Below are 62,745 nucleotides of genomic sequence, written 5' to 3' on the forward strand. Positions count from 1 at the left end.
CAAAACTAATAAGATACTAACCTAGTTTGCAGATTATCTCTTTAAATTATCGAAGGGATTTTTTTCTTCTAGTTATCAATGGTTCGGAGCCTCTTTTCCCATATTTTCCAAATTCAGAAGCATCAAATGTTTTCAGCATGTAACAAGTCTGACCTACAGGCCAACCATATATTAGCCTCTGGACTTGTTTTCTGCAGATCCGTGCTGTTGTAATGCAGACAGAATGGGATTTATATTCGTCCTGCTGAAACAAGCAGAGTCTTGTCTGGATGGCAGCATATGCTGCTCTGCATCACAGATGTGCAAAGTCCCTGTTTCACATGCACTAATACAAACATCGTATCATCACTGATGCAGGTGTTTGAGCTCTGTTCTCTCCTCAGTCTATTTTAAATGAGCTCTGGCACAGAAAAGGCATCTTTTGTTGTTTATATATAGGTTGGTTTTCTTTTTAAAAGTAACTTATGTTTGTAGATGCAGTGCGTTAACTAACGGTGCTTCTCGGAGATCTCCCTAAGCTAATCCGGTGATTTAAACTACAGGATAAAATGTGTTTTTGATCTAGTGTTGTCTGAAGAACACAATCATTCATGTCCTTGGAGAAATATCTCCTAATGTTTTAATGATGTCTATTTAAATGAGCAATAAGAAGTAAGAACATAGCAGTTATTCTTTAACCGTTTTTCACAGAGAAGACCTCACCGAAAGATTTATTTACTCCATCTATCCATTTTTCCCCCCGTTTATTTGTGGTTAGGTCACAGGAAAAACATCCCTTTCCCCAGGGACTCTCTCCAGCACCTCCTGGTGGGTCCCAAGTTATTCCCAGGCCAGTGAAAATAGGAAATCCCTTCACTGAAATCTGGGTCTCCTCCTGCTTGGGCATGGCTAGAAAACCACCAGAAGGAGGTGCCCAGGAGGCATCAGATCACCTCAGCTGACTCCTTTTGCTATGGAGGAGCAGCGGCTCGACTCCAAGCTCCCGCCGGATGATGGAGCTCCTTACCTTATCTCTCAGTCGTAGTCTGGCAACCTCATACAGAGGAAGCTCATTTCAATCACTTGTATTCAGGATCCTGTTGTCTTGTTCATTATCCTTACCTCATGACCGCAGCTGAGGGTAGGAACATGGATCAGGAAATTGAGAGCTTCCTATTTTGGCTCAGCTCACAACAGACCAGAGGAACGCCCTCATTGCTGCGGATGAGGCCCTGATTCGTCGGTCCATTTACCGCCCAGTACTACCATCCGTCATGAACAAGACTTCCCGATAGATTCCCAGAGAAGATCGTTAATTCATATTTTAGGATTACAGGACTGTTCCAGTCTTATGTTGCTTCTGTTCTGAATTTTTAAAACATTTAGGTGAAAATAAATTTGAAAAAGTGTGTGTACCTTTTTTGATTTAAATGGTTTGAATGATGTTCATCGAATTGTGTTCTCGTTGTTGTTTTCACTTTTTTTAATAGCTGTTCAAATAAGGATTATATATTATTTCTGACAACTGAATTTGCAGTCGTAAAATTAAAACAAGGCAAACAAGAGCACTTGGTGACATATTCTTTAACAGTTCAGTAAATCAACAAAAATAGCTATTAAATCTGGTCCAACAAAAGAACTCAACACAAATGCTTTTATATTGGGTTTTGCCCATGCAATACAGAGATAAAATATGTTGCTACACTTAATGAAAAAGTGACTTTTCTTTTAGTTAATAAATTACATAAACAACTACATCTTTTAGTGCAACAAATTGTTCCAGCAATGTAGAAAATAAAACAAGATCAAATGTGTTGTAGTACCGAGCAAAAAAAAAAAAAAAAAAAAAACAGGATCTGGTTTGGCTTTTACAGAAGTCCAGTAAACAAGAGTAGTCGCCTATAGTTCATCCGGTACAAGCATTCCCACCTGCCCTGCAGCCTAAAGCTGCTTGTCGACTACATAATGATCTGCCCTCTGTAAGATAGATGGCCTCTGATTCCTCGGAGGCTGCTGAGACTAAAGTCTGCATGCTTCCCGGTGTGTGAGGGAAAGTAACAACAGCAGGCAACAAGCACGTTTTAAAGCCTCGACAAAGTGCAGCCACCATGAGATGCTCCATGATGGATAATATTTCTCACTGGTTGGTTCAACATGACAGCAGGGTGGGAAAATATTTCATCCAGCAGCTCCGAGATTGATTTCTGTTTTGAATTTCGCTTTTCGTTCGCGGCTTTATGTGGAATCTTCAGGGCTGTTTTGCAAAGTCGTTCCCTGTCAGGTCGTCACTTATTTTCACCGTTGCATCAGCTGGAGTTCACCATCAGATGGCAGTCCACTAATGCCTCTGTCAGATGAGGGTTACTGGCGGAGGAGGAGGGTTGCATCAGGGGACTTTTGGTGTCAGAAGTCGGCATCGTGTGAGGCTCCTGCTTCAGATTACAATGATTTTCAGTGGAACCAATTTGATCTGTAGTGCGAAGCTACCAGACCTATCACCACACATCTTCTATATCAAATACACAGCAAGTTTATAGCTCAGCTTACTAAAATAAAAGAAAACTTTTGTTTTTGTATAAAGAAATGGAAGTGCAATTTGATGTTCGGCGTCTTTTTTACTTTGAGAGTCAATTAACTTCATTTGTTCCAGAAAACCAAAGTGTTGGCCCTGTTTAGCCATTGATAATTACTTAAACAGTTATTCATTCGTCTGTCTGTTTGCAGAATATCTCATTAACCACTAGACCAATTTTAATGAAACTCTCAGGAAGTAATCATTGGATGTACATTTACAACTGATTGACTTTTGGAGGAAAGTTAATTCAAGATGATCGCTACAGCAAGTCAACTTTGGAAAACACAAAAAGGAATATAACTCAGCCCGTTTTACAGATATTGAGCTCAAATTTGATGTGGTAGTAGTTCGGACTCATCCAAAACACTTTCACCAAACGCTAACAGATTATGATTTGTTTAAAAATTTAACATAAACATCGTGGTGAACCCTGTTTGTTAGCAAAATGTCTCATGAACCACTGGATGGACTTTCAGAAAGTAATTATTGGATGTATGTGTACAACTGATAAACCTTTTGAATCAACTTGATTCAGGATGGCTGCCACAGCTAATCTACTTTGGCAAACACTAAAATGGCTATGACTCATTCATTTTTAGAGATATTTAGCTATAATCCGGTGTAATAGTAGCTGAGAGAGATTTTTATCCCATACTCTGAGCGTGAACTGATCTTGCAAGATCCTTTTTTTAAGACTCTGCCATGCAAGACAGTGGACAATATGCATTTTGTCAAAAAATGCTAAAGTCAGTCTCCATTTTTAGACTCAGGGAAATATTTTAGGTTGTACAGTTTTACCACATTTAGTTTAGACTCATGTGTTGGAATTTACAGTATGGGGAACTGTCAATCTTCTCTTTTTTTTGCTTTTATTTATTTTTTTCATACTTTGCTTTGAATAAATCTAAGGATTCTGTTTCATGGGCAGATCACAGCTGACTGATTAAACTGCAGCGATACACAGAAGGCAGCCTGCCTTCCTGCCTTCCTGCCTTCCTGCCTGCAGTCCAGGCAGAGCAGCAGCCCTCTTCATCTTCAGATCGTGCAGAGCTGTTTCCAGCTGCTCTTCTGAAACTCCTAACAGGCCGGGAACAATTTCACAGCTGTTAAGATGCCCTGAGACCTCCTCATGTGACTGACAGCTTCCTAGCTTGCTACTTTACAACACTCTCTGGTTCTGGCCCGCTGGGCAGCCCATGGCATTTGCTAAAACTATGTTCACTGTCACTTCCATTCACACATCCACATCTTCCACTCACAGCTTCAAATCCCCCCCTATTCTTTTCATTTATTTAAAGCATAAACTTTGTTAAAATGGGGCTTTTTTATATAGTACAGACTTTTTTACATTATCCAACAATGGGAACATAACACTATTGGAGCTCTTTGATGCATTTAATGTTCTTTGCTTGAGTTTCTCTAATGATTTCAAGTAAACTGAGTTGAAAGAGGAAGGGCAAAGTGGAGCCAAGAAATCCCCAGTCAGCAATGATGTAATGGCTCATTTAAAGTCTAGAAGGCTGGATGACTCACATTCCTCGGGAATGAACTCCTTTGAAAGAAATTGAACTGGTTTCCTCTCCCATACAATAAGTCAGTGAACAGAGAACAAAACAGGAAATGACAGGACCCCAGGTTGGGATTTGGATTTACGTAAGAGCAGCCATAAAAATCCAAACAAACTATTTTAAATGTCCCATCATGGCGGAGAGTTTTAAAGAAGGAAGGAAGCAGTAAATCTTCTCCCAAGTCCTGAGTTTTGTCTTGCAAGTGTACTTCAGCGTCAGAGCCGAATGAACATTGAAATATTTATCTTTTTCAGGTACATTGAAAGGCTTGTTTATGTGAGTGGGAAATAGTTCAGGAAAAAACAGTGTTTGTGTGCTCAAATACAATAGATTCATAAAAATGGAGAACTGGTGTGGAAAAAGTGCTGAGGAAAAACGCAGACGATGAGCCCGCGTAATCAAAGGTTTTGCAAACCCATTTTGCGGAGACCTGTACGTGTCATGCTGAGGAGGGCAAAAACCTTAAACTAATATGAAAGCTAACTCAGCATATGTTGCTTTTAGGTGCTTGAGCAAAATTGATTGGAACTTCCATGCATAATAACAAAGCTGAGTTAGGTTTAATCCCTTGTTTTTAAAAAAACAACACCATAAAAATACCTTTTTAACTAACAACAAATTCTGCTGGAGCATAAATATTTAAAAATCAGAGAAGCAAACAGCAAAATTACGTATGCGCTGTTTAATATTTTAGCCTGTGACGCTCCAGTTAAGTTTTTAAATTGGCAGATTAATGAAAGACAAGTTTTCATTGAACAGTTTACTTCATGTACGCAGATTTTATTAGCAATTAATAATTTATTTTGACAAAAGTGCCACTTTAAAGGTTTTATTGAAGGAGAGTTTTGTGGAAAAGCTTTAGGCAACAAATATCTTACCTGTGGTAGACAGCTCTCTGAACAAGCTCAGTTCAGAGATTCTGACTGACGAGCTAATGGCTAGTTTAAGTAAGAATAAGACAAGAATGGACTGCTGCCATTTTAAAATAGCTCCAATCAAATAATGGACATGCTGGTTCATGCAAAACCTGTTTTAAAAACATTTATAATGTTGGTAATTTCGCACAACACAGTTATTCTGGCAGAAATATTATGATGTTCCTGCTTGAATCGCTCAGCTTGACAGTCGAGTCAAAACTAAATTTATTTCTTCAAATTGAGGTCATTCAAAGAGCTATCTACAACAGGTAAGATATTAAATGATCATAGTCTTTCCACAGAACCCCACTTCAAGAGATTTATTGTTTTAGGACACTGACACACTCATAAAATGTAGCTGGCGTATAGTTTATAACATTTGCATATTTCACAAGACACAGAAGTTATACGTAAAGTTAACAGCTGTGGGGGGAAAAAAAGAAACCTCAAGCAAAAATCTTGTTTTTCCGTCAGCCTGTACCAGCTTTTTGTCTGATTTACCGCAAGATGTCTATAAATGTTTCAAATCGATGACTAAACCATTTCATTCCCATGTCAGTCTCACTCCCAATTTAGACGCGACTGTTCCTCAACAAGTTAAAAATAATTTTGTGTACATCAGCGAGATTGCACCACTGGAGTCGTGAGTGAAAAATCGCACTGTAGGAGGAGAGCGCTGGCTGCACCCTTGTGTGTTTCCTTGACGACTGCAGGAAACACCTGCACATGAATGTCACATGGGCAAAATAAAAATAGGAACACAGTTTAGGAGGCAGCAGACACTATAAACGAGAGCAGCTTCGTTTTACTTTACTGACAATATAAAGATAAAGGTTTAAAAATGTGCAGGTCACTGCCGCGGTCGGGGTGCAGGCGAACCCAGAAGTGCAGACTCGACACGAGGAGCTCAAAGACACAAACTAAACTTTATTTACAAGAAATCTAAAGCTGACGTGGCAGCAAACTAACTTACAAAACTAGGAGTAGACACAGGGATTAAACCAACGTAGCACAGAGAGGACCGGACATGGCATGAACCAACAAAAGCAGGGTGAAACAGAGAGGAATATATGGAACTGAAAGGATAACAAACTGAAAACACCTGAAATGATAGTAATGGGGAACAAGGGCAGAAGCAGAGAACTGAGAACTGAGGAGAGGCACACAGGGAACTACACGTAATCACTGGAGAAACTGGCAGACACGAAACTAACATGAACACAAGGAAACGATCTAGAGAACACTAAGATACAAAAACAAGCAACAAAAGACTGAGATGTTGTTAGTCATATTGTATGTCTGATTCATTTTATCTGAAAAAAAAAAAAATTGGGAACTTTCAAGTCACTTAACATGAAGCCAAATCTGTACTAATTTAAAAAGGGTTGGCAACAGGCTGCGCTTCCTTCTTCTTTTAAAGTTGTTTGTTTTGTTGCCATAACTTTGACACGCTGTCTTTTTATAGATGCTAGAAAAGGTTTCACTTTTCTCTTTTTGATCAAAATGTTTGGGGGATTAATTTAACTGAACACAAATTATATGTATGTAAGGCAAAAGTTTTTTTTTAAATAGTGAAAATACATAATATATATTAAATAGCATTATAAAAGCTGAGTACAATGTGAAGGCGTGTACATCGTCTGCCTTCTTGTCTTGCAAAGATGTAAACAAAGATCTTGATCTTATTTAAACATGATATCTTAGCTCTCAGAGTATATGTTGGGGATGACTCTCAGCTACTGCTGCATCAGATTTTTCTAAAAATTAGTAAAATTGACTAAGCTATAGCTATTTTTCTGTTTGCTAAAGTCGATTGGCAGCCACTTTGTATCTAATTAACTCCCAATCCTTATCAACAGTAGACGGGCATCCAGTGATTACTTCCTGAAAGTTTCAATTAAATTCATCCAGTGGTTTATGAAATAAGACAGACAAACAAACACCCACGTGCAAAGACCCAGGCACTTGCATAATCACCCTTTGCAATAAAAGGAAGACAATAGTAATAAAATCATTTTGAAACTGATAGCAGTAAATCAAGATTGCCAGTAAAAACAGGATTACTGACCTGACGTCAGTGTTCCTGTTTTCCAGCACAGCTTGCAAAGCTAAAGATCCAGGGGAGCTGAAGCGCTGCAGCAGGGTCTTTTTCTGCTTCTTTCATGCCAGTGTCCAAGTTGGGCCTGATCACACGCTGTGGTCAGGATCAGGACGAGTGTGTTGGATTGTATTTGGCTTTGTTTATAATTTCATATCCGCGGGCTGAATAAAATGAGATCACAGGCCATATCCGGCTCACGGGCCAGCAGTTGGCGAGTACAAAGAGATATGCAATCTTTCGTATACAGCTATTAAACAATAGCACTACGCCATTTCCACTCTTCCCTCTTCTTCTCGTGAGCTCTGCATGAATAACAAAGCAGCGGTCCGAGTCCTTCATCCAGTCTCAGTTATTTAACAACCAGTCGGAATCTGGGCATTCGTTTCATGTGAGGTGTCCTGATGGTGTGTGTGTGTGTGTGTGTGTGTGTGGAGAGAGAAATTGAGCAAACTAATTCCTTGGGAGAGCGTTGTTAGCCTGGACCAGTTGTGAGAAGTCACAGGGGAGAGGCGTTGCTCGCCTCCCTCATCAGGCAGATGACAGAGGAACTACGTGCTCTGCATCCAGCTCTCATCTCCACCATGATAGCCTCAGTGCACAGGCCATATCGCTGCTTCATTTACTCATTGTCTGATAATAGCAAGTGTCTCCTTTTTGCTATACTCAATTACATCTTCATTATCTTTCTAACTAGCTTTAAACAAACCCGCATTGTGTGCAGAGCTTTTGAGCCTATGGTGACATTTATTACCAGGCTATTTGAGCCTATAGGTGAGGGCCATAAAGGGTACAATATTTATTATGTCTTCATCTCTCAGGACCATTCACTGTCTCATCTTGGCATCAATTTCTTTTAATTTGCCAGCTAATGGACTCTGAACATTCATCATTTAGTCTGTCTGCTGTCTAAACAACGAGCGGCTGACGCGCTGACCTCTCACTTTGGCGCGCTGTCAATCAAAGCGCTCGTTTCATAGTAATGAGCAGCTAAACAACGAAGAGGTGTTCCCAAATGACAAACTGATTTATTACATCTGATCTCATGAAAGAGGCGTCTAATGAAAATCACGCCGCGTAATTAGCTGCTTGTTGCTCTGCGTGTTCGTCGAAATGGCAGCGTGGATTAGCGCGGCAGCTGTAAGATCAGATGCGAAGCTACGGCGGGAAGCCTTTTGTGTTTCACCTGCGCCGCGCCGACACATTTCCTGCACTGTTCGAAGTGCACTGTGCAAACAGGATGCCACACTTGTTTTGTGAAGGGAACTTCCATCAATTCGGAGCCAAACTTTGTTCCAATCCTGAACAGCTGTGGCCTCAATCAGTCACTCTCTCTTTTTTCTTTTTTTTTTTACTAGAAGTGAAACAGACAACAAAGTAGAAGCTGGTTACTCTACACTACCTCTGTGCATTTCCCCCTTTCTCATTTCAACACTCTCATTTTTTCCTTTCGGGCGTCTTTCTGTTCCCATTCCTCCTGCCTTGCCTTTATAGTAACATCAAATATGTGAAGCTCATTTTCTCTCTCTATCTCGCTCGCTTTTCTGCAGCTTTTTGTCCCCCATACCAGGAGCAGCTCTTGTACCGGTCAAAGGGGTTAAACAGCAGGGCCAGATTTCAGAGCTGAATCGTGGGAACAAAATGTTCCTTTAATAAAACATAAACAGACAAGAGACTTTTTTTTTCACAAGTGTTCAGCCTTTTATTTTTTCTCTTTTTTTTTTGTCTTTTGGGCTCTGACATTCTGTCAAAAAATAGGTGCGCCCAGGCAGTCCATCCATTATGCTGTATTATCACCACTGCTGGAGGTCGTATCAGTGAGCTGTCTGGGGATTTCTAAGGAGAGAACAATGACGATTGAATAAACTGCTCACTGCTGACATCTGTTTCCAGCAGGCAAAAAAGAAAAAAAAAAAAAAACAACTCTCATTGCTTTTCATTACCCTGAAACCAGAGTCTGTATAATTACAATAAGATGTCCTAACAAACATTTCAAATTATTGATCGTTGGGCTTAGTTCTTCTCTAAACTCAAATGAAGCAATTCCACAAGAGGCTAAAAATATTTAGTCTATATATCTGCTGGGTTACACTCACATTATGACATTTTGAGGCACAAGTGAAAAATTGCATACCATAAAAACACTGGTCAGCTGGTCAGAGATGATGGGAAGATGGATGTGGCTAAATACTGGACTACTGGAAAAGATTTGAGACTGAGGCAGAGCTTCACCTTCAAGCAGGACGACGGCCTGAAACATCCAGTCAGAGCTATGATGGGATGGTTTAGATTAAAGCACATTTATGTGGTAGAACGGCCCAGTCAAAGTCCAAACCTGAGAATCTATGGCAAGACTTAAACAACTGCTGCTCACAGATGATTTCCATTCAATCTGACTGAGCTGCAGCTACTGTATTTTGAAAGGAAAAATTTGAGAAAAAAATTCAGTCTCTAGATGTACAAAGCTGGTAGAGACATACTCCAAAAGACTTGCAGCTGTAATTGCATCTAAGTGTAATTTTACAAAGTATTGACTCTAGGATGCTGAATACAAATGCACACCACTCATTTAAGATTGTTATTTGTGAGACCATTCATCATTTTCATATTCACTTCTATGTGTTACTTTGTGCGGATCTATCACATAAAATCCTATTAAAATACTTGAAGTTTGTGCTTGTTGAACAATTGCTCATTCAAGACAATTGTTCATAACCTTCCCACAAAACCCCTAAAAGGGCTGGATATCTTGTCTGCTCATTTTTTTCCAGGTATGATTTAAAGATAAGTCATTCCTCCAAAGATTGAACGTGTTTTTAATTTTCAACAAAGGCCCAACCCAGAGTTAAACAAAAACCCAAACAAACATTGTTTCTCAAACTACAAGTCACGTATTTCCTCCATGAGCTGTCATCACATGTTGTGTGAGACACATCTGAGCTACATTTGCGGTTTTCCGGAGTTGGTGACAGAAGTGAAACTCCCAGCATAATCAGAACAGACATACAGGAAACAGAGAGGCAACCAGAATTGTGGAGTGGGGGGCTGGCGAGACGTGAAGTGTGACACTAGTAACAGTCAATTTAGAGGACAGTAAAAGTGTGAACACATCAAATATAAGTAGTTGTCCGTAGTTTTGGTATTTTTTAGGTGTCAACCGTTGAACAGGGGGTGTAAAACCAGATGTCTCCACACTGTGTCAGGAAACGAAACACTGAAACCAAAGGAAAGGTATTCAATATGGAGCTTTATTTATAAAGGCATAAATATGTACAACAATATGTATAAAACAAATATTATTAACAAAAAATATACAAAGCCAATACCAGCATATAAAAACATTTAATATCAAACAGCAGATCTAAAGTCTTTAAATTTGAACTTTTTAAAGCTAAAGTGCCATTTGTATTTCTAAAGCAGAAAAAAAACCTGACTTTTTAAAAAAATCTGGCAAGGAAGACTAAGCACCCTTTCCTGGCATATAAAAAAAAAATTCAAATGTAGCATAAACATGCTCTCTTTACTGCCTGGACAGATGGAGGCATTGTCTATTTTTGGGAGGAATATGTCACACATTTTGGACCTGATGCTGCAGGGACGTCATGTTGCTGCCTGGACGTGGCATTGCCAGAGGCGCCTGAGGCTGTTGTTGCATTTCAAAATGGAGTGTCCCTTTAATTTATGAAGGTAACTTTGTTTGTGATTCGTTGGTTTTGGGTTGTTTTTTTTTCCTCCTGCCTGAAGCAGCAGGAGAAGCGTTAGCTCCATCGGATCAGCTCTGGTGTAGATCTCGCTTTCTGCTCGGTGCCTCGCCCTCTCTCTCTCCCTCTCGCTATCTCTTTTCACATCTCTGCAGAACAGGGTGGGGGTAGAGGAGGGAGGGGGGAAGGAAGGGGGGGGAGAAAAACCCAGAGTTTATAAAAAGAAATACGCACAGGCATACATCAACACACACCCGCAAACATGCACTGACTAATAGGTTGGCCTTGTGGAGATACAGGGGGAGTTACGATTAATTTGCAACATTAATTCTCTCCGTGTCGAGACCACTGACAGCAGCAGATGTATGTTTTATTCTTTACGGCTCGCGTGCGCGCACAGAGCAATTCACGCACCTGTAAAGCACCACTCTCTTCCAGCAGATAGGAGGATCGTGATGCTCACGGAGTCAAGTACACCATTAACACAAAAGAGCGTGTAGATAGTCCACCTTAGTGCCCGGGTGTTGGCATTTCCACATAAAAGGTGCTCAGAGATAAACACGAGGGCCACAGTAGAGGTGAGAAACAAGGTGGCTACTGCTGCACGCTCTTTTTGTTGTTGCTTTATTTCTTCTTTTTTTTTTCTTTTTTTTTGTCAAAGTGTAGCAAAACACGCTTCCTGACAGTGCCTTTTTCACCAGAACACGCCGCAGCCTGCTGGCTCGTCAGCTTGAGTCAAAAAAGAAAGAAAGATGAGATGAAGTGAAATACGCACCAGCGAGTTCCTGGTCCAACATGTCGATAAAACTCTGGAGTTCATCTGTGTCTCCCAGCTTGGCTGAAAGGAAATGGTAGAGAGAAAAGGAGTTTAAAAAAAAAAAGTGTTGGAGAAAAAAAAATAAAAAAAACACCAGTGGAACATTTCTTTAGGAAATTGCAGCTCAGATCTGTGGTATTTCCTCTGGCTCAAAGCTCATTCATATCCCAGAAGAAAAAAAAAAATGAGGGCCTATTATACCCTGAAGGAATGCTTATTGCCCACTATCCTTTTTGTGCTTAAGTTTTAAACTAAAACCTTTTTATCTTGATACCACTCATTTTTTTAGTGCTCGTGGTATGTGTTGGAGATGATCCTCAGCTACTACCACACTAAATTCTACCTTAATGTCTGTAAAATAGGCTGGGTTGTAGCCATTTTTGTGTTTCCTAAAGTTGTAGATGTGCATCCAATGATTATTTTGTGAGTGTTTCAATCAAATCTGTTCAATAGTTTAAAAGATATTAATGCTAACAGAGAGAAACAAACACACACAGTAAAGACAGTTACATTATCACCTGCCTTTCAGCGGTGGGTGATAAAAGCATTGTTCGTTTGTTTTTTAAGGAGCAACAGGGACAACAATATGTGCCTCAAAAACGCTGACACCTTGATGGATCCCACCAGGATCCCTGTGGTGGTTGTGTGAGTGACTGAGCACGAAAACCACACAGAGCAAATAACACCTTCTGGGTCAGGCCTCTTGTTTAACAGTCCGTGCATTTAAATGCATCAGAATACAACACACACACACACACAGCTGAGTTTCCTGAGTGAATAACAGCAAACAAACTGCAGAAGACTTTGAAAGAGCGGGGTGCTGAGAAGTCACAGTCACAACGGGAGGGGCTCTGTTGTCGTTGTAAAACAAAAGAGCTCCTAGAGGCTTCGAGCGCGATTGTTAAAGCCATCAGAGCAAAAGTGATAGTGATCAACGATAAAAAAACAACAACAAGGACTATCTGGATGGAGATGGGCTGATAGGAGAACGGAGTACCTTTCTGTGTCTGCGTTACGCCTGCAGTGTGGAGCTCCTCCTCGCTGGTGTTCAAGCTGTTCCCCATAGAAGTCCCGCTGCCTGAAGGGAAGAGAGGGGAGACGAGACAATAAGCACTCAGGGCATTCCATGTAAACAATCAGTGACAGGGACAACAATGTTCACGCAATGCAGACGCTAACATGTTATAAATCGTATCTTTGGCAAAAATGCAGCGTGGATGATGAGGGTTGAATGACTGCTGAAATTTGCTGAAAAACATATGAAACTGCTGTTACAGCCAAAGTAACCAAAGGTTAGCTAAAACCTTAAAGCAACAAACTGAACTGACTAAAGAGATCTCAGAGTATTTCAATTAAAGACCATTTATAAACTGAGTGAAATATTTTAAAAAGTATAAAAGTTACATATCGGAAAAGTCAAAGCATCTTTCTCCAGAATGACTTAAAGGTTATGCTATATGGATAGGTAAAATAGCACAAAGTATGCAGAAGTAGTTAAATAAAATAAAACCCATAGAAAATATTCAGAAAAATTAAATAAAGCTTTTTGAACAACTGAAACCGATGAAGGTGAAGGCTTGGTTGCGAGTGGCTCCCATGTGTCAGCTTGAAAACTTGAAAGCAGCTCGCCGTTTACTGGGCCAACATGCTTCCAATAATGATGACGCATGGGAGGGAGAAGAGGAAAACATCTCCTCTTTTATCTCATAACCATCGACAAATGAGCAACAATAGCAGGGAGAAAAAGAGGGACCATTAGGTATGATGGGTTCGCCATAATTGGAGTTCATTCTCATACATGGTTGTTGTCGTCCGCAAAGCAGACACTTGTGTGGAGATGTGCTGCTAATTGTGAGCAAATTATAAGCGTCAAACTATGCTTGTTTGGGCTAAAACAGATGCCCGAGTACAGGGACAACACACGAAAACTGTTTTGCCATCAAAAACAAATGGAGAAAGCATGATCCTGATCCCAATGACGTCATTCAGACTCACTGTAGTCGGAGTCTTCCACTCCGCTGTCGTCCCCCTGCCCCGTGCGACTCTTCGCCTCGTGCAGGATGTGCTGGTAAACGTGAGGTTTGCTCTGAGAGGGGGCTTTCAGCTCCTCCACCACATCCTGGAACTCCTGCAGCTCCTCTCCCAGCTCCGACACCAAGTCTGTGGAAAATGTGACAAACCTTACAAACCACTGAAAGAAACAGCTAAGACTGACTAAACCCTGTTAGGCAAAGAGAGTATGATTGGTTTAATAAAAAAATATATTAAAAAAAGGCTGGTGTTTATTTTTTAATTCTATAACTTTTGAAAACATTTTATGTGAAAAGATCTAAACTTCAAAATGAAGTCCTGCTGGAAGCTAATCATTTTCAGATGTCTTGGACCTGTTCAGACCTATTTGCATGTCACCCGTGCAGATTTGGCTACTTTAATATAAATGTTTAAAGTTTTTCTTCCACTGAGCATTTATGAATAATAATAGAAAACATATTTTTGGAACACTGAGCATAGAGGCTAGAAAAGCTTTAACAAAGAAATGTCTCAAGCCAAATGCCCCTAACTTTAAGGACTCATATGATATTGTTTATGAAACTTTTGTTATAGAAGAAAAAAACATTTTCTTGAAAGATAGAAAGATGAAACTTTTGGAAATCGTGGTTATTACATAACCTTACTCTTTGTTTTAGGTGTACTTTTCTTCATAGTGAATCCCCACATGGCTTATCTTTTACATTTATTAACATTACTATGTCCTTTCTTTTATATACACTCACAATATTTGTTATAATTGTTGTTATACTGTAAATATTTAAGTTGAATCACTTGGTAGCCCTTTTCAATTGTTATATAATGTTGATTGTGATTCAAAATGAAGAATATCTCCCAAAAAAAGAGTCCATTAGTTAACTTTTTTAGGGTATATGGCTTTAAAAAGCTGTTTGTCAAAGAAAATAACTTTTGTAAAAAATATTTAGAACTCAGTTTTCAGCATCTGTTAAAACACTGAAACACACAGTTTAGGGATATTTAAAACATTGTGATGTTTAAAAACATTTATGGCCAATTAAATCGAAGATATTACAAGTTTGGACAAAATAAGTGTCAAATAGAAACGTTTCATGGAAGAACATGTGGAGAACACGTGTAAAACTGACATAATTTCTGAGACTAATAATGTGATTTAAAAAAAATAGGAAAATCTGGATTAATTAAAACATGAATGTTATCTGTTTTCTATGATCGATCATTAAAAGGTATTAGTTCAAGTTGGACTCACCTGCGAGGACGTCTGAAGACATGTTGTGTGTGTGAAATAAAACTCAGCTCTCGGTGTGTGTTTTTCCTGCTCAAAGAAGCGCTTTAGAGCTGCTGACAGGCAGCTCTGCAGTTTTATTTTGCTGGAGGATCTGACTGACCAATCGCTTCACGGGGCAACCTCAAAAGTTTACTGTAACTTTGAAAAAAACAAAACTGGGCGGAAAGGAAAATGACAGAGATGTGAATAAACCGTTACGCAACCGGAAAGGGGAAATAGCTCGCATACTTTCATACTTTGCAAATGACAGAGAGACCACTGGGAGCTGATGCGTGGGGGGTTTTGTTATTTTGAAAGTTAGTTACTTTTTTTCTTCTTCTTTTTTGTTATTGTTGTTGCAAGAGAATCTGATGACAGCATGGGGTCATATAACTGTCAAATCTAAATTTACATTTGGTGTCTCCCAATTCTTGACAGAATGAATTACTGGCAAGAGAAACAAAAGGCGGTAATTTCGCGAACCAAAACACACACACACACACTCACACACAGAGAGAGAGAGAGAGTTCTGTTGTGAGCGGTGCAGTACCCTGCTCTGCCTACAGAGGTCCCTCACCTTCTACAGAGTTGGTTCCAGGGCTGCTTTTTATGTCATTCTTCAGCTGTTTTTTTTTTTTTTTTTTGCTAAATGTTGAAAAAGCTTCAATCCTTTAAGCACATACTGTTTACTACCATAGTAATACTATATATCGGGACAATTTGCCCTCACTTCAAATTCAGCCCAAAACAGAAGCCCAGAAATGTAATCACCTCATAAATAGTCTTTAGGAGTTTTTTTTATTATTTCTAATAAATACAGCTTATAGGCCTACACTACGGTGAGTATTTTATTGTTTTTCCTTATCATCGTGGCCGATAAAAGAACAGCTTGATTCGCTGTCAGTTTGTTTCAGCTTTAAAGTAGTATTTCTGTGGAAAGGTTGCGAACAATTAATAGGTTACCCACTACAGATAGCTCTTTAAACAGCCTCATTTTAGAGAAATAGAGTTCACGTTTGACAGGATGATGAGCTGCAACAATGCCTTGCAACGTCTGCGGGGGTTCTCAGTTTCCTCATGTGAGTTGCAGAGGTTGGGAAGTCTTACCACTTGAGTTCTGAACATGTTCAAAAGATTAGTGCGACAAAATGTTTCTCTAAATAGCCACAGAGTCGGTGCTGGCTTCTTGAACCCGTCTAAATTGTGTCGTGGATGTCTCAAGAGGCGTCTCTAGAGCTGATACCTTTGTCAGCTCACGTTTTGACACCTGCATTGGAGCTTTCCTATGACAAAAACAATATGTCCTGGTGTAAAATCTATTTCAGTAACAAATAATTATTATTTTAAAAACTGGTCTAAATCTAACTATCTTCATTTCTAAAGTGCATGCCATCAGATTAAATTGTAAAATGTGGGCAACAAAATAATGTGTGTGGCCAAGAGTTCTGGTTTTCAAACAAATACAATAATATCTGACTCCTGGCAGCATCAATTATGTTACAGCCTGCTGCTGCCGCTTTTTGCACTTGAAAGTAAGCATAATTTTATTTTAAAAAAATTACAAAATGCAAAGCTGACAGTGGTGCAAAACCCTTGCATGATGTGATCATGAAACTTTGGAGACTGGAGTTGTTTGAAAGTGTCAACAATCCACTTTGATCTTGGCTGATCAGCTGGTCGACATTAAACTCTGTTTCTCCAAACTGAGGCCACTGAACTGCTATCTACAACAGGTAAGATATTAATTGTTCATAACCTTTCCATAGACCCCGCTTCAAAATAGACAAAATATCCCTATAAACTACACATTGTAGTACCTGATAAAATGCAAACCCGGACTGTAGTGACTAAAGAAACAAATATAGTCCAGATAATCTAGAATAACCATTTAAAATGTTCTTAGTATTGTTCATAAGCGGTTACTTTTTCCAATATTGTTTGCCTGTGAATGCTCCCATAGGGATGCATTAAAAATTGAAAAGTACTAATAATTGTCAGATTTATGTAGACTTTGACATCACAATAATAAATGCTCCCTAAAGAGAAGAGCCTCAAACATAAATGCTCAGAGAAAAGTATTAAAACGTTCTGAAAGTTGGACAGGAGTGCTTGGGGAAAGAAAAAAAAGAAAACAACAGTTGCGTAAGTTCACGTTTGATATTAACAAGTCAGTCCAGTCCTGTGTACTTTACAAGCGACATGTTTGTACAAAACCAGAGCTCGCACATTTTTCAGCAGCGATCGCAGAAACAAGTTCTCGTTCTCATGCAGATGAACCTGTTGTAACTCTAGATCTTATACAGTAAGTCAGTTGGACAAGCAACGTAGGTGCTGTAGGAGGGGCATCAATGAATTATGCCTTCAGCTGTGCAGGTTTAGATTGCTGCCTCGGTGCTCGGTGATCACTCGCTGCCCGGGGACTTGGGTAACATGTGCGAGGGCAATGGGCCATGGGACTCCCTTATAATATGAACTGGGCTGGACTCCTGCAGGTCAGTGAGACAAAAGAGATCAGCAATTCTGTTGGCATCTTATTACAGTCTTTGTGTTTCTAAATAAGTGAAAGGGCAACTGGATTGTTATTTTTGAGTGCACCATTTAAAAATATACTTTGTGGCAATGAGGAACTGTTGGTTTTATGGTAGATTATGCTCCTGGAGGTGGAAAATATGAATCTGTGTGTCCTGAATGTAAATATGTAAGACAAAATGCCCCTTTCGCTGTTTGTTTTTGTGTGTTATTTGTTTGTGAAAGTAATTGGTTGGAGATAAATGAGAGGCGCCCCAATATCACCATTTTACAGTTCCCTGTTTCTCAGAAAGCTTACCGAGCCATGAATGTTATCACTAACTGGAAAAAATACCTTCTAACGTCTTTCAGGTTCAAGAAAAATGGAATTGTAAATACAGATAGATTTAAAAAAATATGTGATAATGTTGTTTTCCTTCTCTCCCACTCAGAACCTGCTGCTTATAATCCACATTAGTCACGTCACATGTGGATCCATCAAGTTTTCTGTCCTAGAAGAACTGAAGCCTGATACTCTGGTTGGATCACTGAGCAAACATTTTCAACCTCCATACCAGCTCCTGACCAAGGAGTACCTCTGGATGGATGAAAACACAGGGAATTTTTACACTACTGAGCACAAGCTTGATCGTGAGCACCTCTGCCCCGAGGAGACAAAAGCTGAAGCATGCATTGTTCTGCACAATGCTATTGTAGGGCTCTCAGGAGACCTTATACAGTTCCCTGTGATCATAAAGGACATCAATGACAATGCGCCACATTTTCAAAACAGTGAAATACACCTGAAGGTGTCTGAGGATGTAGCTGTAGGGACAAGCTTTTACCTGGATGACCAGGCTCAGGACACAGATATCGGACCTAATGGACAGCTGAGCTACCATCTGCAAGGGTCTGATGGAGTTTTCTTTTTAAAGGTTGAAGAAGACGGACTTCTAATCATGCTGGTTGTACAAACGGCTCTGGATAGGGAGACTCAGGACCTGTATCAGATGCAGCTGGTGGCCACTGATTGTGGCGCACACCCTTTGAGTGCTTCAGTGGCTTTAACGGTCACAGTGACCGATGTTAATGACAACTGTCCAAGCTTTCATGCTGACAGTCCGCGCAGCGCCACCATTCCAGGAGACTCTCCGAAGAATACGGTGGTCACTCAGGTCATCGCCACAGACCCAGACACAACTCCAAACGACGCTATTGTTTACTCACTAAGTCCCCAGGTCTCTGAAAGGGCCAAGAAACTTTTAAGCCTCGACAGTCACAGTGGGCACATCCAATTAAAACAAGACCTCCAGAACTACAACTCAGAGAAGCTGGTGTTGAGAGTGTTAGCCAGCGGCCCTCGCTGCACCCCAGCAGATACTTGGGTAACCATATCTGTGCTCCCTAAGGCTACCCAAGAGCTTACAATCAAGATCGGGTTCATAGCTGAGCATCACAATCAGACTTTGGTGTTACCAGAGAACCAGCCCCCCACTGTCTTAGCTGTTTTAGAGCTGGAGGGTGACAGCAGCTTTAAAGGTTCATCTCTTGCCATTGAGGGTGACATGCCTTTCTCTTTGAGCCCACAGAGTGGCAAATATCTGCTTTCTACTTCAAAGCCTCTAGACTATGAGGTAAAAAGTGAGTATCACATTTCTGTTGTAGTGCAACGGAGCTCACCTGAAAGCTCTGTGATCACTCCATCTAGGCAAGTGATCAGGGTGATGGTGGAGGACGTCAATGATAACGCCCCACACTTCTTCCAGTGTCACTACAAAGTGGAGGTGGAGGAAAACAACCAGCCCGGAGTAATACTGCTACAGGTGTCAGCTTCTGATGCAGACAGCGGCTACAACGGCAGGGTGACCTACAGGCTGCACGAATACACATCTGCCATCTTCAGCATTGACTCTGTGACAGGTCAACTGTCTGCGTTGGCTCCTCTGGATAGGGAACAGCAGGGCGCATACAACCTCACGGTGTTTGCTCGAGATAGTGGCTCCCCTCCCCTGGAGTCCCAAGCCACTGTAATTATTCGTGTTCTGGACCAGAATGACAATGCACCTGTTTTTCCTACCCCTCACTTCATCTTCTTCATCCCGGAGAGCGCTCCGCCACTTACCCAGGTGGGGAGGATAGAGGTGAAAGACCCGGATGAAGGCCAGAATGGGAGAGCAGAACTGCAAGTTGGGAACAGCAGCACACCTTTTGTTGTGGATAACATCCAGAGGACACTACGGACCACCGCCAACCTGGACCATGAGACAGAAGACCGCTATGAACTTTTCGTGCTGGTCAGAGACAATGGGCACCCAGTCGCTTTAACGTCCACTGCCAGAGTAACTGTCTTCGTGGAGGACGTCAACGACAACCAGCCAAAGGTGATCCTTCCCAGCAGCAATTCGTCATGCCTGGCCCTCTCCCCTGGTACCCTGGCCGGCACTACAGTCACAAAAATCTACGCCATTGATAAAGACTCTGGGTTAAATTCTGAAATTACGTATTCTGTCATCGCACCAGGGCCACCGCAACAAAACAGCCCCTTCCAGGTAGACTCAAGATCAGGCAACATCACCCTAAGTCACCAGCTTCTACAAAAAGACATGGGAATGCATCATCTCTTCATTGTAGTGAGAGACAATGGGAAGCCAACTCCACTTTATACGACTGTTTGGGTTAATCTGCTAGTTAACGAGAGCACTGCGCACTGTTCTTTGGATAGGGCACCTACATGGACAGGGACATCTGATTTGGTTCAAAGTCGCTCAAGGGCCCCCATCTGTGAGGTGAAAACTACTAGATCCGATCTATATGTTTATGTTGGCATGATTATGACAGTGGTATCCATAGTTTTGTTTCTGGTAACACTTTGTTTATATCTGAAGTATAGAAGTCTACAAAAACGTATGAGGGGACACAAAAATGAGAATGAGATTCCACTCAGGCTCAAGGACAAATATTATTCTGATGAATGACAGAATAAAGCAAACAAAGAGTAATCTCACTTGCAATTTCAAGGATGATAACAGCCAGAGAATTAAACATCTTTGGAGTGTTTGTCTTAAGCTTCTTGCATTACAAGAAAAAAAAAAAAAACACTACATGATTCAGAAACAGTGTATTTGGATATTTGTTGAGAGCAAAAGACAGACACTGTGTAGGACTGAAGCCCATCAGCTTTCTGATAAGGACCCCACACATTGTGAGCCACAAGCAAAGCAAAGAAAAGACACTGATAAGAGAAGTATTTCCAGCTAACAGCAGAGGCAGCTGTCTCTTACGCCGCAGACATAACTAGTCATGGATGATGTGTACTGCACAGCGACTGAAAGATATCACATGTCCCAGTAAGTCAGTGGTAAATGCCAGTACTGCCGTCATTAACTTTAAGAAATCCCTGGTTAAGTAGGAAAATTGAGGTAATCGTCTGCCAAGTTAATTGGGCCTCTCTCGGATTTCTGACTCTGAGTGATGGGGAGCCTACAGTGTTTACACACACAAAAGGGTTTAATGTTCCTTGAGTGGGAGAGTGATGAAAGTCTCTAAAGAAGTAACCCTGAGACGAGCTCAGGTCTGCGTACAGGTGAGAGGCAGCAGAGGGAAAGTACACAAACATCCCAAGTCTCCGCCTCGCAGCCGTTACTTGAGAACACCGCTTCTCACCCACAAGGCTGGATCGCACCCAGAACCAGGGAAGCCAACTGTACCGAAACCTACAGCATTACAAGAGGTGTGCTTATTGCAACAACCGACGCACAAGCCGAAATCGTACCGTGTTCAAAACAATTTTTTTTTTTTAAACGGCAATAGGCTTCTTGTTTGGAGGCATTTAAGGGAACAAGTTAGATCTAAAGCAGGTTAAGTGGTGCATTAATTATGAATGAGTCAGGATACAATGTGTTTACAAATCTGGAAGCACAATTACACAAGGAGGGGAGGGATACGTGTTTTCAAAAGCCTTTTTTATCTGTACAGTATTGTGAACTGCTCATTGCGCGTCTGTGTGAAGAGGGAATGCAAAGAGACAGAGCCTGTAAAACTCAATGTACAACAACCTGCCTAGAGTGGAGAACATGGCTTGTATAACATGAGTGGCGTCTCTGAGGATGTCTGAGCCAGCAATTTGAAAATAAATAATCTAATAGAGGTGCACCGTGAGGCTAACTACATTAACTGAGATGAAATAAAGAGACAAATTATAAATTAAACAACCCTCTTTACGGGATTACAACCTAACCACGTTCATGTTATTGTATTTTTGATAAAGACTCTCTTAACCTGCCTGATTCTTTGCCAAATGAAACTACGGCGTCATAACTATAGAGGATGACTGCCTGTTTAAAAGAAACATATATGAGTGCGTTATTTCATGAAGTTAAAACTACTGCTTAACAATAGAAAGCTGTGGCAGGAGAAAGTCTGCCATCTGCTGGACGTAAACAGAGCTCAATGTGGTTCTTCTTTCTGATTTTTGGCCAGAAGGAAGGGATGAATCAGAAGACAGTCTCTCACTTTGCTACTGTCAGGGTCTCCTGGGTGTGCAGTGACGTGTCCAAGCTGCTCACAGCGCATCATTATTATTTTTTACTCAATTTTATGTTTTCCTCTCAAGATGAGGAGTGTAGCAAGAGCTGCCCCAGTGGATTGTTTGTGATCAGCTCATTTGGGAGGATCGTCTGAACATGCGTTACGCAGCGACTGTGGAGTTTTTGTGTTTGCCTTTGTTTTGCCGTTTCATGGAGAAAGACTGGAGACGTGGAGCCACTTGCTACCCCTCACTGCCTCTCACTCTCCCCTCTTGCAGAGATCGTTGTCTGTCTTCGAGGAGGGCACAATTGCGCTTTGTTTGCTTCATTTAATTTGTACTTCAGCACAACATTCCATGACAAAACGGCACATTTAAGATGGCGACGATAAAGCAGGTATCAGGTTCGCCAGCTGCATCAGATCTTTTGTGTTCAGCAAACGCTGCAGTCAGATAGGATCTGACAATTTCCTCAAAACTGCAGAGTATCATCTCAGTACTCTCTGGATATAATTATTCATTGCTTCTTCTAAATATTACACCTCTAATCCGGCCCTGTTACTAAGGGGGGCCCAGTGCATAAGCACCCAAGCGCCCACCATTCTGTTCACAATCTTTGTCTGCTTTGGCGCTCCACAGTTTTGACAAAAACATGCAAATTATGCATCGAAATGTGCCGTTCAATTGCAAATAGCGTGCTCTGTGTTGTAGTTAGACAAAATTGGACTTTCCATGTCTGAAATGGCATTTTGATATCCTTGCAGTTTTTTTACACAATCAAAGTTTTACGATTTTTGGAGATTTGTACACAGAATGTTAATCTTAGCGTTGATGGTGTCACACCAACATTTGAGCTGGCCTTAGAGTGCTGTCAGGGAGTGAGAGATGCAGGTTACCATGGTGACCAATGAGCCACTGGCAGCAGCTTAGAGACTTCTTTTGACCTTGCTTTCTTTTTGCACTTCATGTACAGCTCCTCCTGAAAATTTCTTCAAAAAGGCTTTTTAGTTAATGTCTTGTTGTTGTTTTTTTATACAATTTGTGCTTTTCATGTAACTGAAAAAGAGCCTTGTCATAACTGTAACCAACTGTGTAAATGACTTTGTTTCGCTATAAAATAAAAAAAAAATAAAAAAAGTGACAATACCGTCCAAACCTGAATCTCTGTTTATATTTCATGTTTTCTATTTCTGCTGTACTCCTCTCTCGTTTGCTGATGCTGCCACGCAGACAACAAAGCCTCTGCTGATAGTTTCTAAATTTTGGATGGTCATTTTCTCAAGGGAATTTAACTTTTCCATGGGAAAAAAAAACAAACTGCCCACACTAATATTTGCATAAGAAGATGCACGTTGCTCTCTCTCCCCATGCAAATCAGCACCAACAATGAAGTCACTTAATATCTGCAAGTTGAGGAACCCTGACCCTCATTATTCTCCGCCCTGAAGTTCATTGAAAAGCGACGTTGTTTCTTTAAGATTGCACTCGCAGTCATCAGCGGGTCTGTCCATTGTTGGGATGGGGAGAGTGGTGGGGTGTGTGAGGGGGGGGGAACACAAGTGGAGATTGATATATACAGGGGGGCAGAAGGCGAGAGAGGAGCATATCATCAGCGGAGCAGCTGCGGCGCAATCAACAGGTCCTGAACGCATCATTCCAGACATGGGTAAGAAACTTCCCTGCCTCTCCCGTTGGCTCCTGTGTTTTCACTGGGATCCGACCTGACTTGGGTTGTGTGTGTTTTAGGTCTATAAGGGTGACTGTGAGAGGTCGCCGGGAGTTATTTTGTCAGCTGATGCGCCGCTGATTTTAGGAGATTTATTTCACGCTTGAGCAGGCAGGGCGCAGACTTTCAGAGGAGTCTTGTCGCGTTTGCTTTCGGCTGCAATATTTCTCTCTTCTTTTTTTTTTTTTTTTCATTGAAGCGAACCTGGCCCCAGCTTTGCATTTACAAGCACTGACCAAGAGTTGTTTGTTTGTTTGTTTATTTATTCGGGTCAGAATCTGGAACCTGCAGACTTTCAGGGCGCCCCTCCTCCTGCTGATGTTAATTGGTTAATTGATGCAAGGTGTGTGTGTGTGTGTGTGTGTGTGTGTGTGTGAGTGAAGGGACGTGGGCTAAAAAGCAGAATCTTTAGGAGAGTCTTTGTGCTCTTAGCATGCTTAGTAAATACATTTGTTACAAAAAAACTGCGTATCGCCCGCCGCCGTTCATGCTGAAGGGTTATTTTAAGATCATCTTATGTTGAGAAATGACGGAGTTGAAGTTAAAACGCGTGATCTCATGCAATATCGCGAGATGCCGCGCTCGGAGTGTTTGTTTTGAATGACTCTCAGCTACTACCATGACGAATTTTAGCTCAATGTCTGTAAAATAAATGACTGAGTTATAGCCATTTTTGTGTTGGCTAATGTGGATTCGCTGTAACGGCCATCTTGTATTGGATTGACTCCAAAGTTTAAAGGGCTGTAGACGCCTAACCAGTGATTACTTTCTGTACGTTTCATTAAAATCCTGCCAGTGGTTCTTCAGATATTTTGCTAACAGACAGCCATGTACACACAGGCAAAGACATGAGCTTAAACTGAGTCGTCTGCCTTTGCCTTTTGGCGACAGGCGATAATAGAATAAATTGTTCCAGCTGATTGACAGAGATCACAGTTTGTTTCTCATCCAGACGAGCAACAAAAGGCCATGTAGATGCTTTCAATTAAAAAGCTCCATCTATTTGCCCCTGCAGCCATCTGTGTTTACTGTAATGGTACCAACCACAGTCTGTCGGCTCCCATTGTCCGGGTCTGCGTGTACACAGTTGCATTGTTTGTTTAGATTTCCATCCTCCTGCACCACTGGCAGCTACCCCCCGCTATCATTTTCCCCGTTTCTGTCTGTCTCCTCACAAGGAAGTCTGAATGTGTGTGTGTGTGTGTGTGTGTGTGTCTGAAGCAAAGAGGTGCCTCTAGTCTTTGTTTGCTTGACATTGGTGGCCCTTGTGCCCCCCACAATGCTTCAGGACAAAGACTGTTGTCTTTCCAGTCACAAAAGCAGCCTCTCTCTTTCCCTCTCTCTCTCTCTTTCTCTCTATCTCTCTTTTTTTTTCTCTTTGCCTCGCTGTGTCTCTCATCCTTGTCCTCCTGCTTTTCTCACACTCTTCATGCTGGGTGGTGAATGGAGTCAGGGTGTGAGGTGGGGGCGTTGCCTGCCTTTGGCCTTTGGCATCCGTCCAAGCAGCACATGACTAGATGTAGGGACTGAGCTCAGGTTGGCCAAGAGAACTTACAACTGCAGCTTGATTTGCATAAGTACATGTTTTTAAGATGTCTTTTTGTTTGTTTTTTTTGTTTTGTTTTGTTTTTGAAGGAATTGTTTGGCCATTTTTGAAGTAGGGTTCTCTGTAAGTTATAAATATCTTACCTGTTGTTGATAGCTTCTTGCATGGCCTTAGTTTGGCGAAAGCGTTCACGTCTGAGAGCATATTTCAGCCAAAGTAATCATAAAATATGAAACTGATAGCGATGTAAAGGTTTAGAAATTAATGGTCCATCTCAGCTAGCCATTTTCAATTCATCAGTGTAGTCTAAATGGGCTCATTTCTAAAATGAATTTTACGGTTTTCGAATGACTCCAATCTTAAAGGCACAATAGTTACTGCTGTCATTTTAGGATTACGTGGTTATTTCAGCATAAACATTATAAAATTGCTGCCTGCTGTGTCACCAGCTGTGATCTTAGCTGTGTTCTGACTAGCCTTTAGCTTATCTGTCCTGATAAGAGGCATTTCACGGGTAAGAGATTTATCGTTTTCATACAGAGACACACTTCAAAAAGGCCAAACTATTTCTGTCTAACATTAGTTGCTACTGTAAAGCCACATGAATATTAACTCCTGTAGTTATAAAATGGTATTCAAATTGAGTTTTGTTTGTTTGTTTTAGCTTTTTCTTAAATAACCTTTTCAAACAACCAACCTTCTTTGACAGTTTTGGGCTGTGTCGCCTACCTTTTCTGTTTGCTGTGCAGTTTTTGGTTAAACTCGTGTCCTGACTGCACGATGCCGCATCTCTCCGCCAAACAGGTTGCTACGACTGCTGTATGCGCTGCTTGGGTGGGGTGCCATATTGCTCCCTCATCGCCACATTGCTCTGCTTTTCTGGCATCGCCCTGTTCTGCGGCTGCGGGCACCAGGCGCTCACGGAAACCGAGAGACTAATTGAGACGTACTTTGCCCGTAACCTACAGGACTACATCACCCTCGCCTACATGTAAGTCGTAAAACACTCTTGTCTATTGCAGATAGTCTCTCCCTAGTGTGCAGTTTCAAGGTTTAGAATGGTTTTCATTTGTCTCTCTCTCTCTTTCTCAGTATTCAATATTTCCAGTATGTCATCTATGGCTTGGCCTCCTTTTTCTTCCTCTATTGCATCGTGCTGCTGGCCGAGGGCTTCTACACCACAAGCGCTGCCAAGCAAACCTTCGGAGAGTTCAGGAGCACCATGTGTGGCCGCTGCCTCAGCTCATCGGTGAGAATGCCCAGAGTGGCAATATTAAAGGGACCTGGGGATTGTTAGATGGGCTTAATACGCATATTAAGCCCGTTTCTGGTTCGCTGCAAAAAGGACCATGCAGTGTGGGTTCAAGAGCTGAAATAATAAGTAAATGCAGCCATTATGTTGAGTCACTGCACACTCTTTGACTATTTGTGTATATAATGTTATAATAGTTCTCTCTTCTTCTTCTTTTTTGTTCAGTTCATAGTGATGACGTATTTACTTGCTGTGCTGTGGCTGCTGGTGTTTGCCTTCTCGGCTTTGCCAGTCTACTTCTTCTACAACATGGATGCGACTTGCCACACCATCGACGTTCTGACCGAGACCCCAGCAAGTATCAACCAGCTCTGTGTTGATGCAAGACAATACGGTAACATTTCCACTAACGGACACATAAATAAAAAGAGTCACAAGACTTATCCTACTGTTAACAAGTCCCATGAAAAACACCTGAATCACTGACCTGTAACCAGTGACTGATGTTTTTACTGGACCTCTACTGTTATATAAATTTTATAAACCTTTACACGGCCATAAATTTTGCACGACACACTTATTCTGATTGTTTTTTCTTTCCCCTGCTGGAAATGCCCCACACTGTACTAAGAGTGCTACAGCTAGCTGTTGCTGCCATTATTTGCATTTGAAAGTATTCTTAAAATTTTATGTTATTTAAAGTTAACTTAAAAAAATAAATACATTAAAAATAATAATAATATTTTAAATTGGGTCCTTTGCATGAACCGCAGTGACATTTTTGAGATCGGAGTTGTTTTAAAATCACTGCGATCCACTTGGTCTTGGTCTCACTCAGACTAGCTGCTACGTCTGAATTAAACTCACTGTCTCCAAACTGAAGTCATTCAAGGAGTTTTCCACAACGGGTAAAATATTAATTGTTCAGAACCCCTTTTCAAATGTCTTAATGCTCTTTAACTACTTGGTTACAAGTACTAAGTATTGAGTTGCCTCAATAAAATCATCAACTTATTGATCTTTAAGGAAAACACTCTGCTGGCATGCTAATAATCCCTAAATGTTAAAATTAAACTCAAGGCTGAGATTACATTGATTTTTTTTTTTATCCTTTTTATAAATTCTAATATTGATTAGTTAATTTAAAGTTTAATTTGATAGCAGGAATAGTTTAATTACTGAGGAGAAACAGGAATGTGTGTGGCATTTCATAGGAATTTATTCAATAATCAAGACACTTAAAAACAAAAATAGTTTCGTTTGTAAACTATTGTCTTAGCTGTTGAGACACAAAGTTCCAACAGATCCCAAAACCAGAGCATTTATTACAATCAGGCCTTAAAGTGTAGCTAAAAAGAACAAAATGAGCCATAATGTTGCACTGAATAATTAATCTGTCACATACTGTCCTAGGAATGTAAGGACTCAACACATCAATCTGTTGTTTAAACAAATGGGCAGAACCACGTGTATGATGTTTAAAGAAAGTTTACCAAGATCTGTATTTGTATTTTCAGGGTTCTATAATGGGTTTGAAGCTGAAAACCAGTGAAATCGAAAACTGAAAATGCCAAGTTGTCTGACCTTTTTATATGTGGTTTATAGACATTAAGAACAATAAGTGTAATTAAATTTGAACTGAATTGAGAAAATCTCTTGTTTGTTTCCTTTCCCCCCTTCAGGACTCTTGCCATGGAATGCTGTTCCAGGAAAAGCTTGTGGTATGACCCTGTCCAATGTTTGCAAAACCAGAGAGGTAAGAGCTGGAGCTCTGCTGTCACATTTTATTTTCTCCACATGAAACATAACCACAGTAACTTCAGTAATGGAGCTCTCCTTTCAGTATCAGATAACCTACGACTTGTACATCGCTGCCTTCGCCGGTGCGGGCATCACTCTCTTGGCTCTGGTGAGTACTCATACGAAGGCCGGGCCCAGTTTTGGGAACAACAGCAGCGTTATGGCTCATGTGACTTGAGTGACGCTCAAAGTGTAGGCAGCGAGGCATCTCAGGCCTCCATGACTGATGACTCTTGTATTGTTACTCTCTGTTCCTCTTTGTCCGCTGACACAAGCATCATAATAGTGCTGTAATGTCTGGTGGTGCTCTAGCCACGCAGGCAAATGGTGCACCCATTATACTTGCATGCTTCATTACAGAAGGATGGTATCACGCTAAAGCCATTAGCACAATTGCATTTTGTTATTTGATGTGGGAGAGGATGCTGTGGGTCTTTAATCTCCTCATTTCCTTTCCCTGATTCCTCCCGTTTCTTCTTTGTGTCTTTTTCATAGCTGACCTATACTGTGTCCACCACCTATAACTTTGCGGTTCTGCGGTATCTTGGGAGAAAGGGCATAGGCGCGAGGTGTTAGGCACCCGGCTTCCTGTCTTCTCTGTCACCACTTCACCATCAACGAGGGGATCTGAAGGAATGGCATCATCTGTATTTTTAATTTCAGCTGCACAAAATCACCTGTGGTCATAGACTTTTATATAAAAAAATGTTTTATATTTTTACTTCTTGTAAGGTTGTCATTTCCTTTTCTGTTTATTGGGTGTAATTGCTGCTTTTACCTACAGATAAGGCTTTTTTTTTTTTTTTGTCAAATCACCAAAATATGTGTGAACGTTTGTGGTTGTTACTGATTTTATTTTCACCCCCTACTTAAATTTAAAACACAATTAACTAACATGGGGGAGGGAGAAAAATGGCCATTTTCAACATGTTCAAGCAGAATACAGCTGCTGTGCAGTAAAGGGACTAGAGGTTACTATGGATACCACCCCTCACATCTGGTTGCCACGAGGGCAGACAAGTATGCATATGCAGTCTCACGCTGACCTCAGGACTTTTCTCACGGTTTGGAGAGAAAAACCCCAACAATGGAGTCACGCTTGTTTTGAAAACTCAGCCAATGAGGAGCCGGTTCTCGGGGCCACCTGCGCCATGAGCCTCTGCCAAAGGGTTAAATTACAAGTCAAAGCAGAACAAAGACAGGGTCAGACCTCTGCGAAGCTTCAATGCAGCTCCTCCGAGACCACATCCACAACACATTCGTGCGCTGCTGCGTGAGCCCCCAGCCTCCTCTCAAAGGGGAAAAAAAAGGCTGATTCAAAGCGAGGAGACTGAAGGAATTTTAGATTATTTTCTTCAGTTTTACTGACAAAAGGGAACAGTATTGTTTAGATGCAGTGAGGTCTGAAAAATGTTTCTCGCTGTGAGATGGCATCAGGCTCTGATTTATGAAGTAACCTCATGATATTGGACAAAAAAAATAAATGAAAAAAAATTGCAGAGGTGCATTTCCTCTTGCTACTTATGTATGACTGAGGTACTTTAATGAATAAAAAAAACTTTTTGACTAATTCTTTAGGAATTTTGTTGTAGTTATTGTATAACACAACTTTTACTTATAGGTAACTTTACTAATACTTTTTTACTTTTGATAGGCTCTTATTAAAGAAAATGCTGCAAAAGTAGTTTATCAGTGACGGAGCCCTGTTTAGATGTGAGTGATGAATTGGCTAAAAAAAGAAATGCACTGGAATGGCCAACTACACTGTTGTCTGTGTTAAAGAGGCAAGAATGTGTGCCACCATCTTGCTAGGTGCTATGTGTGTCGTCCTTAGTAAACCATAAATATCTTATGGGGGGATAAACTCTGCCAAGAAGTCCAGTGTTTTTCCCATTAAATTATATAATTATTTGAACCTGAACTTCAAAGAATATATTGTTTCTTTTTTCTTTGGAAATACTAATCCAACACACATTATTATACTAAGGGCTGTAGCTCTATCTAGACTAGACTGCTATAATTATTGCAAAACAGGGTACTGAGGGTGGGCATATGCCAGCTAAGTGAATATATACAATCATCCTGCAGGTTTTCCTTGTTTCCCTGCTCCAACACCTAATTCAGAGGTTAAATCACCTCTTCATGTTCTGCAGAAGCCTGTTAATCACCCATTAATTCAAATCAGGTGTGTTGGAGCAAAGAAACAAGTAAAACATGCAGGATTGTGACCCTCCAGGACCAGGATTGGAGACCCCTGGTCTACAAGCCTGTGTAACTTATTAAATGAGTAAACTCTTCATGCTAAATAGTGAATTGGTGTAAAGGCTAGACAAATGCTCAGTTATCCATGGGGGAGAGAGAGACTACATTATGTAAGTTTAAGTTATTAGTTTTAAGTGCAATCAACTGCAGACAGTGGTCGCAGAGTTCTGGTTACAAGTAGACATGTAAAGTACTTAATTACCTAATGAGCAATTATGTGCTGGTCTGGCTAGAATGATTACAGCCCTTGGTAATTTCATCACAGCAGAGGTAGCCTGCTGGGTCGATGCTTTGCTGCAGCTAATGCCTGACCAGGCTTGGTGGGAGACTCATTATAGCATACTTATGAATCCTTTTATCACAATATGTATGATGCATGTTTATTTAAATAATATAAGACTATCCCTATGGGTTTCTGAACTGATGACATGGCGTACAGCGTGCACGAGGTGTTGACGGTGTGGGGATTCAACATGTAAATGGTGCAGAGTGATGGGAGTAGCACCTAGCAAGATGGCAGTCTCATCTAGCATCAACAATGGGCGTTCCAGTGTATTTCATTGGGTGGGTTTATATGTAGCTGCTGGCTGGTAGGTGTTTGTTTTTTTGTGTGTGAGTGTCAGAAAAATAGTATTTGACAATAAAATGAATGCTTTGAAGAGTTGATTCTCATTCCCCGTCTCCCTGCCACCCGCACGGGTCGAAGGGTGCTGTATGCCGTTTTGTATCCTCTCTCCTTGTGTCCACAGGTGCACTGTTCCCTTCACCTGGCTGTGTACCAGGTGTACCTGAAGATGCTGAGGCACAGGGCAAAGGAGGAGAGGAGAAGCTTTGACCTGTACAGGAGGACGCATAGGGACAGAGGAGGGACACTGTGCTCTCCGTACGCTACAAACACATTCAGCATCTCCTGACTGCGCTCACCCAGCACTGCAGGGTGCTTTCCATTTTTAGTTTTTCATCAAAACAATGCTTTTGTAAAGTGTTCCAGTTTACCTAGTGCCACTATTAGAGTTAAATTGAATCTCTTTATATCTTCTTTTCATGAAAGTATTAAGAGAATATTGCAGCTTAAGTTGTAAATTAGCACAAAGACTGTTGGGAAAATTTGCTTTTCTTAAATCTGGGCTCAATACTTTGTGCTTATTTCATGTTATGTGCTTTAGGGAATTTGATTTGGATTTAAAAATATGTACTTTTGGAGAAAACAAATTGTTTTTTTGCTATGCCCAGATCTGATTTCACATTATGCAGTGCATGCTTTATGTCCTTTATTTTAAACAAAGGGAAAATAAAAATGCAAGGCATGTTTGAGGTGCAGTTTAATGAAGAGAAACCATGTTTGTTGTCTCTCAGGACTCCAGGCAAGCTGGATGAGTGACCCCAAGTGTTGGAATGAAACACAAACAGATTTAATTTCAGAGTGAAGTTGTATGAAAGGTATATGTATACCTTTTTGAAAACTTGCTGAGACTTTCAAGCAAGTGCTTTTTAGAGACCACCACCGAAAGGCGAGGAGGGACGATGAGGTTTTTGCACATTGGTGTCTGTGACCAAAATATCTCATGAACCACTGGAGAAATTTTCATGAAATTTTCAGAAAATAATCACTAATGTATACATCTACAACTGATTAACTTTGAAGTCGACCAGATTTAAGATTGCTGCCGCAGCTAATCAACATTAGCCAACACAAAAATGGCTAAAGTCAGTCAATTTTACAGATTTTAATTAGATATTTGATTTAGTAGCTGAGAATCACTCCCAACACATCCTCTGACATCTCAGGATATCAGAGAATGTGTTGTTCTTTTTTTCTGAAGTGTTCAACTAAAGGTAATCTTCATTTAAGGAATTCTTGGCCTTTAATTCTTAAAAATAGACCAAAAATGGGGGGGCGGTAACAATTTTAGTGAGCAAGATTTCGAGATATAACTAAGAAGACAACTTTTCAGCCCTAAATACTTAAATATATATAAAAGTATAAAGTATCAGCACAAAAGACCAAAGTCAAGGAAGTCTCTATTTGGTAGAATGCATGTTTTATTTGAAGCAAAAAATGTGTGTACCATTAGTAGTGCAAGAGGAAGAGTGAGGAAAGTTGCACATAATTGGATTCAGCCCAATATGAAGATGAACAGTCTGATTTTCAAACAGCTTCAATTACTGATGGGTGTACCATTGACTTTTTTTCTGTTTTTATGTTATGAAATTAATACTTTTTGCAATTTATGTAAGCCATTATTGTGGGCAGCCTGAAGAAACTAGTTTTACATTCATAAATATGACAAAAAAAAACAGAAAACAATGACATCAGATGGAGCAACGTACAAAGGGTAATGCTACCAGCTCATGGGTACAAGAATCCCTGGTAAGTTTTGATTTCTGATCGACAAAAAGCAAGACAAAACATAAAATAAGGTAACAACTGAAATGGCAGATCAAGAAAAGAAAATGTTTTGTCATATCGCCATAAACTAGGACTGAGGAAGGTAACAGCCCTAATTTTTGCTTTCAGCTAATCATTTTAATGCCCTGATTTCACAGTGAAGTTCCCGTCAAAGACCGTTAGAATCCATGTGCCCTGTTGCAAGTCTACAGTATGTAATGACGTAACAGTACCTGACAGGGACGGGTCGAACTCTTTGGTGAGCCGGAGCCCAGAAAAGAGCCACGAGCCCCATCACTGGTACCTGACTGGATTTGGTTCCTTTTCATCGTCGAGACCTTGTAACATTCACCACTAGAGACAGAGAAATCAAAAGTGCCGTGACGGTGAATTCAAACACTGATTAAAACGTTTAGCTTCAAGTGTAACATTACGTACAACTACGCAGGAAAAAAAAAAACTATAAAGCAGTAAAACCTAAGAAGTAAAAAGTACCTGTGGCCAGTCAACAGGTATGCAAATACAGTGAAAATCAGAGGTAAACTTGAATACTCGGCATGTTTCACAGAATACTGTATCATTGGAGAGCAGAGGTGATGTACAATCTATATACTGAAAGTAATGACGGCGTTCAAGCTATTTCACATTCAGCTAAGGCCTTTAATAGCCGCACTGACAGCACGAGGCGTGTGTCATTTATCAATAGTGCACAGGAGACCCTCGGGCAAGGCAAAGCTAAAAGACTGGAATGTTAAGGCCAACTATGCAATCGACAAGGCGGACGCAGCATTGCGAGGATGCCGTTTATAATGGGAAGCCGCTTCTACTCATCAGGAGGAGGGATAGCTTTAAAATGTGTCCGATCAAACACTCAGCTCAACTGTGGAACGGAAATGGAAAGGAAATGTGTTTCACATAGAAAACAGAACTAGAGACAATACTGCTTGGAAACTTTGTATAAAAAAAAGATACTTTCTGCTCGATAAACAATCTCGTTAACAAAAAGAAAAAAAAGACTCAAAAAAACAATAATAATACTCATTCCCTGACACAGCCAGCCGCAACACGGTGCGACTGCAAAGGAAAATCACACAGAAAATTAAGATATGAGTTAGAGTACCACGTTAGCTCGTAGCCAAAGCTCAAAGTTGCATCAGTTCCCTTCTTCTGAAAGCAAACAGGCAATTCTTCCTTTTCAAGGAAGCAATAATTAAAATTTTATGTACCTCAAATTAAATGGCAAAGCTGTTGGGATTTCCCCAGCTTGGGAACGCTGTCATTCACAAAGCAAGTACTCTTATAATCACCCCCCAGCTGATTAAAACCTATAGAGAGCATGATGTTGGAGTTGATCCTTCTCAAACTTAACGAAATCAAGGTCAGTACCCGGTCAGAAAGTTGAGCTGTAAAAGGAGCAACTGTAAATTACTGTGTGAGGTTGACGTGTGCTCTGCTAGAGCGGACCGGTCTTTGTTTCATATTATTAATTCATTAAGTGAAGGTACTGCCTCATTGCAACATCTGATACGGCCCCTGTATTAGCAGAGCCAGGAGAAGCTGAGTTAAAATCTTTTTGTGCAACACCACAGAGAGAGCACACAGGATGAGTGTGCCATGCCTTCAGAAGAGCAATAATTCAAGAATCAACCCATCAGCTAAGAACCTGGATACGCCCCTCATTAGAGCAGCTGAATGCCATCCATATTATTTTTACCGGATGCTCTAATCAGTACCTTAAACCTACAGTACACCTGTTGTCAGGACCAACACTGGCAAGTTTTAGCCAGAAACTTTAGGACAAGAGGTATTCAAAACTGCACATTCAGCAGCAGGACGAACGAGGCGCTTTTCGGTTGCCATGGAGATCAATGGTACTGGTCAATAGTGTGTGACCAATCTGGTCCTCGGCAGCCAGAACCTCCCTGACAGCTGCCTCAAACGCAGCCGTGACATTCGTGTCGTCCTTAGCGCTGGTCTCAAAGTAAGGGCAGCAGCCGTTCTCTTCGCACCAGGCCCGCGCTTCGTCCTCCCCCACCTCCCTCTGCTCCATGTCCACCTTGTTGCCCAGCACCACAAAGGGGAAGCGCTCCTGGTTTTTCACATCCGAGTAGTACAGGAACTCCTTCTTCCAGCAGCCAAGGTTTTGGAAGCTCTGCAAGTCGTTGACGGCGAACGTGAGCAGGCAGCAGTCGGCGCCTCGGTAGAAGGGGGTGCGCAGCGACTTGAAGCGCTCCTGGCCCGCCGTGTCCCAGATCTGCAGGGTGACCCGGCGCCCGTCCACCTCTATGTCGCGGTTCAGGAACTCCACGCCGATGGTGTGAAACGACTGGGAGTCGAAGCGGTCCGTGACGTAGCGGTTCATCAGGGAGGACTTGCCCACTCCGCCGTCTCCCAGCAGAATCACTTTCAGAAGCGTGTTATTCCCACTCATCGTGATTCCTTCCTCCCACCCAGGTCAGGCCTCCTCAGCGGGCGCCAGGCCGCTACACCAGGTGGAAGATCCTGGTCAGACTAGAGGAGAAAAATAAAAAAATATTCTGAAGAAATTTCAAAGTGTTACTGCCCAAAACTCCAACATCAATTTTGTATTAATCTAAAACAAACGAAATGCCTACATTTTGATGTATAACATGTTTAAGAAGTAAACAGAACAAAAAGATCAAAAGAAATGTAAAGAGATGCAACCAGTGGCTAACTATGGTCACCATGGTAACCACACAGCTGTCTGTCATTCCTTGACAGCAAACTTTAAAGAGGCAGAAGAAAAAAGATTAAATGAAATAGTCGTGCAAAGACTATAAGTCAGATCTAAAGCATGAGCTTCCGTGAGCGTCGGAGTCTCCTGACGGTCACATGCGTGAACTTTTTTTTACCGTGTTTAATGTAGGCAATGTTACGAGATAAAAAGACCCCTTCACTCGTAGTTTTAAAGATAAACTCTTGAACTAAAATGTAACAGAGGTTTGGGCGTGCACGCTCTGTATTCTGGGCAGATTCAAAAGAAAACCCCGATTCCCACAGCAGTGAGAGACACACTGAATGAAAAAAAAAGACAAAAATCCATAAGTTTCAATATATAATGTTTTATATATTTGCCACAATATCTGTGGGAGTGAGAAGAGTCTGCTTGCAAACGTTTCCTGAAATGTTAAAGACGTTTCAACAGTCAGTGACATCAGCTGTCAGGTAAGCCTCCTGTGGAAAAGTATCCAAAAATCATGTGATTGTGTCAAAACTATAAAAGATATCAAAGTGCCAGTGCAGACACGTAAACCCAAACTTTCTGTGAGCCGTTTAAACTTTAAATGATCTTCACCCCTGGGAAGTATGCCTGAGCTGCAGAGCTCTAAAGAGGACTGGGTTTTCTCCTGTGTTTTGCCAAAAAAAAAAAAAAAAAACCCTGCTGAATGTCATGGATGGATTGGGCATTTTTATTTGCATTTTTTGTCTCTGTAGTACAACGTATCGCTAATAAAAGCCACAGCACAGCATTCCCAGTGGAACAGCACATTTGGACTCAAAATTATGGAGATCATCTCAAAGCGAGAACTATGAAATCAAGACAAAATGTGTTTAATGACATATTAATAAGGGTGATTCGATGCAGCGGCACCCTTAATTTAAATCAGCCTTGAACCCAAACTCTGTGGGTTTGGTACATACATGTTTAGTAGTTTTATGTACATATTTAAAGAACAAGAAGCATAAGCAGCACCTGTAGTCAAGCTGAAATGAAACTTTCCAAGCCGTGTGGTTTACTGTAAGTGTAATGGTTGACTAGTTTCTGTGACAGAATGACAGGAGGTGAAGGACCGAGCTGTCTCTCAAAGGTCTCCGGCTGAGCGCAGGCTATTATTTCACTACAAAAAAATGCACATGAGGATTGTCTAAAACCTAAGTGAGCAGGTGCCCGGCGACTGCAGAGAGATGAAGTAAAAACAGCTGCTTAAACACGAGCAGATGTCCTGAGGCGAAAACAGAGCTGACTGAATGACAGCTGCCTCCAACAGAAACACGCACCAGCTTGTTGTCCACTCCGCCTGAGGACGAACAACAAAAAAACAAGCAAAGAAACAAAAAGAAGCTGCCGGTGAACTCTTGTCTGTGGTCGAAGGCTTCCGTGGAGCGGCTCGGGATGTGTTACAGAGCAGAAGCTAACAGGGAGCTGCTCCCACCTCAGACAGTCTTTGTGCGGTGTAACACCGGAGCTGAGCGGCTCCTCTAACGGCTTGTTGACATTCCTCTCTCGGCCAAGCTAACCGTTGGCCTCGCGCCGCACGAGCAGCTCAAAATAGATTTAACAGGATTTTTTTTTTTTAACTGGGGAGGAGGAGAGAGAAATAATGTAGCGCTGCTGGTGTGATTTGTGAATAACTGAATACATCAGCCATAAAGATGCCTTATCACTCACCTTATTTTGGATAATTGTTATTGCGGGGTCTGCCCTGTTCCGCTGCATCTGACTGAGATTGAGTGTCGTGACGCGCGCGTGCCCCGTCCGAAGGCCGCCCCGGGTCGTAAAGCCCGCCGGGTTCACGTTCCCGCAGGCAACAAAAACACGAAGCCATGTCAAAAACATCCTCTTTTTAAATTTGTTTATTTACTTTAATCATTACTAAAGAGGCCCATTCTCACCACTAGGATAAATTAGGACCACAGATTGTAGATACTGAGTCCTAATAGTAAAGCACTGACTCATATTTTTGTAATATTAGCTCATAATTAACTAGCAAGTTGCATTTTCTGTTAAAATGCTGAGTGACTTTACTGACGTTTGTTGAGGAAGCTGGAACTGAAATGTTAAAGTAAAACTATGCAGAACAAAAGCTACAATTAGTTAAAAACTAAAAAAAAAATCAGCTAAACTTATATTGCAAACTAAATGAGCTAAACAGTAACCAAAAACTAAAATTAGCAAAACAATAGGTAAAGGCTACAATTGGCAAAACAGTAGCTAAAAGCTAAGACCAACACAAGAGTGGCTAAGGGTGGAAATTAAGAAAAGGGTAACTATAGGCTCAGTCGAGTAATCTGGGTCTCTTTCTGAAAAAAAATAGCATCATGATTCTTATATTTCGAGTTCTGTCTAAGGCAAATGCAGGACACAGAGTTACATAAACTGACATTATCCTCACAGATAAACATGTTATACAGTGATTGGAGTTCTGGCTCCAAAGAGTTGTTGTGACAATTTCTCTCTGCTACAAACTGAACTCCAGACAAATTTTGGGAAACAAAAGGATACAATAGCACATTTTAAGTGTTCAACCTCCTGAGGAAGTTTATCTGTTTTGACATATTTACTGATGTTGAAACTTGTGTCTCTTTGCTAGACAGACGTTCTTCTCTGAAGTTTATGGTTTTGTGTATTAAAGTCGTTACATCTTTGGATTATTTCCAGTTTGACATCATTAAAATTAGTTTTAACTTGTTCAAGCCTACACTTACATTTCATTAGTTTATCTCTTAGATATCTAGATGCCTTGGGGTCTAAATGCACATGGTGAACAAATCCCAAAACAGCTTATATATTTTCTGCACGGGTGGCAATGCAAAGCTGAAAAAATAAAGAAAAGTAACTACTTTGTTTTTGTTGTTGTTGTTTGAATGAATGTTTTTTTTTCTTTGTTTATCTTAAAAGCCAAACCAGTAGCTGAACAGCATTTTTTTTACAATCGAAACTCAGGCAGTGTGAAAACAACAAGAGGAAAAAGTGGAAAAAACTTGGCAGCTCATGAGTCAAGGAATGCATTGCTTTCTTTGGAACCCACAGGTTTTGCCACGTCATGCACAAATGTTATTTTTTTTACTTTTAAATCTAACTAAATGTTTGTCTTTTTTGCAAAACAGTAATACCTTTTGTCTTCTTTAAAAGTTTACACAGCCCTACTAGCATGTTTAACTAAATAATCACAATTTCCACGTGATGTTAAGGTTAGTTTTGTAATGTGTAACACTCCTGCTGTGGGACGGGACGGTAGTCATTTTAGACCCGACCTGTAGGTGGCGCCAGATTGAGGCGACGTTGTAAAAGCAAAAATTCAAACGTAGAAGAAGAGTTTGTTATTACTAATGTTGGATCCCGTTATTGCCGCTCCCCAATGGTGAAGTGTTACAGATAGTAGCAGGATTTTTTAAATTATTATTATTGTTTTAAAGTTTTAAGAGGCAGCATCGTGTGTTTGTCGCAGAGGTAACTGTAAGAAACTGTGTCAGTGTTTCGATACAGAAGCTTGAATTTAGCGGAGCTAATGTTTAGTGTCTCGTTCACGTTGCATCATGAATTAAAATAAGATAATAAGAAACGCCTTTTTTGCTTCGTGTTTTAACAGATGGCAGGGAGGTGGAGGCTGCTGCCCTGCGTGGCTCTTGGGCTGTTTGCTGTTCTGTGCTGGGTCTGGGTCTCCTTCGCCTCCTTCCCGGACGAGCAGCTCCACCTGGACGCCGCGGGCCGAGGAGCCTTCCAGCCCCAGAGCGCGCTGTCGGACATGGAGTTTGCCGCCGTGGCTTCGTACCGAGGACCGGGCAACAGCGACCGCCGCAGCAACAAGGAGCTGCCCATCCTCCTCTGGTGGAGCGGCGGGCTTTTCCCACATTTTCCCGGGGACACTGAACGCATCGACTGTGCCACGTCCTCCTGCCTGGTCACGAGCAACCGCAAGGTACCAGAGATGCTCAGCTCTCCGAAGCCTCGTAAAGCCCCTTTATGCACTGCATAAATAATAATTAACTCGAGCCACCCTGTTAATTCTGACTTTAATCTTGAAAAGGTCCAGCTGTACAAGAGGACGGCGTCCATCATCTTTTACGGGACAGACTTCAGGGCATATGAGGCACCACTGCCCCGTCTCGATCACCAGACCTGGGCACTTTTCCACGAGGAGTCGCCCATGAATAACTACATCCTCTCTCACGCGCCGGCAATCAGGCTCTTCAACTACACGGCCACGTTTCGCCGGGAGTCCGACTACCCCCTGACCCTGCAGTGGCTGCCCTCTCTGGAGTACCTGCTGGAGCCCGTGGCCGTGGCCCTGCAGGAGAAGAACCGCCTGAGGAGGGAGGGTCTGGCTCCTGTGCTCTACATGCAGTCTCACTGTGACGTGCCTTCGGACCGAGACAGATATGTCCAGGAGCTCATGAAATACATTGAGGTAGAGGGCTTTAGAGGTTGCTCTGATGCTGCTGTATGTTAAATAGAGAGTGTGGTTTCCCAGTTAAAGTCAACACACATTACACAGACAAAAAAGACAGACGCAATAGACAGACATAAGGACCTTATTATTACTGGTTTAGTTCCCCGTGATTAATCTTTCAGACGTGTGGAGAAAAGTGCCATTTAGACAATATACAGATGTCGATGTAGAAGATTTCCTCTCGGTTTTGTTTTGGCTCTTTCCTGTTATTATTTAAAACTACCAACAATAATCGCTTTCAAGCTGAGCACTATAATAAATCAGTCTTCCCCACTTCCGCTCACACATTGACTTTAGATCAGAAATGTTGCAGCTGCTGTAACACCTTGCAAACCCTTTATGTTTACAGCTCTTACTGGGCTATTTGTGAGAATCCATCCGGGGAAGACGATACGGCTGCGGAACGATATGTGCGAGACGCTCATCGGTCTGTTCAGGCTTTCAAATGAAATATTGCATCAGCTAAAGTGAACGCTGACAGGCAGATAAAGTCACATTTGCTCTGATTGCAGCTGCTGTTTGAATTGTCATCATACGCAGCTGTTAAAGCAAGATGGCTTTGTTTGAAAATGTTCTGCCTCGTGCATTTTTGAAAGAAAGTGCGTTTTAAGTGTGTGGTGAGCGAACCAAAAATAAAGTACTAGCTCCACATCAGAAGACGCTTGGTTTCTGCAGTTAGGTTGGGAAAACAACAATTAGCAGGAATAATTTGAATATAGAATTAATTTTGTCATGATAATCTTATTCCAAGTTTTAACTGAGTCTCCATCTTTCTCCTCCCTCATACATCATTTGTTTCTCTGTAGGTGGACTCTTACGGGAAATGCTTGAACAACAAACCCCTGCCGCAACATCTGGAGGACACGGCCACAGCTACTGGCGAGGAACCCGGCTTCATGAATTTTGTCGCGCGCTACAAGTTCCACCTGGCTCTCGAGAACGGCCTGTGTCCGGACTACATGACAGAGAAGCTTTGGCGGCCCCTCCACCAGGGCTGCGTGCCCGTCTATCGAGGCTCCTCTGCGGTGGCCGACTGGATGCCCAACGACCACTCTGTCGTCATTATAGATAACTTCCCCTCACCCAAATCCCTCGCCGACTTTCTCAGGCGTCTGGACGAGAACGACGACGAATACGCTAGATATTTGGAGTTCAAAGACCACAGGAGCGTCACTAACGCTCGTTTGCTCGAGGCACTGGAGGCCCGCGAGTGGGGCGTTAATGACATGAGTAAGCCCAACTACCTAAATGGATTTGAGTGTTACGTTTGTGACCAGGAGAATTCCCGACTGGCTTCAGAAAGAGCATACAGGAAATCGCCAAAGAAAAACCAACCTCCTCAGTCTAAAATGGCCAGCAACTCTCACATGGGCTGCCCACTGCCCAGCCCGGGGTACGGACACGTCCAAGACTTGCCTACCGACGACGGGTGAGTTCAGTGATTCACTGCTCCAGGTGTGAAAACAGTCTCCCTTCTCACCTTTTATGGGACTCAGAATGCCTCGGGGGAAATAAATCGCCCCATTTTATTGTCTAATTAAAGCATCCTTCGCAGTGAGCCTAATCTGTTTGCATATCTGTCCACAGATGGCTGCAAATATGGCCTCAGGATTACTGGCAGAGCCTGGACCAAGCCGAGGGGCTGGAGTCTCTGATAAGGCACAACGAGTCCGACCCCTCTCTGCTGTGGAAGCACATCCAAAACATTGCTGTGAGCAGAGCCAGAGGAAAACACTGACACAGGCCTTGAGACAAACACAGGATGGAGCACATCCAGGATTACATCCCATAATACACATCCCCTCTGTTTAAATGAGGGATTGAGTGGAACATCATTGCTCATATTTTTTATTTTTTTTGCACCTGAGCCAGAACTTCCTTTGTGAATAATCCTTTTTGTCATTTCTCACAGGTTGAAGAATAGAAAAGAAGGTTTTTATTACGTTGGATGCAAATATTTTCAGCCTGCTCCGTTGCCAGAACAGATCGTCTTTTCCTCCGCTTTGAGTTGTAAGTGTTGAACGCTAACCGTGGGGTTTTGCGCAGCTTTCCTCTGGACTGGAGCAGAGCCAAAGACTTGTCTCTGCCTAACTGTGTGTGAAGACCATCAGGACAGCAGCCAGAGACATCTGAGGACAGGTCTCAGACATGTTAACGGTCAGGACAGCAGTCAGAGACATCTGGGGACAGGTCTTAGACATGTTAACCATCAGGACAGCAGCCAGTGCACTCGCATTTGCTTTTCTTACAGTTACCCTGCAGGTGGCTGATGGTCATTGGCTAAAGTCCGATTTATGTAAACAGCCACTTGAAGCAGCCGTGTGATGGAAAATGTTATTTTAAAGAAAAGAGCGGAGAAATGCAAAACACAGCCTCCCGTGGGAGACGGCAGTACTGGCAGAGCTGCTCTTGAAAACAGCTCACATAGTTCAGAATATTCCCCACATTTTTTTTATCTGTTGCAACAAACTACGGTCTTTATGTGCAATCATTTATGAGTCATCCTTTTTTTTTTTTTTTTGGTGACCACTTGAAACTCTATGATCCCTCATGTGTCTTTAAGGACACTAACGTTACTGACCTTTGTACTAGATATTTTTTTTAATCGTTTTATTTTTAGTAACAAAGCATTTTACACGAGAACACACTATTTTGTAACAAGAATAAAATCATTTTGTAACAAAGTAACTTTTTTTTGCTACCGAGTTATGGTATTAAACCCCACTTTCCAGTGTGAGTCAGCATGTGCGTGTGTGTGTGTGTGTGTGTGTGTGAGAGAGACAGATCCTTCATCATAACAGCAGAAACAGATTTCACCACCACAAAAAAAAAGGAACCATCATGTTTCAGACATTAGAAATGTGCCCTAATGTAAGAATCCACATCTATCAAAAAGTTCATTTGATCACTCCAAACTGTTATTTTAAAGACAAAAAGGGGGAAACTTGTGTCAAAGCAGTTCATGTTATATGCAGATGTGCTCGAGGGAAAAGTCGATGGAGGTGAAGACGGCGCCGGAGAGTTCTGATCGTTATTAGATGTTGGCGTAGCAGCCCTCACAGTGGACTTTCCCGCGGTGAAAGAACATGCTGTCCAGGAGGTCGCCCATCGGCTTACGGCACACATCACACTAAAAAAAAAAGATACAAACATGTTATGAGGACGTCATATTTCACCGCACATTTTTTATGGCTGGCCGCTGCAGACGAAAGGGCGATCCTATTTTTGCCCGCGTCTGCCGAGTTTGCAAAATATCTCACAAACCACTGGATGGATTTTAATTAGACTCAGAAAGTCTACACCTGTTTAACTTTTAAAGTCAACCCCATTCAAGATGGCCGCCAAAGCTAATCACCTTTAGCAAAACACGAGTTGTTACAACTGTTTTACAAACATTGAGCTAAAACTTGGTGTGGTAGTAGCTGAGACTCATCCCCAACTTAAACCCCGAGAGCTAACAGCGCATGAAGTCTCTTTTCAAAGCTTTGCTATTAACGCCGTCTGTCTGTTAGCAAAATATGTCATGAAGCACTGAATAGATTTTAATCAAACTCTCAGAAAGTAATCACTGGATGCACATCTACAACTGACTGACCGTTGGAGTCACCCAATTCAAGATGGCCACCACAGCTAAGTGATATTAGGAGAGTTTATAGATATGTAGCTAAAACTTGGTGTTTGTAGTAACTCATACATACCCTGATCATTTCACATTACACCACAGCTCATCGACCTTTGCCAACACAAAAATGGCTATAACTAAGTCAAATATACAGATACTGAGTGAACGTTTGGTGTGGTAGTTGCTGAGAGTCATCCTCAACACGCTCCAAGCACTAACGCATTTGCAGTTTTGCGTGGGATCACGCTTAACGTCACGTAGAAGGTTGGACCAAAACGGGTTTTAGTTTAACACTCTGCAATACGCATTCCTTCAATGAATCCAAGGCTTTACATTTTTTTATGAATCCTAAAAAAAAACAGATGTAGCTTTTTTTTTTTAAAAAAAAGAAGTAATTTTATAGTTTTCAAATGCAAATTAAAACGAGTCCTTTCAAAGACAGATTACCTTGAAGCAGGTGGGGTGGCAGTCGATATTGAGGTGCTCGATGGTGATCTTGGCGTCGTTGCCCACCTGCTCGCCGCAGTACGTACAGGTGGATGACTGCGAGACTCTGCAGAAAAAAAAAAAAAAAACATCAGCAGCTGAAACAATTTAGCCTGACCACGGAGTCTAGAGTAACCGAACCACCGTCTGGGAAAATAACCTGGGATATTTTGTGTGTGTGTGTGTGTGTGTGAGGGAATGTAATACGTGTAAATAATCCTTTGATGTCCCTGCTTAGCCCCCTAATGAGCTGAACGAACTGGCTTGCTGGCATTTCTGCCCTGCTGCCTGCACATTTCTGCCTTGAAAAAACAAGGCAGAAGGAGCCGGGACTTCGGCTTACAGCGGGGTTTAAAACAGATTTACGGAAGGGTGAAACAATAGAGTGATGCAAGGGGAAACAATAAAAAGGTTACAGTCAAATAATATGACATCGCTGAAGCAACAGAAATGGAAAAGCGGAGCGGAAGTGGCGCCAGTCAAAGTGTAAAGACTCTGAGTGTCTTAGAGAAATCAGTAAAAGCAGTCAACGTGTCATTCGTGACAGAAGCTGAACTACCATTTTAAAAGCAGGCATAAAAGAAGTTAGAGAGGAAATAGCTCACTTTTTATGCTCCGGTTCTAAATATGGATAGACCTATGTTCCTTATCATAGCAGATTAAAGAGGCTTAGGAAGTGGGGTATTACCTGGTGTAACTGGAGGGGCTGCTGTAAGAGTAGTTGATGGAGCTTGAAGAAAAAACGTCGAGCCTATAAAGGAAATGAGCGATTAGAATACCATCACATGTTTTTAATTGACTGTTTAGATCATTTCATAGTCTTACCCGTCGGCTGTTTCTCTGGCATTATGCAAGGACAGCTCCGTCGCGTTGACATACTCTTTCACATAAACAAACCCCCTTAGGCAGAGGCAGAGGAGTGAAAACGAGCGAGTTAGCTTACAGAGATGGTTCGTATCTTTTCAAAGTGGGACTATAAACAATAATAAATATTTTACATGCTGTAGATAGGGGTTTGAAGAACCCCAGTTTGGAGAAAATAGAGTTCAATTGTGACCGGATCGACCACCTAACAGCTAGTCTGAGCAGAGCCAAGACCTGAATGGGTTGCTGCCGTTTTCATAGCAGTTCATGTGAACAAAAATCCACTTTGGTTTCGACCCCGCTCGGACTCGCCTTTCGCTCGTCAAACTGGTCATAATTGAACATTTTCTCCTAACCGAGGCTGTTCAAAGAGCCATCTGCTACAGGTAAGATATTAACTGATCATAACTTTTCCACAGAGCCTGATTTGAAGTCTCGGTGTAAGCAGGTTTTAGCTTTGAGTTAAATCCACTCACTTTTTAGTTTCAGGTTCAGGTGTTTGGTCACGCTGCTCCACTTCCACCACAGTCCTGGTCACATATCTGCAGACGGAGTGAATCAGCATTAGTCTCATCTTTCACTCGCTGACGACAGCAGCGTAATGGCTTATAGGGCTCGTCACACGAATGGCCCTTCATTTTCTACCATTACTTGCTAATGGCACACTTTTAGCGGGCTGCGATTTGACAGAAGGCCGTCTCTAATGCACATAATCAATCTGACATCTGGAGCCTGATAATTAGAGGCAGGGAAATTAGGGCAAAATGAAAGACAATGGGAGAGCTGATCTTGTCATTTAGCTTGGGTAATGGAGTTGTTGCGGGGATCCGTTAAGAGTCCGAGTCGCAGGTATCCGCGTGTAACCCTGCACCGAGCACCAAGCTTGCTCCTTTCCCGCGGGGTTCGGGCCTAAATCGCTTGGACTAAAACAGCTGCGGTACAAAGAAACCGAAGCGGTTCCGGGTGGATGAAAGTGGACAGTGAACTCACATGAACTGCGCCGAATAATTTAAAATTAATTTCAATACATCAAGCACTTATTCCACTCAATAACTTGGAGGAACAGCAGACTAACCCCCCCCCCACGCAGCAGCATATGCTTGCTTAGAATTTATTGAGTCATAAAGAGCAAAAGGCGCCGGTTAAGAGGAGTTTCTTTGTAATAAAGAAAAAAAAACATCAACAAACCAAAGAGGAAGAAATAACACTCTGGAGAAAGCATTCGTGCATTATGCCATCTAACAAGATCATAAACTTACTGATCCATAGTGGGCTCTGGCGCTCGCTGGATCTCCCTGGAAAGTGAAGAAAACTGCATTAGACTTTTATTGGAAATCACAGCTGACGATAAGTTTGAATGTAATTCAGAGAGGGACAATTCTGCAGATCTTACAAGATCTAAGAAGCAGATTTTTTCAGACTTTCATCCAGCGTTATTGCAAACCTAGTCGATACATTCTTTAAGGTCTGCATAATTGTTCCCTTTTTGATCACAGGATACAAGTTTTAAGGGTTTATTTTCTCAACCTGATAGTGGTGATGGTTGTGATCGTCTGTGTTTCCTCCAGTCTGCAAAACACAGAACATAACTGCTTTAAAAAGGATGTGATAGCTTTATAGACGTAAGATGAAAACAGAATTGTGTGTGTTTATTAGCAAAATATCTCATAAATCACCGGATGGATTTAATGAAACTGATTAGCTTTTGAAGTCAACCCAATTCAAGATGGCCGCCACAGCTAACCAACCTTGGCAAACCCATAAATGATTTTAACCAAGTCAGTTTTACAAGATATAGTTTTGTCTCGCACTGTGAGAGAACTGATCACGAAAGAGATTTGTTTAAAAGTCTGCCATTAAATACTGGAGTTATTCTGTTAGTCTGTTAGCAAAATATGTTGAGAATCAGTGGACTGATTTTAATGAAACTCTCAGAAAGTAATCTTTGGACAGACATCTGATCAACTTTAGAAGACAAGGCAATTCAAGATGGTGGCCACAGCCAGCTGACCTCAGAGAACCCACTAATGGCTGTAACTCAATCAATTCTACGCAAAATTATTTTCAAGGTTTGACCAAAACGGCTATAATTCTGTTTTTTTTTCAACACAACATGATTTTAGTTTAAAACTCCAGCATGGAAGGCCAACGGATGCCAGGCCTTTTTATTTTTAGTAGTTTTTTTTAAATGTAAGCAATAAAATCCACAGCATTATGGGATGGTGCATTTATAAATGATCAAACAAAGTGCTGAAATGTGCATTTAAGCAGCCCAGTTTTAGTAACATTACCTTTCCTCCTCCTCCTCCTCCTCCTCCTCCTCCTCATCCTCTCCTGGTGTACCGATTGTATAGATGGTGGGTGTTGTCCATCTGTCCCACGGGGAGTCATTTTCAGTGGATCTGAAAGAGAAAATGAAGCATATGCACACTCCGCACATTCCTAAAAGAGGGCAGGGAGGGGGTTACAGGAGGGCAATCTCTTTACCGCATTTGTGAGGGCGAGCTGTAACAAATATCTGACCTATTTTCATCAGCACCAGCGCACAATATCTTCCAGCTCGGCGAGCAGCTGCTGTAAGAGCCTGGTTGCTGCGCCGCCGTGAAAGGAAAGAAGGTTACGGGGATAAAAGAAGCCACCTGGAGCTTTTTAATAAAGAGATGACTTACTTTCTTTCAAACATGATCACCGTCTGCTGATCTTCAGCCGGCTCTTGTGCTTCTGCTTCGGCAGCGTCTTCTTGGCTGAGAGGGGGACAAACATCGAAAGGCTTTCAGCTGGTAATGGACACGAGCGGGTGGACGTAGGTGAATGGAGAACAGAGGACCATGGGATGGGCATCACAGTGGTGTCCTCACCTCTCTCTTGTGTCAGTCTCCTGGCGTATCTCCCACGAGCGTTTCCAGGACCGCTGAGAGCTGAACCTAAAAAAAACCCAAAACAACAGGGGGAAGATGCAAAGGTCGAGTCAGATCAGCTCCTGCAGCTTTTCTGTCCTCCTCCATCTCTCACTCACAGATTTATTACACAATTATCCACTGAGCTCAGTTTGATACCTTGTGGTGTCAGTATTGAAGGGAATGATGTCGTCTGCGAGGGATTTCAGGGTGTCACCGCTCATGCTGTCAAAAGCACAAAAATGAAAGAAAGAAAAGCATTAAAAAGTCATTTGAATGACACGCCCACAGCAGGTATTTTAAAGTTCATGGCACTTCTTCTTTCAGCTATCTTGATCTTCATCTCACCCCAACCCCCTCCTCTGTCACATCAACCCTCCTTCATAACATCCATGAACCTTCTCTCATGCTTTTCTGTTTTTCATCCTCCCTTGCAGCTCCATGTTCAACATCCTTTGTCCAATATATCTACAAGTCCTCCTCTGCACGTGTCCAAACCATCTCAGCCTCTCTAACACCGCTCAACCTGACCTGTCCCTCTGGTGTACTCATTTCTAATCCTGTCCATTTTCATGACTCCAGATGAAAACCATTAGATCTTCATGTCTTTTTTTTTATTAGTGCGACCATCTCCCAACCACTCACCACAGCAGGCCTCGCCGCCGTCTTATAAATCCTCCCTTTTCACTCGCCCCAGCTGTTCTTCTGTCACAAATCCCCCCCTGACCACCATCAACACCTCTGCTCCTCGCAGTGTCACCCGTTCCACCCGTCTCCCTCTCATTAACACACGTCCTCCTTGTCTCGCGTCTCCCGACTTTCATTCGACTTCTCCCCGGGAGCAAACCTCCTCCACCTCCTCCGGGCTCTCTTCCACCTGCTCTCTACTCTCACTGCGGATCACGGTGTCACCCACAAAACATCTGTCTTCAAGCGAGAAGGGGCTCGAAGCTTTTTTTATTTTTAGGTTTGCAGCACTAACTTACATTATTTCTGGACTTGAACTGTTGTCCTCCTTAGACGGTTGTGGTGAACTGGAATAATAAAACAAAATAAGTCAGCATAAAAGACGTCGCTTGCAACAGCGGTTCTTGGGCAATAGCTGCCAATTGTGACTAATGATTATTGTATGATGAGCAGCAGTTGGAGCCATGAGGACATTATGTGGCAACATGACAGTGTCAGTGCAGCAAGCAGAGGTTACAGTATAGGATAGATCTGGGAGGGGTGTGGGGTTGTTGTGTTATCGTTCTCGTACCTGTTGATCGAAACATCTGAGAGGGGCTGAAGCAGGTCAGAGGGGCTGCAACAGGGGGAAAGAAAAAAAAAAAAAGGCCTCTAATCAGAAAGCGCTGCATTATGCATGCCGAGACGCCGTCTATCTGGGGCGACTGGAAAACAGTCACAAGCTCCGAACCAATATGATTACCTGTTATGGGATGCGGTCCCTATCGGATACGGATCAAATGGCTCAGCCGAGCTGAAAAACAATTTCACACTGATTTCACTCTCAATTGTCAGCGCGGCCCATCTCGTGTCGGAGGAATTCTGATCGCATTGACTCATAATGGAAAGATTTAATGCAGTTTGAATGATAAACAGAAACGGAGCGGGGACTCGTGGGGCGGGGGGGCCGAAACTCAATCATGATCAGAATCTGGGTGTCTTTTGCCAAATTAAAAGACTTTTTTTATTTTCCCTGGTCTCCGTTTTACATTAAATAAATGCTAACACACTAAATGGATTACTGTTGATACAGCAATCTATGCTTTTAAGCAAAGTAAAAATCTAATTTCATCTTCACTGAGTGTGGATGGAAGGAAAGGTACCTCGATTCAGTAACTGTGGTTGTCACATGTGAGCTCCAGGGATTTTCATTGTCCTTGTCGCTGGATGGAGGGAAGAGAAAGAACAGAAGAGCGAGTAAAGTTTATTGTTGTTCTCATACACTATTTACAGTGGCAGTCCATTAGGAGAACTTGAAATCCACTGAACTATTTAACAACTGAGACCATCTAAATATGGCTTTTTCTTTCTGTCTGAGTGTTGAGCACTTTTTTGTCAGGACTAATCTCAGCTTTGGTCGTTACAGCGGCTGTCTCTGAGGGGCCAAAAGTTGCAGTCGGAGCTCGTATAAATCATGACGAGGCATATCTGAGTAAAAAAACAACAAGCTTCATAAGAGGGAACGGCTCTGCGCAGAGAGATAATTGTTTAAGAGCAGCCTGTCATCTCCCTCTACCTTTGTGTTTCCTCAGCTGTCTCGTCTGTCTGCTTCTCCTCCTCCTCCTCCTCCTCCTCCTCCTCCTCCTCCTCCTCGTCCTCCTCTGGCGGCACGATGTAGCTGGTGGTGACAAAACAAAGCCAGAATCGGTACAGAGCAGTCTTTTCCAGTTCCAGCCCGAGTGCAGATGAAACGTGGCTTTTAGTTCCACAGAATCAGGCGTTTCATTCAGGAATCGGGGACTTTGTTGCCGACACGCAGCCGTGGATTCTGACAGTAGACGTTTGGATCAAACTTTGGGTTTGTGAGGGGAAAAAAATATATCTAATAAATCCGGGCGGCTGGTCTGCTTTTATGTGTAGTAATGAGAGAAAGTGGAAAATATCTAAAGATGTTTTGAAGGGTGCCAGTGCAGCTACTGCCCAGAATCCCAACATCCGTCAACTTTCTTCTATAAAGCCTGACAATAAAACGGGATTTACTTTTGAATTCACCTCATCTGCTCTATTCTGCGCTTGGAGTAGATATTGGGGATGACTCGCAGCTACTACCGCACCAAATTGTAGCTCAACATCTGTGGAACTGACTGGATTTTAACCATTTTAGCGTTAAAAATGCTTGGACTTTTAATCAATGCTTCCGAGCTATTTTTTATTCTATTAGGCTTTTATTTCTTTATATGCCACTGATGGTGTTTTTATGATGATACATGTTTATTTGGCTCATTTGGTTTTATCTGGGGAAAGGCTTTAAAAAAAAAGCTCCTTTTTGCATCCTCCTACGCTGTATTTTGTTTTCTGTATTGTTTTGTGTTTTGCTATGTTGTGCAAAAAAAATAACATAAAATAAATGACATTAAATGATCAGCTGTGGCGGCCATCTTAAACTGACCCTCAGCCATTCCAAACCTGTCAACCTTTAGGGGGAAACAGAACTGAATATAAAATATATGGAAACAACAAGACTAACTCATGATTAAGCATTTGAGCGTTTTGACTCCATTTCTTTTATAAATGATGGATGTTTTTGGGGTACCAGTTTAACAGAATGCTGATTCAGGTTAAGTATTGTTAGTTTTTACTTTTTCTATGAGACTACTTTTAAAAGAATAGGTGACAATTTTTTAAATTTACTATGCGGCCTCTGCCTTTAACGATAATGAGGAACAGGCTTATTATAAACGTTTCATACTAACATCTCCGTCTTTGTCCTGTTGATGCTGATGTTTGCATGCTCGTTGACAGTTTTTCCTCCAGAATATTTTGTTATTGACATCCTATCTACAGCATAGGTGGCAGACATTATGTTCAAATAAGGTAAATACTGGAATACTGAAAAGACTTTAGCCGGAAGCCTGTATTAGGTGTGATTGGCCTCATGGGAAGAAAAACCAAGTCCACTGTAAAATTCACACCCTGGACACAAGTGAAAGGTGATGCTGTTTTTAGGACTTCTCTCACCTGCGAACTTCTCTGTTGATCACAATGACATCCTCAGCCAGGAGATCCTGAACGCCACCTGTTTCCGTTAGATTTGACTCGCTGCAGAAGTTAAAACAGAAAAAGTCAAACGCAGAGAGGTGAGTTATGGTGGTATTTCGGCTTCCTATTAACAAAGAAGTTATAGATTTTCTACTGAGGAGGCAATAATTCTCTAAATAACCTTTGTGTACCTGTTTATTTCACTGAGCAGATCCTGGCTCCAGCGTCCTGGGCTGGGAGGAACAGGCTCGGACGATTCTTCCGGGCTGCAGAGGGAGGAAGGAACAAAAAAAAGTTGAGAAGTTCGAGAAGAAAGAGCAGTTTTTTTTTTTATCAGAGGAGATTTCGAAGCTTAAAAGCAGGCCAGCTGAGGAAGGATTTTTTTTAACAGGAGGTCCAACACTGCCACCACATGGAGAAGATTAAAAAGAATCTCCAACGTGGAAAACTGCACGATCAGTAAGATTTTTATTTTTAACAAACCTATCGCCGAAGCCCAGGAGATCGTCTGTTATTGGTTCACCATTGCTGCGCGCTGGAACCGGAGCTGGCTCCTGTTCAACACTGCAGAGACACAAAGAGAAGAAAAAGAAACAAATATTCAGCTTGTTAGTGCACCTGCTTTGGCATGGAAAGCACATATATCTCTTGATCAAATATTTTTAAACCGCATTTAATCAAACCATAATTTGGGACACAGGTTGTTTAAGGCACCCGAGACAGAGGTTTGTGTGACTTCGTAACTCCTCTAAAGTGAACACAATGGCAATTAGGCCACATTTATTTTAAAACCACCCCTGCCGTGACACCACAAAGGGAGATATTGATTTTTTACCTGTCCTCGGAGTCTTCCTCCTTTGCCGGTGTCGTCTTGTCATCCTCAAAGCTGAAGGGAAAACAAACCTCTGTGATCAAACTCCCTTATTGCTGAAGCTGTGGGCAATAATATGCTACTGACAGAGATTATATTTCTCATATTGTTTTGCACTGCTATATATATATATATATATATATATATATATATATATATATAATATTTGAAATACCTGGATGAGTTTGTGTCAAAAGAAATGAGGGTGTCAGACAAGGCAGCGAGCGTGTCACCGGCGGAGCTGTGAAAATAGACGTGCAACAAAAACATGAAATTTGAGGCGGTTTTCAATCACACACATGAAAGAATAAGATGTAAACAATAGAACAATAGAAAAGCACCAAAAAAAAGCACATTTAGAGAATTGATTCTGCAATGGTTCTGTTACCCCGATGCATAGGAGGTTTTCAGACCTTTAACTTGAAAACAATGAAAGTAAGTTAAAACTAAAAAAAAAAAAATAAGTAAAAACAATATTATTTTACTTTTATTATGCCGCATACAAAGAACAACTTTGGAAAAGTTCTAAAATACTTTCCACAACATATATATATATTGAAGTATCAAAATTAATTAAACTGAATGTAATAAAACTGTTATGAAAATTAACTGTGGTTTATTAAGTTAACCTTACACAGTCTCTGAATAGGATGATTAATTTAAAAAATGTATTTTCCCCTGCAGTGGAACTTAGTTTCTCTGAACTATTATTAATGCTCAACTTTATGGAAAACAACTAATCCTGTAACTGCGTTTGTTTGTCTGTCTGTCAGCAAAATATCTCATGAACAACTCGACAGATTTTAATGAAATTCACAGAAAGTAATCACTGGACGGACATCTACAACTAATTAACTTGTGGAGTCGACTTGATTCAAGATGTCTGCCACAGCTAATCAACCTAAGCAAACACAAAGATGGCTATAACTCTGTCGGTTTTACAGATTTTGAGCTAATATTTGGTGAGTTAGAAGCTGAGAGGGATGCTCAACATATATTCCAAGCGCTAACAGACCACGCAAATTCTTTGTTTAAAATTTTGGAATTACCTATTTGGAGTCAGCTTTGTTAGCAAAATATAATGGACAAATTTCAATGAAGCTTACAGAAAGTAATCACCATATGTACACCTACAGTTAGTTAAGACGGCCGCCATAGCCAGCCAAACATAGAAAATACAAAAAATGCTATAATTCATTTCATTTTATAGATATTGCGCTAAAATTGAGTGTGGCAGTACCTGAGAGCCATCCACAACTTGTACTCTAAGCATTAACTGATCGAACAGATTCTTTGTTTCAAACCTTCGCCTGTAAGGCAGCAGGCTTTTCCTTCAAAACACGCCTCCTTTATTTCTTTTCTGTTAAATTGGACTTTAAAGAAATCACAACTCATGCAAAAAAAGGGGGACAGAGTTTTTGTTAGTGGAAGTCTGACCTTGGTTTTGGTTCTGGTTCTGGCTCTAGCTTTGGCTCTGGCTCTGGTTCCGGTTCCGGTTCTGGTTCTGGCTCCGGTTCTTGCTCAGGTTCTGCCTCTGGCTCTGGCTCTGGCTCTGGCTCTGGTTCCGGTTCCGATTCTTGCTCGGGTTCTGCCTCTGCCACTGGCTCAGGCTCTGGTTCTGCCTTTGGTTGTGGTTTTGGTTCTGCCTTTGGTTCTGGTTCTGGTTCTGCCTTTGGTTGTGGTTCTGGTTGTGGTTCAGTCTTCACTGTGAGTTTGGTTGTGTCAGACACCTGGACAGGGGTGGGGCACGCTGCAGTGGGAGCTGAACGAGGCTGTGGAACAGGTAACACCAGTGCCTGTGGTGGTGGGGACAGTTTAACCAGCCGGCTGTCAGGCTGTGGTTCTGTAGGAGCTGCTTGAACACTCTGAGTAACGTCCGCCGTGTTGGAATCCAGTTTCACATCTTTGAGCGGGTCTTCTTTTGCATTAGACTGGAGAAGCGGGTCTTCTTTGACAGGTTCTGGGGTGACTTGCACCACCTTCTGAGCCACTGGCTTCGTAACAGCCAGTCCAACATCTGGTTTAACGGCGGTGTCTATTCTGAAACAAACAGAAAAAAACAACAACTTGAACCGAGGCCAGCAGAATTCCTGAAGATCTGACTTTGAAACGTGGAAGGAGACCTACATCACTCGCGGTTTCGTCTCGGGCGCAGAGGCAGCAGATGTGAGAGGAACGAGAGGGGAGGGCTGCACCGTGCTGGAAGGCGTTTGAGTCACAGCATTCTCATCATCGTCATCCTCAATAATCTGCACCCTGCGCATGCACACGCAAATAAACGGGTTTGTGTACAGCTGGGATCCACAGAAACAAATACTTGAGCGAGTTTTGTGCTTGGCCCTTTTTGGCCCTGGGCTCAGCATTTACCTTTTAGCCACAAACGATGTGCTGCTGCTGACCTGTGGCGTGTCAGCTGGTGCTTCTTTAGCCCTGAGGTTTGTTTCCAAACACAGACAACTTTCATTAGTACTTCATTAGAAACAGAATGCATTTTTAAATAAATCTCTGCCATTAGCAGTGAGATAAAGCATGCATACTCGTATTTCCTGGCAGCAGAAAACACGTAGGACCGTTCCTTGACCCCAGACGTCTTCAGAACACTGCTGGCTGCCTCTGTCCTGCAAAACAAGTCGCCATAATGTTAATGTCATCGTTTTTTCTTATTCTTTTTTTTTTTCTGGGAATGTTGAATTTCTCTCACCGTTTCTCCTGCTCCTCGAGGCTAAGCGCACCTTCCAGGGACGGTGCGGGGTTCCTCACGGTGTGGGGGGCTCTACGAAGCAGGAGAACAAACAAAAAACCCGCATGGAAGTGTAATCTCAGCAATCTACAGGCGGTTAAGTGGAAATCTGAATTGCACACTCACATTTTCTTGTAGGTGTCTGAGGCTTTTTTGGTGTAAAGCTTTGTAGTGGTGCTGTTAAAAACAAGGCAGAACCAGAAACTCAACTTTCCAGACGTTTTCATGAAATTAACTTCTTTTTTTTTTCATGCAAAGATGCTTTTACCTTGTGCCATTAGGGGTGGCAAAAGAAGAAGGCTTGTTGTCTAGTTTTGTGAAAACGCCTCTGAATGGGGGAAAAAAATAATAATATTCAAACACCACGATTCACTTTAAGTTCTGCATGCTTCCTTTTTGTAACTGCCACAGTCGCAAGAAAAAGAAAGCACATTCTCTTTCAATCCTAGGATGCTTTTTGAATCAGGACATAATAAAAAGGATCAGATCTTTATCAGCTTCTACAATTATTCAAGTTTAACCTCAAGGCTTCAGAAACACACAACAGATTCCACCGTGTCATTTTTTTATTCAACAAAAACTGAAGCCAAACTGAAAGAGCTGTGAGTGAAATCTAGACCAACGAGTTGTGGAACCTCCTTCAGTTGTAGTAACTCAGTAGTCATTTCCTGTATGACTTCATCGGTCTTTCACCGTGTTGTGGAAGAATTTTGGCCCACTCTTCTTTACAACGTTGCTTCAGTTCATTGAGGTTTGCAGACATTTGTTTCTGCATAACTCTATTAAGGGTCCTGCCACAGCATTTCAACCAGCATGAGGTTCTGGACTCTGACTGGACCACTCTAACCCCTCGATTCTTCTCTTTTTCCGCCGTGCTGATGTAGATCAGCTGCTGTGTTTGGGATCATTGTTGCATCATGACCCAGTTTGGTCCAGGCTTCAGTTGTCAAACAGGCACTCTCATATTTGGTTTCGTATTTGAGTACTTTGATCTACAGAGGAGTTCATGATCGACTCAATAACTGAACGGTGCCCAAATCATCAGCCCTCCACCACCGTGCTTGACAGTTGGTATGAGTTGTTTGTGCTGATATAATGCGTTTGGTTTTATCCAAACATGACAATATGCATTTTGGGTAAACATATCTACTTTGGTCCCATCTGCCGAAAGGACATTGTTCTAGGAGTCTTCAGATTCATGCATTGCAACTTTGCAAACCTAAATCGTGCCGCTGTGTTCTTTTTAGAGAGAAGAGTTTTTCTCCTGCAACTTTTCCCAACAAGCTGTACTTGTTCAGTCTCTTTCTAATTGTCCTGTCATGAACTTTAACCTTTAATCTTCAAATTGAGGCCTTTAGAATTTCAGACGGAGCTTTTGGTTTTTTTCGCAGTTTCTCTGAGCATTACGAGGTCTGACCTTGGGGTGAATATGCTGCGACCTCCTGGGAAGATTGGCAGCTGTCCCAAATCTTTTCAACTTGTGAATAAACTCTCTCACTGTAAAATTAGGAACTCCAAACTGTCCAGAAATGACCTTTAACCCCTCCCAGATTGTTGGGCAGCAACAGTTGCTTCTCTAAGGTCATTGCTCATGTCCTTCCTCCTTGGCGTCATGTTAACACACACCTGTGTGCTCCAGAGCAGCAAAATCATAAAAAAAAACTGCTTTTATGGAGATGATCTCACTGATGATGATCAGTTAATCAATGCATTTGATCAACCGCACCTGGTTTATACGTTCCCTCTTAAATACCACAGAAGCAACAAGGGGGGACTTACTTCTTTACATACAGCTTTTCCACTTAGGCTTTCTTTTTGTTTATTAAATGATGACAAAATGGAAGCTGTTGTGTGTCTTTAAAACACCTGAGGTTAGATTTAAATCATTTTAGAAACAGGTAAAGACCCTTCTCCAGTGACTGTAAGTACATTTTTTCCACGGTGTATAAGTGATACAAGATAAGTGTTTTTCCTACCTGATCAAGTATCCCTGTGTTGCTGTTTTACTGTCAATTTAAAAAAAAACAGATTCATTAATAACAAAATTATGTTTTTTTTTTGTTTGCTAAGTTTGTGAATATTAGAAACATGTCTTTACCTCTCAGTGTTAGTTTGTGCAGATGTCAGGGTGGGTTTCACAGGTGAGGAAACTGGACTGGTTTCAATAGGAGCTCCGTTCAGTCGGCCGGCTCGAACTTCCGCCATCCTGCATGGAAGCACAGGAAATTTTGTTTTGTCTAATTGGGAGAGTGAGTCGGCGGGGGCGAGATGAACAGAAACCAGATTAAAAAGTGCTTTACCATGGTTTCTCCTCCTGAGCTTCAGCCTGGGGTTCTTCGCGGCGCTGCAACCAGCTGGCGTCTCCCCTCAGCTTTGTTCGTACTTTAGTGGAGCGGAGCACAGCTGCTTTGTCTCCATCTGAGACACGAACATGTGCACACAGAAATAAATATATGATATGCAACGTTAGGTTACATGACAATTACTTAGAACATAATAAACCACTTGTTATTTGCATAACTTTGTAATTTGGTCATATTATTATTTTTGCATTTTTAGCTTTTTGTCAAATAAAAAGATATTCCGAGCTAAACAATTCTAGTCTGTTTCTCCAGGAGGAAAAATATCCTTTAAGGGATAGTTCTGATCTTCTGAAGTAGGATTCTGTGAAATGCTTATTAACAATATCCCACCTGTTGTACATAGCCCTTTGAATGGTTTGGAAAAACAGAGTTTAATTCTGGTAGGACAGACGAGCTAAAGGCTAGTCTGAGTGAGACCAAGCCCAAGGTGGATTGCTGTTTTTTTTAAACTGATTTCAGCACATTACACAATTGCAGTACTTTGGTAAAATATTATGGTTATTTGCAAGCACCAATAGCAGCCAGAATAATCATGTAAGGTGAAATAGACAGAAATTATAAAGGTTTATAAAATAACATTTGCAAAAAGTGTTCTGAAACTTTTGAGAGCAGCAGTCCACTTTGGATTTGACCACATTCGAACAAGCCTTTAGCTCATGAATCACTTCAGAATTAAACTGTATTTTTCCAAATGGATGTCATTCAAATAGCTACCTACAACAGGTAAGATATTAATTGTCCAAAAAATTTTTCTTTCCTTTCAAACGGATAGTCTGGTGATGTTCAAAGTGATATTCTCTCGAAGAGTTTGTACTTTATCAGCCGTGACATCAGTCACCGAACACAGAGGATGAAGAAAACAACAGAAATCTTCCCCTGGATACACCAATGGAGGGCCAAATGAGTCGGTGCTTTTATAAGGCTTAAAAACCAACTCTCTTTTTTTTTTGTTACAAAAATGTCATACACAGGTGTGTAAGAACGCTACATGGGCTAATATTAAACCTCAACACCGTTTGTTTAGTTTGTCGCTGTTTTCTCAACTGAGCAACATCCGTGTTATGATGAGCGTGTCGGTCTCCTGAGGTCACTGAATGCATCAGTCCACTGGAAAAAAGTTAACCTTTGGACTGACCGGGCGTGCTGATCAGCTGCTCAAACTAAACAAACAGGGTCATCCAAAAGTATAAAGGTTTAAATTTAGTGTTCTCTCACACTTGTACGACAAAGTTGTCTTATAAGCCTAAAAAACGATATAAAACAGGTCCAGACTAACCAGAGCCTAGCCTGGATGAAGACTTTTTCCCTTTTCTTCATACGCCGTGTTCTCTGACTGATGTCACCGCCGTTAAAGTGCTAATTACTGATAACTATCTGTCTGAAAACCACTTTAAAAAAAAAATCACCGTCTGAAGCAATATATTTGTAATTCAGGATTTTCTTGCTGTACTCGTCTACATCGCCGTGTCGCAAACGTAGAGTCTTCACGGCAGCTAGTTCACCTAACTAGTCAGAATAGATTTGGCTGTTCAGGAAGGAGGCCTCAAAGACACAAGAACCACAATGGAGAATTTCAGACAAAATGTCATAAATGTAAGAACGTTAAAAGAAAAATGATCTGTTCCTGAACATTAAAACATGTAAGGCTACTTTATTAGCCCCTCTACATAAAGCTAAGCATCTGTAAATAAGGAAAATATTGAATCTTTAATCCATAAAAGCCTTGAGGTAGTCTTGCTTAAAGCAGTTTCCATATAAAAGGGTAAAACAGGTATTAATAGGTTAAAGAGCAAAGAAAGCCCTGGAAGGAGCCGCTTCAGCTCATCAGACCACGCAATTTGTCTTCTTACCATTTGACATGGTGGTTCTCTTTTGTTTTCTTCACAGGCCCTTTGAAAAATCAATCTGTGGGAAACATCACAAAAAGAAAGTGTGCAATTAGCAAACTGCACCTCATCTCAAATATGTCAATTTTAGAAATACTTCTTCCCACGGTATGTACCCCTCCCAAGAAGAAACCTGGGTTCTGTCAAACATTCCTCGGCCTCATCCTTCAAACATCCAGATCGTCCTGTTCTACAGCTTTCCCAAAAAGAAAAAATACTGCAATCGCATACATATGAATGAACATGAACATAAATGTATTTATGTAGCCAGATATTTTGGCGCAGAGCGACGTGGTTCATTTGATAAGCGACAATTCTTTTTGCTTGTTTCCAAATAAGTTGATTCTGCAGTTCTTTCCAGTCAAAAATGAATTCCTCAGAGGCAAAGCCTATACCCCTGGGGAATCACTAAGAAAATGAAAACACAAGTAAACGACTGCTCTCTTATCGGAAAGCAGGCTCATACTACAGCTTATGCAAAACTGAGGAGTCGCTCCAAATTCAGAATGCAAATATTAACATCTGAAACTCTTCAGGCTTTCAATTTGGCCCCTTTTAAAGAAAGCTGGCACAGTATTTCTCAAGGATACTGTTCAGATTATATAAAAGCCAGAGCTCAGAGAGTATATTTATCCTGGCTTTAGCACAAACAGTCCACACACACAAGTTGAATGATTGATGAAGAAGCAATGGCTTTAAAGGCGAGCGCCCAGTCGCAGTGGTGACTCAGAGGGAAATGAGAAGAGCAAACAGCGATAATCACAGTTTAAACTGACAGACACGACCAGCCGCTCCGCACCCTCTAATCATTTAAAAGTATCAGGACGATCCGTTCAGTTATCTGCGCGGAGAAAACGCCTCACGTACCTGCTGTGGCTAAATATCCGGCAGAGCAAAAATAGGTCCTCACAGGCCGGCGTGGTCAGCCTGAACTGAGGAAAGTCTGACAGGTGTCCCAGCGAGCTATAGCAAACAGGTACGGGCGTGAGCACTACTAACAAGCCCAGCCAGTCAAGGAGGGCAGATACGGGGTGGAGCAGAGGATGTGCGTCGCAGAGGTTGCTAAGAAGTCCTTTTTATTTTTTTTTTCTAGGTTTTGTTTACCACATCTGTGTTTTCCTTTTTGGAGTCAGCAAGCACGTACCTGTCGCGCAGGTGGCTGACAATCACTTATTGGCACGAGCAACGCGAGGAAGTAGAAGAGGACAATGATTAGGTGCGCAGCATGGCACACACAAATGAGGCGGCTGGCAGCAAAACATCTCCCGCGGGAATGCTCATGTCACGCTCAGTGGGTAGGAAAACCTGGGAAGAAGAAGTGTGCACATCATTAGAATAAGATTAGGAGCAGCACACTGACAAGGAACTGAGAAAGCACCAGCCGGAGATAACATTAAGGCCTGCACTCACATGTCAGGGTTTTGATTTTTGCATTTAAAGATACAAACGCGTTTTAAGTTGTTTTGGTTGCCGGAAGAAAATATGTGTTGTCTTAAAGATCAAATTTCTCACACAGACTTTGTAAAGGTCAACTTTGAGCAGAGCCGCAGATAAAAGCCAATTGCAAACACAGTGTTTGCTCAGTGTGAGTGACCGTTGATATTTGTACAAGAGAAAGGCAAGAAAAATAAGTTCATGTTTTCCCCAAATGCCATGCGATGTCTTCAGTAGTTACAAAAACCTGAGGAATTGGCCACACCAAGATCAACCAACCAACCACGGCGTCTGTTAGAAGAAAGGATCAATATTCTTACGCAAGCTGTGTAAATAAGATAAAGGGCCCACACAGATTTCACAACGTGTCACAGAATCGAGGTGGAAGAGGAAGCGGATCAGATCTGAGAGGCGCAGGTTTCACTCTGCTCAGCGTCGCTGACTCATCTCTGCTCCTGATCCACCTGAATCAACCCTCCCTCTTTCCTTTTTAACCTCAAACCAGTCCGACGGCCTCGCTCTGCGGCTCCGACTCTGGCAGTGAATCATTAGGGTGCTACTGGCTAGGAATTAAAATGAGAATGCAAAGTGTCTGAACTTAACCCCCACCTGGCGTTCACCACGCCAACAAATGGAATGACGGCAATGCAACGCCAAGAGAGACCGCGGGGAACGATACTCTCGCACAGCGACTGGAACAAGGCGGCGCGGGTGTTATCAAAGCTGAGGCTCCACGGGGACTTCGAAATTTGTCAGGTTCTGTATCTTCAGAGCTGTGAAAAGTGACAAAGACGAGGTCGGGATATCGGGGCCGTATCTATACGTGAGCCGAATCGTTGGCCAGCACTCTCACATTGTCTTCGGTGGCATTCCTCGAATAGTTTCTAGCAGGCTTGAGAAAACACAAAGTGGTGATAAGTGGTGACTCAAGGTTCAGAGTTATGTATGAAGAATATAGGAGTTATAATGTAACTCCCTGCTCTGTGTGAATCACCCAGCAACAACTTCAAAACTTCTGCCTCCTTTCCGTGGAAAGAGCTCTGCCCCTTTGATGGATGGACGTTCTGAAGTGGAGTCTCCGTCATTCAAGGTTATACCAATGCACTTTATAGATTATCTAGTGGCTGACGTGGCAGAGATAAAAAAAAGGGAAGACAGACAGGAAGAGCCAGTTTGCTCACCGTTATCAATTCGCTCCAAAAGGAATGTCGAGCAGAAAATCCCAGGGAGGAGATGATTCCAAATGTCAGAATACGTCTGCTTTAAGATGGTAGGAGACTGTATTTATACAAGACGAGAGCTTGTGAAGACAAGGACACAGGACTCGTCATCACTGCATCACAGGAACATCATGACTTGGTGTCAGAATGCGAACAGTCACATTCGGCTCTAAATGCCAATTCTGTTGCAACTAATGAAGACGTCTCTCTAATCAAAGGCCTGGCGTCCCTTAGAGAAATGCACGCCGCCCGCCGCCTGTCCTGACAAGAGTTACAGGTGCTGGTCATAAAATTAGAATATCATGAAAAAGTAGATTGATTTCAGTAATTCCATTTAAAAAGTGAAACTTGTATATTATATTCATACATTACATTCAAACTCATATATTTCAAATGTTTATTTCGTTTAATTTTGATGATTACAAATGACAACAAATGAAAATCTCAAATTCATCATATCAGAAAATTAGAATATTACTGAAGACCAATAAAAACAAAGGATTTAT

The 62,745-nt window shown here is 41.8% G+C and overlaps 6 protein-coding genes across 10 annotated transcripts; 3 read left to right on the forward strand and 3 right to left on the reverse strand.

Annotated features, from left to right (window-relative positions):
- Positions 1 to 10,366: 10,366 nt before the first annotated feature.
- si:dkey-27i16.2 (regulator of cell cycle RGCC-like) lies at positions 10,367 to 15,102 on the reverse strand. The gene is made up of 5 exons (XM_017426629.3): positions 14,933 to 15,102; positions 13,651 to 13,815; positions 12,653 to 12,733; positions 11,614 to 11,676; positions 10,367 to 10,987 (listed from the first exon to the last, which is right to left on the reverse strand). The coding sequence occupies exons 1-5, from the start codon at positions 14,952 to 14,954 to the stop codon at positions 10,980 to 10,982; spliced, it is 339 nt and encodes a 112-aa protein (XP_017282118.1). The 5' UTR covers positions 14,955 to 15,102; the 3' UTR covers positions 10,367 to 10,979.
- Positions 15,103 to 17,225: 2,123 nt separating this feature from the next.
- On the forward strand, positions 17,226 to 20,626 carry pcdh20 (protocadherin 20). Its single transcript, XM_017426610.3, has 2 exons — positions 17,226 to 17,442; positions 17,911 to 20,626. Exons 1-2 carry the CDS (start codon positions 17,401 to 17,403, stop codon positions 20,431 to 20,433), a joined length of 2,565 nt encoding a protein of 854 aa, XP_017282099.1. The 5' UTR covers positions 17,226 to 17,400; the 3' UTR covers positions 20,434 to 20,626.
- Positions 20,627 to 23,519: 2,893 nt separating this feature from the next.
- On the forward strand, positions 23,520 to 31,880 carry plp1a (proteolipid protein 1a). Of its 3 annotated transcripts, none has more exons than XM_025008162.2 (7): positions 23,520 to 23,649; positions 26,060 to 26,246; positions 26,348 to 26,504; positions 26,733 to 26,901; positions 28,190 to 28,263; positions 28,351 to 28,416; positions 31,319 to 31,880. In XM_025008162.2, exons 1-7 carry the CDS (start codon positions 23,646 to 23,648, stop codon positions 31,481 to 31,483), a joined length of 822 nt encoding a protein of 273 aa, XP_024863930.1. In that variant the 5' UTR covers positions 23,520 to 23,645; the 3' UTR covers positions 31,484 to 31,880. The 3 variants fall into 3 exon arrangements, with proteins under 3 accessions (XP_024863930.1, XP_037833160.1, XP_024863929.1); XM_037977232.1 differs by lacking the exon at positions 31,319 to 31,880 and adding an exon at positions 28,803 to 31,235; XM_025008161.2 differs by lacking the exon at positions 23,520 to 23,649 and adding an exon at positions 23,934 to 24,052.
- Positions 31,881 to 32,588: 708 nt separating this feature from the next.
- On the reverse strand, positions 32,589 to 37,461 carry rab9b (RAB9B, member RAS oncogene family). The gene is made up of 2 exons (XM_017426669.2): positions 37,370 to 37,461; positions 32,589 to 35,469 (listed from the first exon to the last, which is right to left on the reverse strand). The coding sequence occupies exon 2, from the start codon at positions 35,387 to 35,389 to the stop codon at positions 34,781 to 34,783; it is 609 nt and encodes a 202-aa protein (XP_017282158.1). The 5' UTR covers positions 35,390 to 35,469; positions 37,370 to 37,461; the 3' UTR covers positions 32,589 to 34,780.
- A 1,534-nt stretch (positions 37,462 to 38,995) lies between these two features.
- On the forward strand, positions 38,996 to 42,246 carry fut11 (fucosyltransferase 11 (alpha (1,3) fucosyltransferase)). Of its 2 annotated transcripts, none has more exons than XM_017426666.3 (5): positions 38,996 to 39,062; positions 39,291 to 39,620; positions 39,729 to 40,109; positions 40,958 to 41,580; positions 41,739 to 42,246. In XM_017426666.3, exons 1-5 carry the CDS (start codon positions 39,060 to 39,062, stop codon positions 41,887 to 41,889), a joined length of 1,488 nt encoding a protein of 495 aa, XP_017282155.1. In that variant the 5' UTR covers positions 38,996 to 39,059; the 3' UTR covers positions 41,890 to 42,246. The 2 variants fall into 2 exon arrangements, with proteins under 2 accessions (XP_017282155.1, XP_017282156.1); XM_017426667.3 differs by having other exon boundaries at positions 39,012 to 39,151.
- Positions 42,247 to 42,597: 351 nt separating this feature from the next.
- znf185 (zinc finger protein 185 with LIM domain) lies at positions 42,598 to 60,604 on the reverse strand. 2 transcript variants are annotated; one of them, XM_017426670.3, is made up of 33 exons: positions 60,453 to 60,604; positions 59,550 to 59,604; positions 57,637 to 57,754; positions 57,435 to 57,542; positions 57,313 to 57,342; positions 55,605 to 55,664; positions 55,463 to 55,513; positions 55,298 to 55,369; positions 55,134 to 55,214; positions 54,964 to 55,026; positions 54,724 to 54,852; positions 54,034 to 54,636; positions 52,772 to 52,837; positions 52,561 to 52,611; positions 52,209 to 52,289; positions 51,917 to 51,991; positions 51,705 to 51,785; positions 50,263 to 50,364; positions 49,850 to 49,909; positions 49,450 to 49,500; positions 49,279 to 49,323; positions 49,007 to 49,054; positions 48,180 to 48,245; positions 47,982 to 48,047; positions 47,793 to 47,867; positions 47,415 to 47,525; positions 46,651 to 46,692; positions 46,383 to 46,418; positions 45,600 to 45,665; positions 45,085 to 45,159; positions 44,948 to 45,010; positions 44,221 to 44,326; positions 42,598 to 43,281 (listed from the first exon to the last, which is right to left on the reverse strand). In XM_017426670.3, exons 2-33 carry the CDS (start codon positions 59,557 to 59,559, stop codon positions 43,186 to 43,188), a joined length of 2,787 nt encoding a protein of 928 aa, XP_017282159.2. In that variant the 5' UTR covers positions 59,560 to 59,604; positions 60,453 to 60,604; the 3' UTR covers positions 42,598 to 43,185. The 2 variants fall into 2 exon arrangements, with proteins under 2 accessions (XP_017282159.2, XP_037833326.1); XM_037977398.1 differs by lacking the exon at positions 60,453 to 60,604 and adding an exon at positions 59,702 to 59,781.
- Positions 60,605 to 62,745: the final 2,141 nt, after the last annotated feature.

The sequence above is a fragment of the Kryptolebias marmoratus genome, linkage group LG9 (genome assembly GCF_001649575.2).
Source record: "Kryptolebias marmoratus isolate JLee-2015 linkage group LG9, ASM164957v2, whole genome shotgun sequence".
NCBI classification, from domain to species: Eukaryota; Metazoa; Chordata; class Actinopteri; order Cyprinodontiformes; family Rivulidae; genus Kryptolebias; species Kryptolebias marmoratus.

What these genes read in the sequence shown, in the direction of transcription:
- plp1a (XM_025008161.2), top strand. An exon ending in GCCGCTGCCTCAGCTCATCG is followed by an intron (nt 26,505 to 26,732) that starts GTGAGAATGCCC and finishes TTTTTTGTTCAG; the next exon opens with TTCATAGTGATGACGTATTT. An exon ending in ATGTTTGCAAAACCAGAGAG is followed by an intron (nt 28,264 to 28,350) that starts GTAAGAGCTGGA and finishes CTCTCCTTTCAG; the next exon opens with TATCAGATAACCTACGACTT.
- znf185 (XM_017426670.3), bottom strand. An exon ending in GCACAAACTAACACTGAGAG is followed by an intron (nt 57,343 to 57,434) that starts GTAAAGACATGT and finishes TTAAATTGACAG; the next exon opens with TAAAACAGCAACACAGGGAT. An exon ending in GAGACGAAACCGCGAGTGAT is followed by an intron (nt 54,637 to 54,723) that starts GTAGGTCTCCTT and finishes TGTTTGTTTCAG; the next exon opens with AATAGACACCGCCGTTAAAC.
- rab9b (XM_017426669.2), bottom strand. Translation starts at nt 35,389, where the DNA reads ATGAGTGGGAATAACACGCTTCTGAAAGTGATTCTGCTGGGAGACGGC.
- si:dkey-27i16.2 (XM_017426629.3), bottom strand. Translation starts at nt 14,954, where the DNA reads ATGTCTTCAGACGTCCTCGCAG. An exon ending in AGTGGAAGACTCCGACTACA is followed by an intron (nt 12,734 to 13,650) that starts GTGAGTCTGAAT and finishes TCTTCCCTTCAG; the next exon opens with GCAGCGGGACTTCTATGGGG. An exon ending in CGTAACGCAGACACAGAAAG is followed by an intron (nt 11,677 to 12,652) that starts GTACTCCGTTCT and finishes ATTTCCTTTCAG; the next exon opens with CCAAGCTGGGAGACACAGAT.
- fut11 (XM_017426666.3), top strand. An exon ending in TGGTCACGAGCAACCGCAAG is followed by an intron (nt 39,621 to 39,728) that starts GTACCAGAGATG and finishes AATCTTGAAAAG; the next exon opens with GTCCAGCTGTACAAGAGGAC. An exon ending in GACTTGCCTACCGACGACGG is followed by an intron (nt 41,581 to 41,738) that starts GTGAGTTCAGTG and finishes ATCTGTCCACAG; the next exon opens with ATGGCTGCAAATATGGCCTC.
- pcdh20 (XM_017426610.3), top strand. Translation starts at nt 17,401, where the DNA reads ATGGGACTCCCTTATAATATGAACTGGGCTGGACTCCTGCAG. An exon ending in ACTGGGCTGGACTCCTGCAG is followed by an intron (nt 17,443 to 17,910) that starts GTCAGTGAGACA and finishes TCTCCCACTCAG; the next exon opens with AACCTGCTGCTTATAATCCA.